The sequence below is a fragment of the Ascaphus truei genome, chromosome 6, assembly GCF_040206685.1.
Source record: "Ascaphus truei isolate aAscTru1 chromosome 6, aAscTru1.hap1, whole genome shotgun sequence".
Taxonomy (NCBI): Eukaryota; Metazoa; Chordata; class Amphibia; order Anura; family Ascaphidae; genus Ascaphus; species Ascaphus truei.
This window is the reverse complement of record NC_134488.1, coordinates 67088961-67161049: the sequence shown is the minus strand read 5'-3', so window position 1 is coordinate 67161049 and position 72089 is coordinate 67088961. Positions and strand designations below refer to the sequence as shown.

The following is a 72089-nucleotide window of genomic DNA, read 5'->3' as shown; positions in this document are numbered from 1 at the left end:
ATGACATCACCGACAGGGACATGCATACAATGGTGTACGACGTCTGTGCATGCGTGTCAACGGTCAGTGACGTCACGGTCTATTGTAGAGAGGGCGCCGTCAGAATCTCTGGTTCGTTTCTGTAAGGGTTTTCTTTGGCTCAATTCCAAATAGCCTGTATCCGCTAACTAGTTTATACTCTTTTTATACGGTGTGAGATTAGAGACCGTGCCTCACCACCACTAACCTCAATTACGAGCACACAGGCTCTTTAACCAACCCCACCCCTGTGATTTACCCAATACACTGACCTGTCCTTTTTAGACACGGCACACTTTATGTAGGCTTGTCTAGCACATAACTTACCAGTCACATATGCTGATCTAACTGGCTGTTTCTTAGGTTCGGACAATGAATGAGAGGACCCAGCTCTATGTATGTCCACCCTAGATCAGATTATCACTTATACAGACACTAACATACTCTATTAAGAACCCTATACAGATCTTAAACTCTGCATTTTATGTTTCTTTTAATAAACTTAAGAGGCACTTTATGTAATATAAATCTACTTTACTTGCACTTGCTACACCCAACCCTAGTTCTCAGGACTGAACTTTGAATTCGCTACTCGAGACATACATAGTATCTTATTACTGCTACACTTGCTGACCCACTAGTAGCAATAGCACTAGGTACGATTCCCTGTCACACACCAACAGTGAGGAAGGTTGCTGTTCATAGTGTTATTTTGCAACGTCTAGAAATCTAGACCTGTCTATTAACACTATGGACTTCCTACTAACTAGTTCACCGTATCCCATGCTATGGCAACCTTTGGACGAATACTCTAGAGCAGGCCTGCACAACCCCAGTCCTCGAGGGCCGCAAACAGGCCAGGTTTTCAGGATATCCCTACTTCAGCACAGATGGCTCAATATGACTGAGCCACTAATTGAGCCAGCTGTGCTTAGGTAGGGATATCCTGAAAACCTGGCCTGTTTGCGGCCCTCGAGGACTGGAGTTGTGCAGGCCTGCTCTAGAACAGATCAGTTTGGCAGACCACATTAACCCTCTGTGTGGCAGTGTTTATGCTACATCTAGGTTGTTTTCAGGATTCCATGAACTGTTCGGAATCCATGGTGAGATCCCCTTTGGGCATTATTCTCTATGTAACCTATGGGGATACACGCCTACTATACTGAGTCCATACTGACGGATGCTAACGTCTAGTATCCTCTGAAGCCTTCAATTGTGTTTTTTTATGTTCGTTTATGTCCATGTTTGATTAGCCCATCTACCAATCTGCACCTTATTTTATTATTACCACAGTAAACGTTACGTTTAACAATACATTCATTTACTCCTAACCTCCGTATTGAATGCAAGTAGGGATCTTGTTCTCCTTTGTCTATATATGATATCATATTGTGATAAGAATAAAACAGGGTTAAAAAAAAATTGGGCTAATCCATTTTTTCTATGCACGGATCTATTTGAATTTAAAAGTGCAATGCTGATTTAAATAGATTTCAAGTTAAATATCTGTATTCCATTTCTTATTCCCTTTATCAATGTTTAGTTACCAGAAAGGCAGAGGCTGCATGTAATATATATATATATAATACATCTATGAAGAACAGAAAGAAAAACAAAGGAAGACTGAAAATGTATTGATATCACATCAGCTCAATCAAAACTTGTATGGATATTACTTTAATTATACTCAGCTATTACAACGTCATTCTGAAATTAAACTAGGAATTTGTGCCCATTTTGTTTTAATTACAGGTTTGAAGCAGGGGGTCTACACAGAGGATCTGTGTTAATTTCAGCTCCGGGGACCCCTTGCTTCCAGAGATACTTGGCTCTGTAGGGGGATGTCAGTAAACCTATGAAGTTTAAATGTCCTGGTCACGCTGGCCAATAGGAAGCCGCAACGGATTACATCCTAGCTTCCTATTGTCTTGCGTGACATTTAAAGCTGCCATTATGTTAGGCACACAGTTTCTCTGACTGCAGGAATACTGGTATCTAGGGAAGCAGTGGGTCCCTGACGCTGAAATTAACACAGTTCTGCTCCGGAGACCCCCTGCTTCAACCCTGTAATAAAAATAAAATAATACATGACACACACTTTAACGTAATGCAGCACGTTTTGCTGCTTTAAATATATGTACTGCCATAAACAATTTTTCTAATGGAGTTGTGCACACATTATGCCATTACACTGGAGATATTTTGTGTGTATATTATTTTCCTGACGATTGTTGCAGATCCCCCAAGCACCAGAGTTAGTGTGAATTACTGGATTTGGACCAAAAATTTTTTTTTTTTAAAGAAAAGGCATTTTAATGGAATTCTAATACAACAGCACGATTTTGTTGAAATCTTTGCACAGTGGATGATAAAAATTAACGAGTGACACCAAAATCAGTAAGATTCAGAGAAAATAAGTGAGAGATGACTGGTCCGATGTAGTATCAAGAGGACAAAAAATATTTATGTATTGCTGCACAATTGATAACCATACAGCACGTCACCATTTCATATTCATAGCACCTTCAACAGTAACTGAAGTATTGCACGAGATTTCGTAGTGGGAGAAGGTTGTTGGGCGAGGAAAAAAAAAAGGAGGAGATTCTGGGTTTCACTTGGGTTTCCTTGTAGGAAACTCTTTCCTCCCTTTTGCACCGAAGCTTCGGACACTTTGGATTTTCTGCAGCTGCTCCTCGATGGTCCGAATGATGTCCACCTCTTCCGGTATGTGGACATATCGCACGTTCCGTCCCGTTACAAACAGGTCGTCCAGCTGGGTCTCCCTCCCTCGCCGGTCTGTGTAGGTGACCTTGGCCAGACGGATGTTCATGAATGCGTCTACGTTGGTGATAAAGCCCTTTGCCGAGCTTTCGTCTCGTAGGTCAACGGTGGTGACATGTCCGTGAAGTCCCTGTAGCAGGATGACCAAGCTGTTTTCTGCTATAGTCCTCTCCTTCACAGAGTGGCTGACCTCCATGACACCTACAAACCCAAGATAAGCAGGACAACTGTTACCATCTGATTTCAAGTCTCTGGTCCATTCCCTGCTGACCAGTGGTGGAAGTGTGATGGTACTAGGCTGGACAGAGAACCACTATAGACTGTTAGCCACATTGTTTCAGCCCAATATGTTCCAGGGCCATATAGTTATGAGCATCATTGTACATATGTAGTGGCGGATTTAAAAAAAAAAATCTTAGCCTATATATTTAGTGTCCAACAGATACACACTTCTCTAGCTATTTTGTGTCTAGGCTTGCATTTCTTTGTCTATTATGCTGCATGTACTCCCCTGTAGATAATTTTGTTTTAATGTTTTTGATAGTCTCCAAATAATTTTTGATATGCGTTTAATACATTTGAATCATGGGTGCAATATAGGAACATCTTGTCTTTCATCTTTGGCAGGTCATGGATTTTGGCAGTGCCCCAATAATATACAAGGTACATCATGTTTTGCTGCTTGTTTTTTTTTTTTTTTTAGGGGCTGATCACTCCGACAGAGCAACCAGCAAGATTGACCATTTCCGTTTTCGGTATACAGGGTCTGGCCGTGTCATGTGATCACATGGATGCAGAAGTGCTGGTGACGCCAGACCACCAGCATTATAAAGGTTAATTAACGAAGTCTAAATCGGCATTCTTGAAAAGATTATATTTCCCCGAAAGTAAAGATTTCACTTATTTGCTTTGTGTCAAAATAAGTTGGTTTCAAGTCTCTTCGAATACATTTAATTTTAATGTTATTGTGCTGTTCTCCCATACTCACTATGAACAAATTGTTCTGCCATCATCATTAAAAACTAGATGCTACTTACTCTGCACTTGTTCAGCTTTATTTACCGGCTGCAGGTTAAATAAACTACTTGTTCAGCCAGACCCTAACCTGCTAGTCTAACCCTTACCTTATAGGCAATCCGAGTGCTTTTTTTTCTCTCCATAGGATTGAAGCAGGGGGGCTCCAGAATGAAACCCATTTCAGCTACATGAACCCCCTGCTTCCGGAGATACCGCTGTACGGGGTGCTGGTAGCCGCTCGGCTACCAGGGTTCACATAATGGTGGCTTTTCAAAGCTCTAGCACCCTGGGAGCCAATAGGAAGCAGAGATGTCACTCGTTCAGCTTCCCATTGGCCCACGTGTGGGAGCTTTAAAAAGCAGAGAGATACCGGAACCCCCTTCGGAAGCAAGTATCTCTGGAAGCAGGGGGTCCCCGGAGCTGAAATAAATGGTTTTCAGCTCCGGAGACCCCGTGCTTCAAACCTGTGTACGAAAATAAAAGCGCTTGGATTGCTCCTTTGACTAATAATAAAAATACTGGTAATAAGCCAGCAGTCAGCCTAAATCTTACCCTAGCCCAGGGGTGCGCAACATTTTTAGTCTGCACCCCCTGCCTGCTCTTCCCCTGCACACGCCCCCACCTTACCTGAGAGCCGGCAGTTTTTGACATCACAACGTCATGTGACACCGCCTTGCCATAGCGACGCGTCGTCACACCAGAGACCAGGTAAGCGAGTTACAGAGGCCTTGGGCATGCTCTCGAGCATTTCATTTAAATGCTTTGGGGGAAGAGCACGGGGCCTCTGTAAGCGCCGCGCCTCCCCCCATGCAAAGTCTTGCACATCCCTGCCCTATCTCACAATATCTCAATCCTAATATTCTGGGGGGGGGAGGGGAATCATTATCAGCTAAATAAGGGAGATGGAAGAGGTTATAGATACAGCTGCCGGGTAAATAGATACTTCCTTATTAAACTTATTAAACTTATTAAAAACCCGTTTCATCATTTATTTTTTTAAGTGTCAACCAACGCGAGTTGACCCATAAAGCAAAATAAATTGGCGGCAACTACTTCCCTTAGGGCGACACTGTGCCTTAAAACTCTTAAGAAACACAACACTAATTGTAAGCTTTGGGGTCAGCGAGATGGAACCACTTGAAAGAAAACAAGTGGGTGCATATCCTGGGTTTCACCAGCCTGTTCTTCCAGTCCTAAAAAGAATATTTATAATAATGAGTCAAATAAAGACTTCATAGTCAATTGCATACATTCAAATAACTTCAGTTCTGCTTTTTACCTTATTATATAAAAAGCAGTGGTCCTTAACTTTACTGTTCCCATATGGGAAAATAACAGGGACAGGTTCATCAATGTGAAGTAGGTTGACTCCCTGCAGAACATTGCACCTCCTCCCTGAACAGCCCCCTCTTCAGAGCATGGCATCTCCTCCCTGCACAGCCTTTCCTTCAGAGCATTGCACCTCCTCCCTGCAGCCTCTCTCGTGAAGAGCATTGCACCTCCTCCCTGCACAGCCTCTTCTGCAGAGCATTGCACCTCCTCCCTGCACAGCCTCTTCTGCAGAGCATTGCACTTCCTCCCTGATGGCAGATCATTTCACCACTGCTCTGCACAGTCCCTCTCTTGCAGAGCATTGCAGCCTCTCCTGCAGAGCATTGCACCTCCTCCCTGAACAGCCTCTCTCCTGCAAAGCATTGCACCTCCTCCGAGCAGTCTCTCTACTGCAGAGCATTTCACGTCCTCACTGCACAATCTTTCTCCTGCAGAACATTGCACCTCCTGCCTGCGCAGTCTCTCCCCTACAGAGCGTTGCACCTCTACCATACACAGTCCAGCACTACAAAACATTGCACCCTTACCTACAGGCCCAGGAAAGGAATCCCCAGAATTCAGCGGGAAACTGCTTCAAGCCTCTCTGCCAATCAGTACGCGTTTCCATTGATAGACAGACAGATTGGCCCAGGATTGGCCAATCACATCACCTTCCAGAACTGGGGTGGGGCTTGAGTTCACCAATCTGGGAGAAAGGCGGGGAATACACTGTATCTAGGAGGAGGTGACATATGGATGTAGCTGAATATAGGAAATAGAAATATGGGATACAGTACTACAGTAGTTGGCCTGTGACTGCATGTGTGGCATTACATTTTTGATGTCTCCTATTGTATGCTTCCATTTACTTAAATGAACAGGGAAGTTATTGTTTGCACACAATAATTAAGTATAAATAGCTGTGTTAGTCCAGTTGGGATAGTGCTGAGTAAATGAGTACTTCAGTGTTAGGTGATACCTTTTTTATTTGAAATGGTAGGCGGAAAACCAGTCCTGTGTCGGTGCATCGAAAAAACCTTTGGCAGTAGCCTTTAGAACACTAAACAGCGCCTAGATGTGGAAGCAGAGCAGGAATCCATATAAAGTCTGAAGACAAGTAGTCAAAAGCTCATGAACGTTGTCATGGAACCTCTCTGCATGTCAGTTTCCCTGTTCTGAGGCAGTCATTGCTGCTCAGTGTAGTTGTAACAATGTTACTGTTAATGTGGCTTCTCTTGGCTTCCTAGCCAGTTGCCTTGGCAACGCCCTTCCTTTTCACCCTAGGCCTAGGCCAGAGTGGCGCGGAGCAGGCGGGCGCGCTCACGCTGGCCGCTATGAAACACATTGAGGCAATGTGTGTGGCCAGCGTGAGCAAGCGTCTGCTGCAGCACTCGGGGGGCCTCCGCGCTGTGCGGCGACTTTTTATTCCAGACCCGAAGATTGAGACGGAGCGCTAGGCATGCCCCCCAGCGGTGCAGCCAATGACCGCGAACCTGCCGGGTGACGCCATGGCAGCACCCCCGTCACTCCCCAGTCACGCACCCCCGTTTTTCCCCCTGCAGCTCTCTGCAGACCGGGGAATTAGGCTGCACACGCCGCCAACCTCGCATCGCAAGCGCGCGTGCAGCACAGGCACTGGGGCTGTAGCCTAAGCGCACGCGACAGCGGCAATGCATTTGTTTTGACGCGACGTCGACGTCACTATAAGCGCAGCCTTAGCGGCACCTACCACGAGCAAAATTCAGTGGCAGTGAATGGAGTTGGTGGGAATGGAAGTCAGTGGTGACGAAAGTGATGTCACTGATGGCAGAAGAGGCCATCAGCAACATTCACTGCAACTGAATTTTGCCAGCTTCCAGCAGCAGGAGGAAAACACACACACACACACCCGCATGAGCCGCCAAACACCCCCACCGAGTGAGCCACTGAGCACACCCTCTTCCCCCTCCCAGTGAACCACCGAGCACGCGCAACCCCCCGTGAGCCGCCGAACAACCCCCATGTGAGCCGCCGAGCACAACAGTGAGCCACCAATTAAACCCTCTCCCCCCCAATGAGCCGCCGAATACACCCTCTCCCCCCCCAATGAGCCGCTGAGTACACCCTCTCCCCCACAACATGAGCCGCCGAGTACAACCTCCCCCCCCCCCACCCAAGTGAGCCGCCGAGTACACTTCTCCCACCCCGCCCCCTCCCCATGAGCCGCATCCGTGTCCCTGTATCTCCGTCAGAGGGCTGGCACCAGCAGCAGGACACAGCTCCACTGGGGGAGAGAGTGAGGGAGGGGTGGGTGTCAGGAGATAGGGTGGCAGGATCCTGAGAATATCACACACACACACAAACACAAAGACACACAGACTGACACACACACACACACACACTGACTGAAACACACACAAGCACCCTGACTAACACACACACAAACACACTGACCAACCCCTGCGCTACATCCCCTGCTAGGGCCACCAAGCGCCACGAACACCTGTAAGTACAGCTGGCAGCTACAGGACACTGACCGGCACCATCTGAGTGTAAGGACCCGGGAGTCACGCCGCACTCGGCGCGCTCCCGCCTTACCTCGGACCGCAATCAGGGGTTCTGCTCCCTGCAACACATCGTCGGGACCCGCATCTACCGTCAGCAACCAAAGAAGTGTCTGTCTGGTGCTGATAGTGAGGAACACCCAAACTATAGCATGGAAGTGGAGCCGCAACCAATGAGTGACAATCCCTTGACCAGCCCTGCAAACTGCCAGGCAGGACTGTGATTTCCTCTGTAAACAATTGGAACAGGAGATGGAAGCTAACGCCAAGTTACAGAGAGGACTGCTCACACTCTCCTTTGACGGTGGGACTGGGATGAACACGGAGTGTCGCTTACATAGTGACTTAAAAGACCTGACAACTGAGCTGAAAACGTGAACACTATTATTACTGCCATGGATGAAAAACAGAGCTCAATCTGACAAAATCATTGCTATCCTGAAACAGAAGTATGAGGATGCATTGAAAGAGATTACAATCTCTCAGCAAGAGGTTCGCAATTGCCATAGAGAGTTGGAAGTCTCCCAGAGTGAGAATATATATATAAATGAAATTTGCTTGATTGTTAGTAGATGTGGGGCTTCTCATTGGTCCCTCGGTCCGCCCGTCCATGCCCCGCCTCCCCCACGGGTCTCATTGGCCAAGAGGTACGCTGATCATTACGGACACACCTACTCCACTGTGACACACCTCCCCACGGCTCTCATTGACCAAGAGGTACGCTGACATCACGGACACACCTACTCTCACCCCTGCAGACTCACCATAACACTCTGACACTCTCTCCCTACTGAATCATCCCTGCGGACTCACCATAACACTCTGATACTCTCTCCCTGCTGAATCACCCCTGCGGACTCACCATAACAATCTCAGACACTCTCTCCCTGCTGAATCACCCCTGCAGACTCACCATAACACTCTGACACTCTCTCCCTGCTGAATCACCCCTGCAGGCTCAGCCACCCACCTTGGTAAGTTTAACACACTCTCTGCTGTCCACCACCCCTGTTACCCATCCATGCTCTCACAAATTACCACATCAGGACTCCCCTTACTGTGTCTCCGCTATCCCGCACGCTCAGCTATGTCGCCGCTTACCCCATCAGCAGCCCGTTTACTGTGTAACCGCTACTGTCATGTCCACCCCCTTCTTACCCGGCCACGCCACCGATCACAACTGTGTCAACCGCTACTGTCATGTCCATACGCCCGCTCCGCAATGTCCGACTTCACGCCCAACGGCCACGCCACCACTCACAAATCACTCCCTTCGCCTTCTCGCACGATACTTACTCTCCTTCCAGCGCCATTACATATTTATTGCCAACCTTCATCAAAATGCCAAACACAAATAAATACACGACCGCTCCAAAAATTACACCCTTCACACATGATTAAGTATTAATTTCACACACTGCACCGATACTATGCTAAAATGGCAACCAAACAATATGAATTGTCCCCCTTACTTACCACCCATACTATCTTAAAATGGCCCCCTTCCCGCCAAAAACACAATCTTCTCCCACGTTTGCCACCATCATCATTACCCTGTCGACCACTACAGAAAATGGCCGCCTTCACAAAATATTAAATACATATAAAAATACTTACTCTCCTTCCAGCATCATTACATATTTATAGTCCACCTTCATCAAAATTACCAACACGAATCAATACCCGCCCGATAACAAAAATTACACCCTTCACGCATGATTAAATATTCATTTCACACACTGCACCGATACTATGCTAAAATGGCCGCCAAACACTATTAATTGTCCTCCTTACTTACTCCATCACTATTTCCGACAACGGTACTCTGAAAAAATTTCATGATCCGCGCTCAGCATCCACCTTCAAGACAATGCTACTATGTCACAGCGCCGCATCACCTCTCTCCTCCCTCCCCCCCCCCCCGGCACAACAAAAGCAGGCGCCGCAGGCACCGCAGGCACCGCTACCCTCGCGCCGCCGCCTCACCTCTCCCGGATGCTGCCGCCGGCCGCCGCACTCACGCCGCCGCCATCCGCCCACCCACTCGGCTCCTCACCTCACACTGCGGGCCCCATCTTACCGCCAGGAGCGCAGTGGGGGGGAGGGGGTTTCGAAGAAGAAACCAGCGGTGAGGCCAGGCCGAGGTCTGGCCAAGAACCGCGCGCGGGGAGGTGGGGGGGGGGGGGTGACGGGAGAAGAGTCAGGAGAAACACAGCCCCCCTCCCCGTCTCCCCCTTCCTCCGCACCTCTGCGAGGGGGGGGGGGGGGAAATAGTCAAGAGAAGAGAGGGGGGGGGCAACACCAGACTGACTTACACACACGAACCGACTGCCACACACACACTGACTGACGCGCACACGCAAACTGACTGACGCGCACGCGCAAACTGACTGACGCGCACGCGCAAACTGACTGACGCGCTCGCACACACTGGCTGACGCACACACACACCCAGCCGCGCGTGCACACACACTGACTGGCGCGCGCACACACTGACTGGCGCGCACACGCAAACTGACTGACGCGCACATGCACACACACACTGATTGGCTCATGCACAGACACACTGACGCACACACACACTGACTGACGCGCACACACACACTGACTGACGCACACACACACTGACGCACACACACACAAACTGACTGACGCACACAGACACACTGACTGACGCGCACACGCAAACTGACTGACGTGCAAACTGACTGACGCGCACACTGACTGACGCGCTCGCACACACTGACGCACACACACACTGACTGATGCACACACACAGACACAGCCGCGCGTGCACACACACTGACTGGCGTGCGTGCGCACACACACACACACACACACACTGACTGCCGTGCACACGCAAACTTACTGACGCGCACACGCACACACACACTGACTGGCTCATGCACAGACACACTGACTGACGCACACACACTGTGATGGTAACTTTGTGGCAGGCTATAATAATACACCAAAAATACCTGGGTTGAACTGAACGAGGCTTAGATATGATAAAATATAATTTATTCCTTGAAAAAGGTGAACACACGAGATATACAAATAACAGACAAAATATGATACTTACTTAAGATGGAATGATGAAACAGTCACATCTGGACTGGCAGTTCATACAGCAATCTTCAAAATCACCAAAAACACGAAAGACAATAGCCATAGGCTGAGCCTGGTACTTATACAATTATTTCCCATTGAACATAACCTAAACCCAGCCCCTCTCATAAATCAGTGGTGAGGTTGACTGTTTTCCCCAGAGTAAAACTCCTCCCACCCAAGGACGTTTAAAAACTGCTTTTCCTATCTAAATAACTTCATAACTTCAGTTCAGTAGTACTTACTGGCACGCGAGATATATTAATACATTCCGGCACGCATGACGCTCCCAATAAGACTAAATATTACCATGTAGTATTAAAATTAAGAGAGATATTAATATCTGTCTCTTAGTACCTGCTAGACATCATGTGTCTGTAATCCTTATGTGCGAATCAGTCCCACGAATACACATGTAGCTTTTAGCACGTTCAGCCGAGGACATCTCATAATATTCTTATATTTAATAAGGTCACTCATTCTGATATCTCCTTGGGTAACCGCACCCCTGGCCCCCATAACCCCTGGTCAATAAATCCTTTGAAGCAGGGACTCATGTGTAGAGAACATTTGTCACAGGTGCTAGATTTCACACCCAATGCTCCAGACATGGGCCTAGCTGTCTCTACCAGCAATATACCCTTGGTCTGCCAATTAGGTATTAACATACTGTACACTAAACCCCCTCTGTATTTTTCACACCCAACTTCAATCAAGCCTTTTGAAGCCCAGATATTTCTGAAAAGACACCACACATATTTGTATTTTCCTAAACTGTAGCTCATTAACCCCTTAAGCCCCACTGTGTGTGTGGTGCAGACACTGGCACAGAAACAATACATTTATACAGGGGAATAAACAGTTGGATGGCTGAAGCAAGGCAAAAACAAATTACTGGACCCCAGTCCAGTTAACCCCTTGCTTCCCAGGTGAGAGTAGAGGGTGGCCAAATGGGGTGTAACCCCTTTTATCCCAGGCCAAATCCTCTCTCTCATGACACACACACACTGACTGACGCACACACACACACACACACACACACACACTGACTGGCGCGCGCACACACTGACTGGCACGCGCACACATACACACACTGACTGGCGAGCGCACCCATACACACACTGACTGGCGTGCGCACACACACACTTACTGGCACGCGCACACACACACACACTAACTGGCGCGCGCACACACACACACTGACTGGCGCGCTCGCACACACACACACTGACTGATGTGCGCACGCACACGCACACACTGACTGGCGCATGCACGCACACACACACTGACTGGCGCGCGCACACACACAGACACACTGACTGGCGCGCACACACACACACAGTGACTGGCACACCCACACACTTAACGACGTGCCCACATACACACAGTGACTGATGCGCCCACACACACACATACACTGACTGACGCGCCCACACACACACACACTGACTGGCGCACACACACACACACACACACTGACTGGCGCACACACGCACACACACACACACTGCATGAAGCTGTAAAGGGGGGGGGAGAACGGAGCTGTAAGGGGGGTGGGGGACCGGACCTGTAAATGGAGGGGGGGAGAGACCGGAGCTGTAAATGGGGGGGGGGAGACAGGGGAAGAGAGGGGGGAGGGAAGAGAGAGAGGGGGGGACAGGAGAGAGAGAGAGAGAGAGAGAAGGGGATAGGGAGGGGGACAGGGAGAGGGGGGAGGGAGGAGAGAGAGAGGGGGGGGGAGGGGAAAGAGAACATTACATCCCGGGCAACGCCGGGTATATCAGCTAGTATTTACATATTGATTAAGTTTGGTATTATATCATTGCTCTGTTACATGGTATCTCTGCTCTTTACCACCATCTTGTGGTGTTTTGCCTAACTACTTTAAGTAATCTTTTAAATACTGTATATCTATTCTTATATAGTTCTAATAATAAAAATGTTTTATTATTTTTATGTATAAATTTAAATAAATGGTTGCTGTTTATTATGTTTTATACTTTAAGTGTTTTATACATTAATTGCATTTATTGAATGTTGGGGACATACAATTGTGACATCACTGATTCTAAGGTATATTAAGATTAATAGTCCCTATCATTCCACAATCCATGAGGAAGCGCTTTGCAGAGTGAAACATGCTGGATTATTGGCAAGTTTTTTGTCCCACAGCGTCTCGCCGATGTGTACAACTGCCCTCTGCCTCCCACACTGAGACTCAGTGATCTCAGGGTCCCAAGTCACGTCACAGAGTGACGTCACGCCAGTCAGAGACTGGATCGGATCGCCATGCAGCTCGACGCACAGAGACGCAGGATGAACTTGATATACTATAACACAGCTGAAAACGCTGGTACACAGCCAGAACTGTTGTGGACATTTACCAGCGACCGCACCAGGAGGGACCAAAGCGTGAGATTCTTCCTAGGCTTTTATACCTTAAGGCTATTTTAAAACATTTGTTTTTGAGTTTCCATTTTTATCTCCAATACAATCTGGGTTGTTTGACTCTTTTACACTATTATGTCATTTTTCTTTTCCTTCTTCCCAAGTGGAAGTCCTCTCAGGTTTTGCAGATCAAGAGTGTCCTGGAACAAGATTGTGTTTTTTCTCTGATTTCAGGCTGCCAGCACTTCTCAGCCTAGCTGTGATCCTTTGTGTTTTTTTTGGCTTCAGCCAGTTACCATGGCAACCCCCCTACCTTTTTTCCAGGATGGACTGCTCCCCCTCCCCTTGCCAGGTGGTATTGTCCCAGTAGATTTCCCATCAGCTCAGACCAGTATGCTGTCTTTAGTCCCAGCAGCCATCTTGAGCATTCATCTCTCCTATCCTGGCAAAGTTACTGATTTTTACCTATCCCTATATCTTGCATTTAGCCCACTTCCCTCTTAGCTCCCCTTCCCCTCCATTGCTCTTATGTCCCAGTGTTCCCTCAGTTCTTTTTCCCACTTCTTTTTATTTGTATGTTGTTGCCCCAAATAAACATTTCAGCAAGTAAGAAGTTTCTCTTGCTTGATATATGGGATTGAGTTAACCTGCCTGTCCCGACGCATCACCTGATGTAAGCCATTCATATTTTTTCACATATATACCCTTTCATTGGACAACCTCTTTTACACTATACAGCTGAACCCCGTTATAACGCGGTGCTCGGAGTCCACCCGAAGCGACCGCGTTATAACCGGGATTGCGGAAAAAATGGTAGCCATCGCGGAGGGGTGGGGGGGATGATGTAGCGCGGCATGGGACCGGGAAGCCCCCTTGGTTCATGGGGAGACAAGCCTGCAATGGGAACACGGCGCGCGCGACATCTGGGGGGGGGGGGCAAAGTGAAACCTCCTAACCTCCCACCCCTTGTCCAAGCCCTCCCTCCTGTCACCCGGCGCTGTGTGGGCAGCTCCGGTCTGTGGCGTGTCCCAGTTATTATACTGCTCTCCCTCTCCCGAACGCCCGGCAGCAGCATGTTGCTGAAATGGATCCACAAGGTAAGTGTGTGTGTGTGTGTGTGTGTGTGTGTGTGTCAACTTGAAGAAAAAAGGAATGAGCACTGCAAATGTAAAGATGAGGCTTGCAGCAGGTACAAAATTATTTATTAGACATGACAGCCACAATCTAAAAGCAGCAAAGAAATCCTGTGTATGTCAAGGCAACGAAAGAGTTAACAGAGGAAAGCTAGCTTCAGTCATTCCAAAAATCCATTGGCTTACATCATGAAGTCATTATTGGGGCCTTTTTTTAATGCGTCCCACGGATATTCCTTTACAGCAATATTTTTCTACAAAAAGAATATAGTATAACTAGCTGAGAGACCCGGCGTTGCCTGTGAGTTAAATTTCCCGCTATGAGGGGGGGGAGGGGGCAGGGGACAGGAGGGGGGGACAGCGGACAGGAGGGGGGGGGGGACAGTGGACAGGAGGACAGTGGACAGGAGGGGGGGCAGTGGACAGGAGGGGGGGCAGTGGACAGGAGGGGGGGCAGTGGACAGGAGGGGGGGGACAGTGGACAGGAGGGGGGGGGGGACAGTGGACAGGAGGGGGGGGGGACAGTGGACAGGAGGGGGGGGACAGTGGACAGGAGGGGGAGGTACAGTGTACAGGAGGGGGGGGGACAGTGGACAGGAGGGGGGGGTCTCCACCCTACAGTGTCTGACACACACAGACACACACACAGTGACACACACACACAGTGACCCACACACACAGTCACACACACAGATATGTCACCTCTCCTTCCGGGCGCCGCCATCTTAGGCACTCGGCGCCGGGGAGGGAGAGAGAGCTGAGCGCAGGGGAGGGAGAGAGAGCTGAGGGGAGGGAGAGAGAGCTGAGCGCCGGGGAGGGAGAGAGAGCTGAGCGCCGGGGAGGGAGAGAGAGCTGAGCGCCGGGGAGGGAGAGGTGTGTGTGTGTGTGTGTGCATGTCCGTGGGGGAAGAGAGTGGCAGTTGGGTGATGTCAGACCCACCAATCTGATTGGCCAGAGGCTGAGGACCAATCAGATTCACCGCAGATAGCACTAACCTTTCGATTTTATATATTAAGATATGCAAGTAAGGAAGGATTTTTTTTTTTAATTTTTAAATGAAGGTTCTTCACTGTGAAGCAGTTTTTCCCCCTGTCCTAGGATTTTTATTCTCATTCATTGCAAAGGAGAAACACTCTTGTCCAGCCCTGGGAAGACATCTTCACAGCATGCTAAATGGGGACCTCAATTGGAAATCAGGATTTATAGTTGCATTAACTTTGGCATTGTAATACTGTAATGTAACAAATTGTTACCAGATTAGCACTAGTCTCCTCTCTTTGCTGCAAATACACAGAATGTGTGTGTGTTATTAAAGTTTGCCCAATTTATTTTTTTTAAACGGGAGCCACGCTCACACCGCTTTATATGCGGATTTGAGTTGTAGCGGATTGCGCTGTAACGGGGTTGAGCTGTATTTGTTTGTGTTTGTGTTTGCGCCCCAATTTTTGTATTTTCTCCTATTTCCTAAGACAAACTAATCTTTGTCACTTGGGAGCTGCACCACAACAATTTTGTTTATATTTATTCACATTTGAACGTTTTATCATATATTTGCGCTTATTTTCACTTCACTTCTATCAACTCACAGGCTGGTCTGTCTGTAATCAAGAGCAGCATCTGAATTCAGGCGTTAAAACATATGTAGCACCCTTGCTAAATTAAAAGCCCAACAGTCAGTCCTGGTCCCTGAAGACAGTGTAGGGGTTAATCCTTACAGGCCCTATTTGTTACACATGTAACAGGGTATGTCATTCTGCCTATCTTTCCCCACCCTGTTATAGAAACAAATAGTGAACTGCGCTCTAATAATCGTGAATAAAGTGCTTAATGGTGAATATTAAGTGATATATAAAATATACATATATATAAAAAAAAACTGTTACTTTAATTGTGAGGTTGTGCTGCTGATTTCGTGGAATGGCTCCACAGACCAAGACTAAAGAAAAAACGACAAAAGAAACAGCGCAAAAAAACTCATAGTGTAGTATATAAAATTATATTGTGATAAAACAGGTGAGTATTGCACGTACATCAGATTAAAAATTACTACCAGGACATGTATATGGACATGTTACCAATCAGTAACAGATGGTGGGTTAGTAACGATCACCGGATGGAATCTCCTCTCGCGTCTCCCGTGAGTAGTCCTAGCACCGCTCCACTCGCCCAGATGGAAGTCAGCTGCCGCACGGCGTGGACACAGCAACCAGATGGAAGTCAGCTGCCCGCACGGCGTGGACACAGCAACTGCTGCAGGGATCCCTGACGAAGTACACCACATGTACGAAACGCGTTGGATAAAGAGGGCGCATTCCTAGCACTACCCGCTGTGGATTTACCCTATCTGCCATTCATTTTTATCTCTGTTGTCCCCGTTGCTCCTTTGGCTGGCCGAGACTGCATAACTACCGGCGCCACTTGATGACGTCACTGATGCACGCACCCAGTGGACGCCTTGCACGCTAACCGACGCCAGAGAGCCAGGAAGAGAGAGTCTGCTTCCCCGCAGCAGTTGCTGTGTCCACGCCGTGCGGGCAGCTGACTTCATCTGTTGCTGATTGGTAACATGTCCATATACATGTCCTGCTAGTAATTTTTAATCTGATGTACGTGCAATATTCACCTGTTTTATCACAATATAATTTTATATACTACACTATGAGGTTTCTTGCGCTGTTTCTTTTGTCGTTTTTTCCCCACCCTGTTATGCAAGTCCTGCTAGCTGCAGGGTTAATCTTATGTGTGACCTCACCCATGTTCCTCTATGATGGACAGGAGTAAGGTGGTGACTCATGGCCTGTGTAAGCCAGTGATAGGTATAGACCATGAGCCCGCCCCTTCTGCCCTAATTAGGGGAATGCCAAATTTAGAGACAGTCCTGTTCCTGTTCTGGAGGAGAGAGGAAGCAGTAGAGCTATCAGACTCTCCCATGGCGGTATGAGCGTGCTCACCTTCAACCTTTGGGTTGGAGGAACATTTTATTCAGCCACAGATGCCCTATACTACCAGGGGCAAAGCACAATCCAGAGGTATGGAGCCTCTGTGTTACGCCGGTGCTGCCCGCAGACCAGACCCATCCCCTGTGCTGAGGTGGGACGTAGGGATACACGCACCCGCAGCAAAGGGAGCGTGTCTGGAGTGTGGTGTTATTGTTGCCAGGCCAGGTATAGTAGTGAAGACAATACTTGCCGGTACCGGTAGTAGAGAAGGAGTAGTTATTGCCGTTGCCAAGGTCAGGGATGCCAGAAGTCACGAAGTCCAAGTAGAGCCAAAGTCGAGAGCCAGAGGGGGTAGTCGTCCAATCCGCGTCAATACTTGAGGAGTCACTGAGAGAATAGTCAAATGCTTCCATACAGAACGATGTCGAGCGACGAGTGATGGGAAGCACAGGCATAATAAAGCTGGGCAGGCCAATGGGAAAAGGAGGCAGGCATGGAGGACTGCAAGGAGTCCTCCCTGATAGGAGAGAGGTGTTTCAGCCCAGGTGAGTGTAATCATTGATTTGCCTTGGACTGTGTGATGCTTGGGGGCGACGCCTCACTGCAGAAGCAGTGGTTAAAAGTGCTCTGTTAGGCGTGTGCTCTGTAAACTGAGAATGCATGCACATAACGTCTGGGGCTGGCGTGCGTGTAGGCGTGCGTGTAGGAGGGCGTGGGCGCGCCCGGCGCTGAGCAGAGGAATCGCCGAGGGGAGTGATCCCGCGACGGCGGCAGGGGCGAGGAGCCGTGGAGACCAGTAAGGCAGGATTATTTTGTGTGTCCAGGGACTCCTTGCGGAGAGGGAGTGCTTTGTGTGGGAAGCGAGGAGAACGCCGATTCCTGACACTCTGAGACCTTGCATCGCTGTAAGAAGGTCTGCAGTGGATGTCCCCAATAAAGATCCTGTTCATAATATACCTCTGTCTGAGTATCAGTCCTTGGGCAGAGGGAAAAAGAGTGCAATAGTGGGGGCTGACCTCCGAACATCCTGGAGCCCACTACTGCTGGAGGCGCTAAGTACCATGAGAAGAACTCAGAAGAACCTAAGCCTGCCTGATCTCCCAACATCGCAGATCAAACTCAGCTCTCCTGACCCTAACAGGTATTTGCACAACACACTAGGTAGCATAGGCTGTGTATCTCCCAGAGGGTGGGGTAAACAGTGCTACACACAGTTGTGCATTTAATGTTGCATTTTAAAGGTCAGTGTCTGGTACCGCATTGCTTCAAGAAGGGTCACCTGACATGGTGTGATCCATTTGCAAATATAAGTTTGTTCTTTATCTGCCCAGTGACTGGGGTGGGGTTATAGCACAGACCCAGGGTATAAAAGGTTGGGATCAGCTATTTTGTTTCAGACCCCAACAACCATCAGGGAGATCCCTATAATATCAGGAGTTTCAAGGCTCTCCTAGCCTGTAAGGAGGACACGTTTGTTATTTTCAGTGCTAGGGTAAGTTTCGCAGTGTTCGGGGGGGGGGGGGGGGGGCTTATGGGCCAGTGATCCAATATACCTATTCTAATGTAGAGAGTAGTTCCCCATCTCAGCGTTTCAAGAGGAAATCCTGGAGGGGTCTGCTAGGAGTTTCAGATGGTAATTCCCGTATCTGTCCTGGGCAGGGAAAGAGGATCTAATGGAAAGTGAGCCATTACCAATCTCAAAGTAAGAAAAAACTGGAGTCCAGAGTCCCAGAGTACTGAAAACCGGTCCTGTTGTTCTTCAAGTTATATGTTAATAAAAGGTCAAAAGCCACCCTTTCCTGTTATTACACTCCTCACCAAGAGCCATCGCGGATCCTCAGCCCAAAGAAGAACAAGGTAACCACTGAGCAACCACATAGACCTTTTCCATGCACAAATCCTGTTTAAAGGGAAATACACTACTGGGACTTTCTAATTTTTACTCTACACCAGTGATTTCCAACCTTTTTTGTTTGGAGGAACCCTTGAAGTATTTAGAAAAATCTCGGGGAACCCCTATCTGGCTGACACATAATAGGTTTGACAGGGGTCAGTCACGAAATTTCACACCTCACGAGCCATCTCTATTTCCTACAATCTACCCATGTATTTCTCTCCCATCCGTCTCGCTAACTCTCCCCCCTCCCGCCTCGCATGTATTTATCCCTTGTGTCTCACTCTTACTCCCTCTTTTCCTCACTCACTCCCTCCCGCCCCCCTCCCTTCTCTCACTCGCCCTTACCTTCCGTCAATTACCCCACTCTCACTCAATCCACCGTACAAAATACATACCAAAAAAAAAACACCCCCAGGGGGGGTGGGGTGGGGTGGGGTCTGTGGTCCGTAGGAGGAACCCTTGAGACTACTTCAAGGAGCCCCAGGGTTCCACGGAACCCTGGTTGGGAATCACTGCTGTACACCCTATCTTTTATGCTGGGGGTGGGGGGCTTGGGGTGTTACACATATGCTATGTATATCTCTTTTATCTGCTCCTTATATAGTTAATTCACATTAATAACTTATTAATACCGGTATATAATATGTATTTATTTATACAATCCTTTTTTGACTTGTGTGATTACACACAAACGCACACTGCTGCCCCCACCTCTGTACACACAAACGCACACTGCTGCCGCCACTACTGTACACACAAACGCACACTGCTGCCCCCACCTCTGTACACACAAACGCAAACTGCAGCCCCCATTTCTGTACACACAAACGCACACTGCAGCCCCCACCTCTGTACACACAAGCACACACTGCAGCCCCCACCTCTGTACACAAGCGCACACTGCAGCCCCCACCTCTGTATACACAAACGCACACTGCAGCCCCCCCCTCTATACACACACTGCAGCCCCTACCTCTATACACACAAATGCACACTGCAGCCCCCACCTCTATACGCACACTGCAGGGCCCACCTCTATACACACAAACGCACACTGCTGCCCCCACCTCTGTAAACACAAACGCACACTGCAGCCCCCATTTCTGTACACACAAACGCACACTGCAGCCCCCACCTCTGTACACACAAACGCACACTGCAGCCCCCACCTCTGTACAAACAAACGCACACTGCAGCCCCCATCTCTATACACACACTGCAGCCCCCACCTCTATACACACAAACGCACACTGCAGCCCCCACCTCTATACGCACACTGCAGGGCCCACCTCTATACACACAAACGCACACTGCAGGGCCCACTTCTGTACACACAAACGCACACTGCAGTCCCCATTTCTGTACACACAAACGCACACTGCTGCCCCCACCTCTGTACACACAAACGCACACTGCTGCCGCCACTACTGTACACACAAACGCACACTGCTGCCCCCACCTCTGTACACACAAACGCACACTGCAGCCCCCATTTCTGTACACACAAACGCACACTGCAGCCCCCACCTCTTTACACACAAACGCACACTGCAGCCCCCACCTCTGTACACACAAACGCACACTGCAGCCCCCACCTCTATACACACACTGCAGCCCCTACCTCTATACACACAAACGCACACTGCAGCCCCCACCTCTATACGCACACTGCAGGGCCCACCTCTGTACACACAAACGCACACTGCTGCCCCTACCTCTGTACACACAAACGCACACTGCAGCCCCCATTTCTGTACACACAAACGCACACTGCAGCCCCCACCTCTGTACACACAAACGCACACTGCAGCCCCCACCTCTGTATACACAAGCGCACACTGCAGCCCCCATCTCTGTGCACACTGCAGCCCCCACCTCTGTACACACAAACGCACACTGCAGCCCCCACCTCTATACACACAAACGCACACTGCAGCCCCCACCTCTATACGCACACTGCAGGGCCCATCTCTATACACACAAACGCACACTGCAGCCCCCACCGCTATACGCACACTGCAGGGCCCACCTCTATACTCACACAAACGCACACTGCTGCCCCCACCTCTGTACACACAAACGCACACTGCAGCCCCTACCTCTATACGCACACTGCAGGGCCCACCTCTATACACACACAAACGCACACTGCTGCCCCCACCTCTGTAAACACAAACGCACACTGCAGCCCCCATTTCTGTACACGAAAACGCACACTGCAGCCCCCACCTCTGTACACACATGCACACTGCAGCCTCCACCTCTGTACACACAAGCGCACACTGCAGCCCCCACCTCTGTACACACAAACGCACACTGCCGCCCCCACCTCTATACACACAAACGCACACTGCAGCCCCCACCTCTGTACGCACACTGCAGGGCCCACCTCTATACACACAAACGCACACTGCAGGGCCCACCTCTGTACACAGAAACGCACACTGCAGGGCCCACCTCTGTATACAGAAACACACACTGCAGGGCCACCTCTATACACACAAACGCACACACTGGAGCCCCCACCTCTATACACACAAACACACACACACTGCAGGGCCAACCTCTGTATACAGAAACACACACTTCAGCCAGGGTTGCCACCTTCTATTGAAGGTTAACCCGGAGATACATTTTTTTTAGATCTTTTTATTATATATTTATCTTGCCTTTGGCTGTATCCTCCCCTCCAAAATCCATCAACATGGCTGCGCGATGTCACGTAATGCACATTGCCATAACAACGAGCCGCTCCGTGACGTCACGCGGCATTAAGTTGACATGACAACGAGATGCATTATGGTGATGAGGCATCACGTGATGCCACATTGTCATGGCAACATGTCACCGCCTGACGTTAGTGTCTCGTTGTTATGGCAAAGGGGGGCGTGACGTGATGTACATTGTTTTTATAAATAATTTTTTTTAAGTGTCCCGGTTTTTCAGTTTGAAAATCTGGTCACCCTAAGAATAGAAGGTAATGAACTATACAAAGCACATTAATCCGGTGCTCCAAAAAAAAACAAAAAAGGTGTATCACTGGAGGCGCTGTAGAACAGATAAATAGATCTAAATGAGGTCTTCACCTGTGTCTCAAGATAGGAGTGCAGGCCATTGGATATGAGTGTATACATATAAAACAATGTCTCTATAGAAATAGATATAATGTGGCTTAACTAACAACTGGCTGATCTCATTCAGCACAAGACTGTTGTAGTTTGCTACTCACGGACCACAGCTAAGTCTCTGACAGCTTCCAAGAATCCAAAACCTTGCGTCCGCACGAAAACTTCGCTCAGAGGATCCCAGGGGCCAAAAGCCACTGCAGTAGCAGGGAAGGGGATCACCGTGCGGTCATCCGTCACTCCAAGGAAATATGTAATCCCCAGTCGTGCGGGCTAGCTCATAGCAGGGCTCCTAACTGCAAAGTGGATGTAGATGCACTTCCTCTGTGAACGTCAGGTTGTTCACAAGCCGTGCAACCCCTCCATTGAGCATGGAGCCTCACTCCACAGATGCCGGAGGGAGTAGGTATATGCAGACCTTTGCAGCGTCTCCAGGAACCGGAGCACAGCCTCACCAATCCAACATGGGACACAGGAATTTCTTTCAAGGATTTATTGGGTTAAAGGTACATAGGGACAAAGTCCTGACAAAAACTCTGACATGTTTCACACTCAAGGCGCTTTATCAAAGAGTGGTTTGTCAGGAAACATAACACTCAGTTATAAAGAAAAAACTCCACAATTGTATATTTCACGATAATGGGCATTTACACACTTGCACTTATTTTAAGGAAGTGTGTGCCTGTACGTAATTATGTCCCGGGAGCAATTACCATACAAAATGGATTCAAACAATCCCGTACGGACAAGTCCTACGTTTATAAACTGAACAATTCTCAAAACCAAAGCTTTGTCCAACAAGCAGAGGATCTCAAGGTCAAGTTCATATAAAGAGGTTATGACCAGAAAGTAGTAGAAACTGCATTGGAAAGAACATGTAAGATAGATAGAAATATCTTGCTTAAGAAAAAAGTTAAAAAAGATGACAAAAGTAAGAGCTATCAGAACAATAATAACCCATTGGTTATAAAAAATATATATAATCCAATGCATTATAAAATACCAAAAGCGCTAACAAAACATTGGAACATCATTAAAAAAGATCCGATATTAGGAAGCACTGTTGAAAATAAACCGAAAATTTGTTTTAGGAAGTCTCTATCCCTTAAGAACATACTCAGTCCAAGTTTACTCAAAGAAGATCTCAAACAAAATAGCTGTATTAGTTGGTTAACCACTAAACCGCTGGGGAACTACAAATGCAATAACTGCGTTATATGCAAATACTGTATATGGATCCACAAAAGGAATTTCCCTTGCTATCAGGAAAGATGAATAAAATTGAGACATTTATAAATTGTAAGTCTAAATATATAGTCTACAAGATCTCATTTGCCTGTGGCCTTGATTGTGTAGGCAAAACCAAAAGAGAACTGCATGTGAGAATAAAAGAACATGTAAACAATATAAAGAACGCTAAGAAATATTTGCAACAAAATAAAAAACTACATTATCTTCTGAAACATTTGTTATTAAATCATGACAGTGACTTAACTCATTTAAATTCATTGGTCTTGAGCAAATACCCCCACATATTAGAGGGGGGACTGAAATAAAAAACTAATGCAGAATGAACAATGGATTTACAATTTGCACACGAGTACCTAATGGATTAAATTAAAATGTAGATATTGTCCCTTTCCTTTAAATGTCTATGATTGATTCTTTAATATTGTAACCTTAATTTTAATAAAAATGTTATTTAATATTATTGATGTATTAAGTTAGGATGTCATATTAAGTTCACTGTTTTAAATTCTTATATTAATGTTTAGATGTATGAAATTAGTATGTTTTCTCCAGTGCACTTTAAACTATGGCACTTTATTATGTAGTTAAATTGTCTAATTGTGGTCATTAGCAACAGTATATAAAAATTAGGAAGAGATACAGCCACCACCCCGACGAAGTTTTAGGAACAAGCGAAACGCGTAGGGTTCGCTAGGTGGCACCGTACATTCTTTTCAGAGGACTGTAGCCAGGACTGTAAGTTTTTTCCTGGCATACGGCCAGTGGTGACGCAATCGACGTCAGACGCTAAACGTCAGTGTTTGGCGCGAGAATCCGGAAGACAACCAGAGGATCACAGCGCGGGGAGCCCTGCTGTTGCGGGCGACTGCAGCGTTCCCGAGACGCGGATCCCAACTGGCTGCTCCTGACGAGCTATCACTGGGAAGGACATCCGAACACCACAAAGTGATTTACGGTATTCACTTGTTGTGTTCTACGGACACATACAGGGCAGGGACAGTGTCTTCCGTTGTGGTGACTACATCTATTACTTACCCTTGTAATTCTCTGTGCTGCACTACAATTTCTTTACTTGTAAGTAAGGATAGGGGCTTGTGGCCTAATATACCTTTGAATATACCTTAAGATATCTGTGTTTGTCTTCTTTTCGTTTTTGTGCACATATTTTGAGGTTCTCTGGTAGAACTTTGAAGGGCTGAGTAACCCAGCTCTTTGAAGATTACAAAACATTTTATCCTCATCATTACAAATTTTCCAGACTATTGGCTTGAGCATTGGTAATCTGCTTATCACTGTTTATTGTTACTAGTGTGATAATTATATGTAACGGTGTTTCCCTCACCCGGTGGGAGATTTGGCCATTACTGGTCGTGTGGTGCATGATACCTGCTGGTAGCAGGAGGGCTGAGTTGTCCACCGATGGTAGTGGGGAAACAGGACTAGGCTTCTGGGGTTCATACCCCACATATCTCTTTAGCAGTGCAGCGCCTCCATCTGCCGTAGACTCCAGGAGCTGAAGGTGATCTCGCACGGTAGAACTTATTACCTATCCCCCCAGTAAGGTCACACACCAGGCAGGAGGTATAACAACAGGAACGGGTTTATTACTCTTCTGTACTGTTAGAGGAACAAGGCAAGTTCTGCTCGATGCAGTACTCTCAGCTTTTCACTCAAGGATGATCCCTGGACCGTCACTACAAGCCAAGGGCACCCGCAGCCGTCCTAGCTCTTCCCCACCTCTCTAGCAGAGGCAGAGGTATGGTCCACACTCACTCTCCCCCAAGGGGAAGAGGACTGGAGAAGGCCCAATCACAGCCTTTCTACTGTGCAACCTGCCTTCCTCAGTGAGGAAGGACAAAATCCAACAAATTTAGGGCGGTCCTGCCTTTAAGTACTGCCAGAAGGAGGGCACCAGGTCTGGCTCATGATTGGTCATGCCAAGGCCTGAAGTCATCGCCTTCCGCTGTCACTCAAATACAGCTCCTCAGTGGGGGAAACCCCATATCAACTACTGGCAACCTGATTGTACCAGGGTTTACTGCCAACCCAAGGGCAGGATAGTAGCCATCAGGTGACCTGACTACATATATAATTATACCATCAGTATTATCACATCATTATTATCAGTATTGCAGACTGTCACATACGGCACACGTAGGAGCACGTGACCTGCATACGGGACAAGGGTAAATACTTAGCTTGCAAGCACTCCCACTTTTCACCTCTGCAGAGGTCCCTCTAATGAACAATATCTCCTCTACAGAACCCTGACGAACTATCACTGGGAAGGACATCCGAACACCACAAAGTGATTTACGGTATTCACTTGTTGTGTTCTACGGACACATACAGGGCTGGGACAGTGTCTTCCGTTGTGGTGACATCTATTACTTACCCTTGTAATTCTCTGTGCTGCACTACAATTTCTTTAGTTGTAAGTAGGGATAGGGGCTTGTGGCCTAATATACCTTAAGAGATCTGTGTTTGTCTTCTTTTCGTTTTTGTGCACAATAATCAGTGATACCATTGATAATAGTAATAATCACTCAGTAGAATTATAATAATGACGCTGATTGGTCCTTAGTTATTCATTGCCCCGCCCAGCTGGAGCCACGTGTTCCTTTTACGACACGTCACGTGTCCCTGCTGCTCTCTAGGTAGGACACCTTGTGTGCCTTTCCGCTTCCCGCTCTTTAGGCCCCGCCCCTCTCCCTGGTTAACGTCCAATCCTTGGTTTCCTGGCTAAATACGGCATGTGACTGATGTGTTTTTTACCCAATGGGCACGTTGCAAACTGAGATCCTGTCACTAGCCCCGGCCAATCATGGTAGAATAGGCTGTGCCTGCTGCTGGCGTGTGCTGCTCTCGCGGAGCCTGTCGGGAGTTGAGGGATCATGGCACCGAGAGAGGTGGCAGAACGGGCGCGGGAGTCCGTGCGGGACGGGATCCGGGCCATCCTGCTGGGGCCGCCCGGGGCTGGGAAGGGGACACAGGTAATTTGGGGGCCTAGTCTCACTCGCTCCGGTCACAGGGAGCTGCGTGGGGAGGCAGTGACACGGGTAGAGCTAGGGCCCTGTATGCCGCTGCTCCATACAGTGTGTGTCAGTCTCCTGTCTCCCCCGTGGGGCCCTGCAGTGCCATTTACTGAGGGGTCATGGATTCCACCCAATGGCAGTGTGTTCTAGGAGCGTGGCGCTCCCCCGGAAAGACATATTTGTGTGACTCCTTGTGATGGTGTGTGTGTGTGTTTGTGTGACACATTGGCGTGCTGTGTGTGTCATACGTTGTGGCATTTCGAATTTGTGTGACTCCTTGCGATGGTACATGCCCTGTGGCGTGTGTGGGACACCATATGATGTGACATATCGTGTGTGTGTGTGTGTGTGTGTGTGTGTGTGTGTGTGTGTGTGTGTGTGTGTGTGTGTGTTTCACATATCTGCTCTGTGGTGTCAACTAAACAAGAAAAAGATAACCCAGTTGCGGGCACTCTACCACCCTACTAGATGATAAACGATAGTAGATTAATAAACTTTATTTAGAAAAATAATTTAAAATATTAATATCGAACAACGCGGGAGAGATTAATAATTCAGTACTCGGGTAGGTACTGGGATCTGGTGTGTGTATCTATGGCGCTATGCGCTACAGTACAGTCCTGGGCTCCTAGTAGGAATGTACCAAATAAAATAACCGTGTAACCCCACAAATGTGCTGAGGGGAATGGGAGAAACTGAATAGCAGTGTCCTGCTATTCCTGTGTGAACTGTATGTTCGCACCTAGTAGTGAATAACACAATATTGTTGCTTAGATCCCTTCAAATCTAGGAGCATATAAACATGCTGTCAATACAGCTGCTCTGTGGGGTGTTTGGTACACTTGATGTTACACTATCAAGCTCAGACAATAGGGATCAGTACCCTCTAAGGCAGTGGTGCGCAAGCTGGGGGACAATACTTTTGGGGGGGGGCATGGCTCACATACCCGGCTTCCGTGTCCACTCGTCTCCAAGACAACGCAGCGTCAAATGACGCCACTAGGACATGTGACATGACCCACTGCGTCATTTGACGACCGTTGGCATGGAGACGCGTGTCTTCAATTGTAAGGCCGGGTCCATGGAGAGGGATAGATCGAGATCTGCACGATGTATCAGTGGGGTAATGTGATTGTGCATGGTACTACCTACTGTCTCACCTTGAGAGTGAGACATTTGTAGCTTTTACAGCAACAGTTGCCATTAACTATTTTGGAGATGTATTTGTATCAAGCAGAGCAGCTGAATTTCAAGCCCCATCAGCTGCTCTAACAATTGAAGGTTCATATCTAGGCAGTCATTGCTTATTTGAGGCAGAGGCACTGCTCCCATTTTGTGAATATGGCTGCTATATGCACTGTATTCACTTTTCATCCTATGCTGCAGAGATTTTACGTTTGTATTATAGCAGATTATCAACCTTTTTGCTAGAGGGCACCATGTGCCTAAAATAAAGAGTACTGATCCCTATCTGTTCCTATTCGTTCTAATCTGATGGTAGGAAGCAACATCAACCAACAGACCCAAGTCTTCATACATACTGCTTGCACCCTAGCCATTGGCTTTATTATTGTATAGGGCTATATATAACCACCACAGAGGCTACCGATCTCTATTGTCTGCTGTATTAATAGCACTATCATTTGCTTATACTAGTAAAGGGATCTCAAAGGCAGTATGTATATATAGTGTGGTGATCGAGGTATTAACTGCATGTGTGGACATAGCTGTTAACTCAAAGCAATCCTGTACGTAGAGTCTCTAGTCTTTAACTCTTATAACTTCATGCTGGATAGTATTGGTAGCACGAGACAATATATACAACGATATATAATTTAAGTATATAGCTGCATGTAGGATCAGTCAGTGTTGTGCTTCCCACGAATGAAGGCTCCGAAACGCTCTGACTGGACATCGCACCCGACCTCTCCGATAAGTGACGCTGGACGTACCCTACGTACAGGATTGCTTTGATACTAGTTGCTACTAGCTCACTAAACAGACCTACAGGTTCCAAGGCTGCGCTTATAGTGCCGGCGACGCAACGTCGCAGCAAAACAAATGTATTGCCGCCGTCGCGTGCACTTATAGTAAGCGCAACGTGAATTTCTGAAGCCGGTCAAATTTGATTTTTCAGAGGCTGTCGCCACATGACAGCCTCTGAACCAATCAAAGACCTGGTCGCCTGCGTCGTCGGCAGAAAGCGAATTGCAACTTTCGCTAGCAGCAACGGGTGACGTCATTCATCGCGCGCACTATAAGCGCGGCCTAACTTTGCACCTGTTCCTCTGGTGATATCTATGTGAGCAGGGGTTTGGGCACATTGTATCTTGGGCTGCGCTCATAGTGCCGGCGACACGATGTCGCCTGAAAACAAAAGCATTGCCGCCGTCGTGTGTGCTTATAATGGGCGCGGAGCGACGCGAATTCCTGAAGCCAATTTAAAATTGATTTTTCAGAGGCTGTCACCACATGTGACAGCATCTGAACCAATCAATGGCCAGGTCGCCAGCGACGTCGCTGAAAGTTAAATTATAACACTTGCGGGCGTCGCCATCGCGCGCACTATAAGCTCGGCCTTAGAGCTATATTTCAGCAAGGAATCATACAGGTCTAGTGCCTACAGCAAACAAAACAACCTGCATATAATATAAGTATACACAACAGATCTACAGGTTCTTGCCTATTGAACCTGTATTTCTGGTGATAAGAATGTGAGAAGGTACTCTGACTCACCACTTTTCTTAAGGTATATGATCCAGCTGGACAACAATAAGTAACCAGAGAATCTAATGTCGGTATAAGGTATTCTCACACACCACCACATATCAACCCTTACAGAATAGTAGGGCCCCCTTTTTTCTGCATCTAGGATCATTTCAGACGCATTGGGGCATCTAGAAAACCAGCCGTAATCACAATTCAATAGTATAATTGGGACCAATCAATTGAGTTAACAGCTGTGTTTTTCCACCCAAGAATATTGGCGTTCTGATTTAGCAGCCCGACTTCTCTCCTCGTTTTAATTTGTTTTTACATTACTTTACTTTGGTTTGTTTCGTGTTTACTCCACTACATATATATTTTAATTTAATGTGTTAATAAAATGTGACTTTAAGCCCGAATAGGGGTGTTCGTCTAGTGCGACACAATAGGCAGCTTTTATCTACTTCTTCCCACTATATTTCCTACTCCCAGTCAGCACCCCCCTTTCACCACCATTTGTAGTGGATTCCTTATCACATTTCATTAGGATTACTAACAAACCCTCCTTGGTGTTTGTACGGGGTACACACCCACCCCTTAGGGGGTCCTCTTTCTGTTATATCCTTAATCTAACCCAGATGAGCACCACCGCCACTGACCTATTACGATTAGCTGAAGCAGGGGTCTATTTCCTAGTATACCTGCTCTGTGGTGTGACAGCTTTCAGAGAACATAAGACGTGACCTTTTAGGAATTCCTGTTAGAGGTGCCGCTCCTTAAAGGAGAGAGTAGCTTAGAGCGCTGTCAGATCAGGTTGTGATTGCTGTTTGAGGGAAATGTGACGAGGGCAAGGGTTGTGTATATACGTCTGATTACAGCTTAAACAACTATCGATTATTACGCACTACATAATCTAAAGCAAAAAAAAAAAATCTTACTACACAATATCGCCCTCTGGTGACCATGTCACTCACACGCAGCACCTGTCACTGTTCCTGCCTTTTTGATCTGGTGTCCCTGCAACTCTTCTTCCCTTGCAGGCTCCGAAGCTGGCAGAGAAGTTCTGTGTGTGCCACCTTGCGACCGGTGACATGCTTAGGGCCATGGTGGCATCGGGGACAGCGTTGGGGACACGTCTGAAGGCCACCATGGATGCTGGGAAGCTGGTGAGTTTGTAAAAGAAAAGGGTCCATGTGTTTTGTGAGGGGTAGGGCTTCGTATCCCTGTGTGAGAGAAGGGACTGTGTGAAGGTGTCCGTATGTCCCTAGGTCAGTGATGAAATGGTGGTGGAGCTGATTGAGAAGAACCTGGACACCCCCCCCTGTCAGAAGGGCTTCCTCCTGGATGGATTCCCACGCACCGTGAAACAGGCAGAAATGGTAACAAGAGCTCTCTATAAACCTGCAGGGGAGAGCGAGCACTTCTCGGCTAACTCCTCCACTGCCAGAATTGCATGTATCGCCTGCATGTATCTGTCATCAAAGGGGTTCTCTTTATAACTCTCCTTTTTCTCTTCTCTCCCTCCCACCCTTAGCTAGATGATCTCCTGGAGAAGCGTCAGGAGAAGCTGGATTCTGTCATTGAGTTCAGTGTAGACGACTCTCTGCTTGTGCGCCGGATCTGTGGAAGGTAGCCCCATCCAATGCCTCTTTCCATCCTTTCCTCCCCATACACACGCTGCCTCTCCTTTCTGAACTTGTCGTCTCCTTCATTATAACAGGCTGATTCACCCTACCAGCGGCCGTTCGTACCATGAGGAGTTCAACCCTCCAAAGGAACCTATGAAGGACGATGTGAGTGTCCCGTGTGCCAGCACGGACATCCAGGGGTGCACTTGCTATGCAGGGATATAAGCAGCAGATATAGGGAAGAGAGAACCTTCTCCAGAGAGTTTACTATCTAATAAGCGCAGTGAGAGACAGTAAGATACCATGGGGCAGGGGGGGGGGGGAAGCAGTGGATTTAATATGTGCATCACTGTGATAAATGCAAGAACTTGTAAAGAGTGATCTCTTGACCGTTTCCCCTCCTTCAGGTGACCGGGGAGCAGCTGATCCGACGCTCTGATGATAATGAGGCCACCCTGAAGTCACGGCTGGACGCGTACCACACAATGACATCGCCGTTGGTGGCGTATTACCAGCGCCACGGGATCCATATGGCGGTGGATGCTGCGCAGTCCCCTGACCTCGTGTTCGCGAGTATCCTGGCGGCTTTCTCCAAAACTCGTTGTAAAGACCTTGTTATGTTTCTGTGATATACTGGCGGTTTGGGAGAGCACAGGGGAGCAGAGCAAGTTAAGGCATGTTAACGCTTTCAGGGGCCCAAATGAAACCGAACACCTAAGGGGCCTCCTTGTGCCTATTGGTTTAGTCACAGTTTGAGGTGGTGGGGTGAGGGGTACTTACTCATAGTAAATAATAATTCCCCTTTTGCTCTGCTGCATTTCGTGTTGTTACTGAAGGTTAAATGTTTGCTCATTGATACCATGAGACAACATTCCCCTAATAAAAAGCACACTGACAAATGCTGTGGCGGTTCATAAACATTACTAATTAGAGTCCCAAACGCTGGTTGCCCTTCTGTAACGGGCATTAGGGATATGAAATACCTGATGGGTGACACTGCAGGCGGAGAGTATTACTAGGCAAAGTGATAGGTATCTCTTAATGGATTCATTTTTTAATCATAATCAACAAATTGATATATCTCAAAGTGGTTGCATAAAGGGGTGGGGAATATGAAATTGAAGGGTTATGTAAGCTTCAGGACTTGAAAAGTGTTTCTAAACTGTGTGCGCTAAATAATCCCTTTCTACCCTCTTCATGTCGCTCTCTGGCTTGCACACTCTTTCTGCTGCTACCGTATGTGCAGTTTTTATCAGTTTTACATTTTTATTTTTCACATCCCTTTTTTTTTTTTTCTTTATTTCAGCACACTGATTTCCCCCCCTGAGCCCATCCCAAGCAGCACTGCCTGCAGCCCCCAAGACCTGTACAAAGAAGCGCGTGTGTTTGTAGGGCTTCTTCAGTGTACTCAGGGCTGCTTGTGTTGGGGCCCCTCTGTGTGCTGCTCCTCCCTTATAACACCAGTATGCCACGTTCATCACTGAGACAGTCTTAAGAGCTGCTAATTTTTTTGCCTCGGGACAGGTTAAATATCTGTGTGACTTATGTCACACACGGGCAGCGTCTGTGCAGAGATCTGTTGCAGTGAAGCAGAACCTGCTCTGTGAGCATGGTAAAACACTCCCCCAGGACTGGTCCCCAGAAACGTGTTTGCAAGGCTTCTGCTAAAATTTTACCTAGAACCACTGATGCTCTCATTGAATGTTTTATAGCTCCATGTACCTTCTGCAACTCTGCTTTGTAGTTGCTGGATATGTTTGGAAATGGAGCAGCTGTGGCACCTTCGGATGTCTGAAAAGTCAACTGCGACATGGGAAGCTGTATGTGTTTATCCCATGTGTATCTCAGCGTTTGGCTTCTCAGAAAATGCAGGCACTGTCTCGATTGGACGTTATGGTGCAGTGTCTTATTTGCTTCCCCCCCCCTTGCTACTTGGGGGAAGTTTCCAGTAATATCCTCCTCACACAGATACGTACACGGTGCCTTATGTATTAATCAAAGCAATAAAGTGTGTGCAGGTTTTATGTTTTGTGTCCATTTCCTTTCTCCGGATGATTAACCTCTTCTTGGCCTGAATCTATATCTATATATATATTTATTTCTCAAACCGTCGTATGTGTGTTTGTCTGTCTGTCCTGTCCCTAGGGGCAATCACATTGGACCTTTGGCCCGTCACTCCGCCTCAGGCCAATGAGATGGCTCTCTTGGCCCGCCCGCCCCCGCACACCTCTCATTGGCCGGTGTGGTCTAACAGTGACACCCACACACACCTCCTCCTCCCGCCCAGGTAAGTAACTAAACCGCCACCTCCCCTCCCAGCACACACCCCTCCCGCTGCCTCAAACCCCTGTGCCTCCCACTGCCTCAAACCCCTGTGTCTCCCCTCCCAGCGCACACCTCTGCCGCCGGGGCCTCCAACCCCTACGCCTCCCAGCGCAAAACCCCTGTGCCTCCGACCGCCCTTCCCGCATTGCCTCCAAGCTCACACCCCGGCCGCTAGAGTCAGCGGGGGAGCGGACAGCGGCCACAACACGCTGCCTCCCGCCTCAGATCCACGTGGGAGCGGGCGGACGGGTGAGGGAGCGGCCGACGCATGCATGCGCCCCCGTCTGCAGACGTCCACAACAGACGGAAGGTTTCGGGGGGGGGACGGGACAGGCAGTGGGGGAAGAGGGAGCAAGCAGCCACATGATACATTAATTGTCACCTCACCTCCCGCACCCCCCCCCCCCACTTCCTCCCTTCACCTCATTTGCCGCCTCCCCCCCCCCCGTCCTTCACCTCCCCCGTCCTTCACCACCTCCCCTCACCCCCCCCCACCTCTCCCCTCTTCCTCCACCTCCCCCCTTCCTCCACCTTCCCCCCCCCCCCATCACCTTCCCTCCGCCCCCGCTTCACCTCCCCTCACCACCTTTCGCCCGCCCTCCTGCCTTTCGCCCACCCGCCCTTCTGCCTTTCACCCGCCCACCGCTAACACCCCTGCGCCACACAGCTGCCGCACGCACTGAACAGACACCCGCCGCCTCTCACCCACCCCACACACTCGACACACACCTGCCGCCTCATGCCCCTATGCAACAACATCACTGACCAGCTGTCGCCCGCACTCGCCACGCACCCGCCGCCTCACACCCTAGAAAGACCCCGACCCACAGCCAGCACTCACTACCCACGCGCCACCCGTACTGAACACCCAGCCGCCGCCTCACACACACGCTCACACCCTAGCAGGACACACACCTCACATTTTTACATCATTTATGTCACCAAAATATACATTGTACTGTGGTGTGTTTACAATAAACCATTTTTTATACAACATTGTATTACATTTTCTTCCATCTTTCTTTTCAACATTATTATCCAACCTTTCCAACAAATACTCAACCTATTGTTCCACCATTTATAAATAATACTACCTATTACGAATTTACATCCCGGGCAACGCCGGGTATACCAGCTAGTAATATATATTACATTATCAATTTGATATACCACTGACCATTCAAAGAGTGCTTAATATGTCAATATGTGTACTTGTGTAGGTACAAAAAGTTGGGCAAAGGTTATGAGTGAGTGTATTAGTGGAGGCGGGTGAGGAGTATGTGGACCGTACCACCTGCCTATTGTGCAAAAGTTACATAGCTAATCTGTTCAAACTGCTATCTGTGTGTAGGACTTTGTGGTAATTGCGTGACAGAAGTCCTGTATTGGATGACATGCCTATAACCAGAGAAATATTATTTTAAATCAGGCCTGCACAACTCCAGTCCTCGAGGGCTGCAAACAGGCCAGGTTTTCAGGATATCCCTACTTCAGCACAGCTGGCTCAATTGGTGGCTCAGTATGACTGAGCCACTAATTGAGCCAGCTGTGCTGATGTAAGGTTATCCTGAAAACCTGGCCTGTTTGCGGCCCTCAAGGACTGGAGTTGTGCAGGCCTGGTTTAAACCCTTCAGGTCTCGAGGACTGTCCTTTCTTGGAGTGAAGGAGTGTAAACAGCAAAGTGAGAGCTTCAAGGCATTTTGAATTGTAAATAACCATGTTTATCATATTATGTGCGTGCACTGTATAGTTTAATGCATTTTGCTCCCAGTGTCTGCTTGGGATTGTTGACATGCCAGAACATACAGCAGAGACTAACAGACTGACCTCTTGGTACAAAACAAGAGAATACATATCAGTCACTATGGAATATTCTGCAACACTCTGCATAGGTATGTACAGATAGAGTAATGCAATACCGCAGCCACCAGCAATGAACCGGTTAATCATAGACCAGGGGTTTTCAGCACTTGAGTGCCCCATGATGTGGGTTGTTAAATGTTCATCTATAGATGGTAGAATAAAATTGCACCACAGAGGACTTGGTTTAAAAAAGTGAAAAATACTTATTCTAGATGATCGAAATTTCAATCCAAAACTTGGACCTTTATCAAGATTATCTTGATAAAGGACCAATTTATGGATTGAAATGTCGATCATCTATAATAAATATTTTTTCACTTCATTAATCCAAGTCCACTGTAGTGCTGTTTAGTTTTGCGATCTATGGATGAACATTTCACAGCATTGGAAGCATCTGTTGAGGTGCGGGACATGCACCCGAGGAGTTATATTTAATAGAAATTATCACAAGGATCATAGTGCAACAGAGCACTAAGAAAAGAATAAAATAAATAACAGGTAAAAACAAAGTAACAAGATATTGCCCTTAGTATGTGCCATTAGATCAAAAGCAAAGTAGCAGTGTCTTAGATCTTCCCCGGTGGCAACTACCAGCTGTGTCTGATGGAATCCTGGAACAACGTCTGTCTTCTGTGGTTCGAGGCGTGTATCTAGCCAAACTGCGTAATGCGTAAAAGTAGTATATAAAGAAACGTACATAGATGAGTTCATCAGTTTCACATGCTTTGCAATGAAACGCATTGAGACGGACTCACGCATTACGCAGTTTGGCTAGATACACCCCCCCAAGACACAGAAGGCAAAGACGTTGCTCCAGGATTCCATCAGAGAGACAACTGCTGGGGAGGATCTAAAAGACATTGCTACTTTGCTTCTGATCTAGTGGCACATAGTAAGGGCAATATCTTGTTACTTTTGTCACTGGATTTGTTACTTTGTTTTTACCTGCTACTTTTTTCCTTATCTTAGTGCTCTTTTGCACTATGATTCTTGTGATCTTTTCTATATATATATATATCTCTGAAATGTTTGTCTGTGGGTTTGTGGCTTTTGTGATTGGTTGGCCCCTCTTGCTGGCAAGCTCTCCCATTGGCTGAGGGGCGGGGTGACATCACACACGGGCTCACAGGCAATCTTCAATACTCCTCACTCGGCCGCTTCTCCTCACTGCAGATAAGCTCCCCCGGCGCATCTCACCCCGCGCCTAGCCACACTGTAACCTCCCCCGGCGCTTCTCACCCCGCGGCTAGCCCCACTCAGCGGGAGGGGGGGGGGGGGAGGAAGGGGGAGGAACGATTGGCGGCAACGGGGGGGGGGACAACACGTCACCTCCACTGGCGTTTCTCACCACCCCCGCGGGCACCGTGCTGTCCGGTGCAGGGGGGGGGGGAGTATTTGAGGTGCAGGGGGGAGACAGAAGTGAGCTGCAGGGGGGGAGAGTGATGTGTGGGGGGGGGGCACACTGATGTGAGGTGCGGGGGGGGCAGTGATGTCAGGTACAGGGGGGGAGAGTGATGTGATGGGGGGGGACAAGTGCCGGGGACAGGGGGATGCAGGGGGGGGAGTGTGCTGTCCGGTGCAGGTGGGGGGCAGTGATGTGGGGTGGAGGGGGGAGAGTGCTGTGGGGTGCAGGGGCGGGTAGAGTGCTGTCTGGTGCAGGGGGGGGACAATGATAATGGGGGGAGAGTGCTGTCCGGTGCAGGGGGGGGACAGTGATGTCCGATGCAGGGGGGGACAGTGATGTGAGGTTCAGGTGGGGGAGTGATGTGAGTTACAGGGTGTGGAGAGTGATGTGAGGTGCAGGGGGGCGGAGAGTGATGTGTGGCGCTGTGAATGGGGTGGGGGGGAGGGGAAGGGAGCTGTGAACGGGGGAGTGGAGTGGAGACAGAGGGGGAGCAGGAAAATTAGATCCCGGGCAACGCCGGGTATATCAGCTAGTTAAATATAAAATTTGATTGCACTATGAGGGCATGCGCTTTTTGTTTTTAGATTTCTTACCCAGATGTGGGTTTCATTCTATGATGTTACCGCTACCCCAGAGATCAAGTTTGGTGATCCAGTTTCTCTACCTATATATCTGATCCACTATTATTTAAGTAAATCTATCACTTTTTGCAATTATATTGTGCTTCTCTGATACTCTAAGTCTGGACAGTTGGGCTTCAATTTCTGTAGGTATTGACTTAAACACATTTTTATTTTTTGGTGTTAAATTGGAAAATTGAAGGAACTCTTTTTTCTTGTGTTGTATCATATTTTTGAAACATTGGTATTTATATTATCTGATTAGTGTTACATTTGTCGTAACACGTGTATTATTTAATACATTGTAAGTTTGCTCACATGCACCGCTTTCTATTTCACATTTAATTGAGTTATACAGGTAGCGCACATTTTTTAATTTGTATGTCATGGCTTTAAAGCTGGTATTTCTAGGGGCGATCTGGCTGACAGGAGAGCAGAAGATGAGGAAATTCTCTTCCCTTCGTGTCCTCTGTGACACCGCGGTCACGAGACTGTTAAGTTCCGGTGGTGCTGCGGCATTCTGACACGCAAAGGGTTAAAACCTTTGGAACCCTACTCTAATCTACAGTGACCTTATAGCAAATTACAATGTATTTTTAACATTTAATAACTTATTTAATAAAATGAAAAGATTGTGTCTTTAAGGATAAAATATCCACCATTATCAAATGTGTCAGAGAAGTCCCGGCACCCTCCCGAAGAAGCCACAGGGGGAAAACCATAGATAGAGGGATTGCTGATACTTTCCTGGCAAATGGATGTTTTGTATGTCTGTATATTTTTATTTATATCGTGCTACCAATGTACGTAACGCTTTACAAAAGAATAGTACATTACACAGAATAATACACACAAAATTATACAATAGGAAAGGTAATCCCTGCCCAGGATCGTTTCGAAGGCATTGTTATTTTAAAATCAGTGTTACTTATTTCTTGATATAAAGCTATCGTGTAGGTGAGACATTTCAAAATAGGTGAACAGATAACACGCAGCAGAATGAATAAGGATATATTCTATTGCACATTTTAATCTGGTTTGTAACTGTTACATATGCCTATAACATATATTATCTTTAATTTTGCATGCAATGTCTTGTATATAATGTATAACCCTGTTCCCTTAATGTAACTATGTATTGTAACCATGTATTTTTCATAGCTGTGTGCCCAGGACCTAGTGGAAAAGAGGTAATTAAATGTATTACTTCCTGGTAAAACATTTGATAAATAAATATAATACATAGCGAGGAGCATCAAGAAGGGAATGAGGGAGTTCTTGAATTTAATAGCCAAAAGTCTAACTGGCAGATACTGTAAAAATATACAATACTAGCTGAGAGCCCCGGCGTTGCCCGGGATGTTTGTGGTGTGGGGGTGGCATTTGGGTGGGGAGTGGTCCACGCGGCCCATGGCGGTGTGCGGTGGTAGTGCTGCTGTGGCTGTACTGATGGTGATTGTATCGGTGTGCTGATTTGGGAGGGTTTGTTGCTGATGTGGGGGTGCTGATGTGGGGGTGCCGATGGGGGAGGTGCGAAGGTGCCAATGTGTGGGTGCTGATGGTGTTGATGGAGGCTGGGAATGGTGGGGAGCCGAGAATGGCAGTGTGCTGGGGGGGCATGGGATACCGGTGTGCTGATGTGGTGGTGCTGGGGATAGTGTGTGTGTGTGTGTGTATACGTGTGTATACACACGTGTGTCTGTGTATACATGTGTGTATACATGTTTGTGTGTATACATTGTATGTGTGTGTGTGTGTATACATGTGTGTGTGTGTGTATGTGTACGTGTGTGTGTATGTGTACGTGTGTGTGTATGTGTACGTGTGTGTGTGTGTACATTTGTGTGTGTATACATGTGTGTGTGTGTTTACACGTCTGTGTGTGTGTATCCATTTGTGTGTGTATACATGTGTGTGTGTGTATACATGTGTGTGTGTGTATACATGTGTGTGTGTGTATACATGTGTGTGTGTGTATACATGTATGTGTGTATACATGTGTGTGTGTGTATACATGATGTGTATGTATACGTGTGTGTGTATGACTCCATGTGTGTGTGTGTACGTGTCTGCGTGTCTGCTTGTCTACGTGTGTCTACATGTGTCTGCGTGTCTACATGTGTCTGCGTGTCTACGTCTGTCTGCGTGTCTACGTCTGTCTGCGTGTCTACGTCTGTCTGCGTGTCTACGTCTGTCTGCGTGTCTACGTCTGTCTGCGTGTCTACGTCTGTCTGCGTGTCTACGTCTGTCTGCGTGTCTACGTCTGTCTGCGTGTCTACGTCTGTCTGCGTGTCTACGTCTGTCTGCGTGTCTACGTCTGTCTGCGTGTCTACGTCTGTCTGCGTGTCTACGTCTGTCTGCGTGTCTACGTCTGTCTGCGTGTCTACGTCTGTCTGCGTGTCTACGTCTGTCTGCGTGTCTACGTCTGTCTGCGTGTCTACGTCTGTCTGCGTGTCTACGTCTGTCTGCGTGTCTACGTCTGTCTGCGTGTCTACGTCTGTCTGCGTGTCTACGTCTGTCTGCGTGTCTACGTCTGTCTGCGTGTCTACGTCTGTCTGCGTGTCTACGTCTGTCTGCGTGTCTACGTCTGTCTGCGTGTCTACGTCTGTCTGCGTGTCTACGTCTGTCTGCGTGTCTACGTCTGTCTGCGTGTCTACGTCTGTCTGCGTGTCTACGTCTGTCTGCGTGTCTACGTCTGTCTGCGTGTCTACGTCTGTCTGCGTGTCTACGTCTGTCTGCGTGTCTACGTCTGTCTGCGTGTCTACGTCTGTCTGCGTGTCTACGTCTGTCTGCGTGTCTACGTCTGTCTGCGTGTCTACGTCTGTCTGCGTGTGTCTGCGTGTCTACGTGTGCCTGTGTGTATACGTGTGTCTACGTGTGTGTGTGTATACGTGTGTGTGTGTGTGTGTATACGTGTGTGTGTCTACGTGTGTGTGTGTATACGTGTGTGTATACGTGTGTGTGTGTATACGTGTGCCTACGTGTGTGTGTATACGTGTGCCTATGTGTGTGTGTGTATACGTGTGTATACGTGTGTGTGTATATACGTGTGTGTGTATACATGTGTATACGTGTGTCTGTGTGTGTATACGTGTGTGTGTGTATACGTGTGTGTGTGTGTATACGTGTGTGTGTGTGTGTGTGTGTATACGTGTGTGTGTGTGTGTGTATAAGTGTGTGTGTGTGTGTATACGTGTGTCTGTGTGTGTATACGTGTGTCTACGTGTGTCTGTGTGTATACGTGTCTGTGTGTATACGTGTGTCTGTGTGTCTACGTGTGTCTGTGTGTCTACGTGTGTCTGTATAGGTGTGTGTGTGTGTCTACGTGTACGTGTGTGTCTACGTGTACGTGTGTGTGTGTGTGCCTACATGTGTGTGTCTTATATATAGAGATATATATAGTGTGTGTGTGTGTGTGTGTGTGTGTGTGTGTGTGTGTGTGTACGGAGGGATCAGGCTGGAGATGAAGGAATGTGTGGGGGGGGGGGGGGGGAGCTGCTTACCTTACAGTCGGCAGCATCTTCCTCGTGCAGGCCAGGAGACGGACCCTGCAGTCATCTGGTACAGAGGGGCGGGGATCGGACGGGAGCCGGACAGAGGGCATGTGGAGGGGGGGAAGCTGCAGGGAGAGCAGCACGGGGCATGTGGAGGGGGGAGGGGGGAGAGCAGCACGGGGCATGTGGAGGGGGGGAGAGCAGCACGGGGCATGTGGAGGGGAGGAGAGCAGCACGGGGCATGTGGAGGGGAGGAGAGCAGCACGGGGCATGTGGAGGGGGGGAGAGCAGCACGGGGCATGTGGAGGGGGGGTGAGCAGCACGGGGCATGTGGAGGGGGGGTGAGCAGCACGGGGCATGTGGAGGGGGGGTGAGCAGCACGGGGCATGTGGAGGGGGGGTGAGCAGCACGGGGCATGTGGAGGGGGGGTGAGCAGCACGGGGCATGTGGAGGGGGGGTGAGCAGCACGGGGCATGTGGAGGGGGGGTGAGCAGCACGGGGCATGTGGAGGGGGGGTGAGCAGCACGGGGCATGTGGAGGGGGGGTGAGCAGCACGGGGCATGTGGAGGGGGGGTGAGCAGCACGGGGCATGTGGAGGGGGGGTGAGCAGCACGGGGCATGTGGAGGGGGGGTGAGCAGCACGGGGCATGTGGAGGGGGGTGAGCAGCACGGGGCATGTGGAGGGGGGGTGAGCAGCACGGGGCATGTGGAGGGGGGGTGAGCAGCACGGGGCATGTGGAGGGGGGGAGAGCAGCACGGGGCATGTGGAGGGGGGGGTGAGCAGCACGGGGCATGTGGAGGGGGGGTGAGCAGCACGGGGCATGTGGAGGGGGGGAGAGCAGCACGGGGCATGTGGAGGGGGGGAGAGCAGCACGGGGCATGTGGAGGGGGGGAGAGCAGCACGGGGCATGTGGAGGGGGGGAAAGCAGCACGGGGCATGTGGAGGGGGGGAGAGCAGCACGGGGCATGTGGAGGGGGGGAGAGCAGCACGGGGCATGTGGAGGGGGGGAAAGCAGCACGGGGCATGTGGAGGGGGGGAGAGCAGCACGGGGCATGTGGAGGGGGGGAGAGCAGCACGGGGCATGTGGAGGGGGGGAGAGCAGCACGGGGCATGTGGAGGGGGGAGAGCAGCACGGGGCATGTGGAGGGGGGGAGAGCAGCACGGGGCATGTGGAGGGGGGGTGAGCAGCACGGGGCATGTGGAGGGGGGGTGAGCAGCACGGGGCATGTGGAGGGGGGGAGAGCAGCACGGGGCATGTGGAGGGGGGGTGAGCAGCACGGGGCATGTGGAGGGGGGGTGAGCAGCACGGGGCATGTGGAGGGGGGGTGAGCAGCACGGGGCATGTGGAGGGGGGTGAGCAGCACGGGGCATGTGGAGGGGGGGTGAGCAGCACGGGCATGTGGAGGGGGGGTGAGCAGCACGGGCATGTGGAGGGGGGGTGAGCAGCACGGGCATGTGGAGGGGGGGTGAGCAGCACGGGGCATGTGTGGGGTCCCTCCTGCAAGGCTGGCGGGAGCCCCCCCCGCCTCGAGGAGCGTTGCAGGCGGCGCCGGGTAGGCTGGGCTTTGCTGTGAGGGGGGGTGGGAGAGGTGAGGCGGTGCCGAGGAGCGTGCGGCGAGGCCCGTGGGTATGCTGCCTCACCCATCCGGCCGCTGCCAAGTGGATGTGAGGCGGGAGGCAGCGTGTTGTGGCCGCTCCCCAGCTGTGTCCCGGGCGCTCGCTCCGCTCCCCCGCTGACTGTAGCGGCGCCGGGGTGTGAGCTTGGGGGGGGGGGTTTGAGCTCTGGGGGGGGGGGATGAGCTTGGGGGGGGGGGGGGGGGTGAGGTGTGTGTGTGACACTGTGTGTGTGTGACACTGTGTGTGTGTGTGTGTGACACTGTGTGTGTGTGTGTGTGTGTGTGTGTCACTGTGTGTCCTTTGGCCCGTCACTCCGCCTCAGGCCAATGAGAGGTGTGCGGGGGCTGCCCAAGGGACCAATGAGATTTCCCCTAGGGACACCAGACATCCAGACAGGCAGGCATACAGTGCTTTCAATTATATAGTATAAGATATTGTTACATTAGGTTATAGAAGCAGGATGAGTTTCCCTACTGATTCAGTCCTGGTGCAGGGAGTAAGGCCAGGTCCATGGTGCATTTGTCCGTGCGGAGGTGTGCGCGGCCGTGACGTTTTGGCCATGGTATGTATGCCGACTGTGGGCGTGTCAGTGACGTCATGGAGCTGGAGAACCACTCACGTGACCTGTCTGTTGCGCTGAGAAATCAGTTTAACCGATTTCCTCCTGCTACCGCACGCCATATGGACGCGAACGCTGCCTTAAAGCAATCTGTTTGCTCGCATGGTCTGCAGTACCATGGCCCCAGCCTAAAGGTCACGCCTGGTGGTGTGTGGAAAGTAACAGCTCTGACAGTGTCTCCTGTCCAGCAGCACATGACACGTTGAAAGCTCCCGTCATCCAGCGCGCTCGCACAGCCGCCAGTCCCTAAAAACCCTCTGCCAGCCTTCTACGCATGCTCACTGCCCTTTTGTGGGCGTGGTCTCAGTTACGTAAAACAACCCTCTATTCGCGCACGCGCAGCTCATTCGAAGCCCTGGCTCACTTCCTAGTTCGGGACTGACAGACCGGAAGCGGACGGTCCCGATGTCTCCACCATGACCGAGGGCTCCTCGGAGCCGCCGCCCTGCCCGGGGGCCCGGCGCCGCCGTCGCCTCCTGCTGTCCCTCCCCAGCGTGTTTCCCGGGCGGTCCCGCACTAAAGTCCCACAGGAAGTCCCGGTGCCACCTCCCTCTCCTCCCCCGTCCCCGGCGCCATCCCCCCCGGCTTCCCCCGGGCCCGCCGCCACTCCCTCCAGCCCTGAGCTCATAGAGTGCCCACTGTGCCTGGTGCGCCAGCCCCCCGAGGAGCTACCGGAACTGCTGAGCTGCGGGCACCGCTCCTGCTTGCGCTGCCTCCGCCAGTACCTACGCATCGAGATCAGCGAGAGCCGCGTTAACCTGCGCTGCCCGGAGTGCGCCGAGCGCCTCAGCCCCCAGCATGTGCGGCACATCCTGCGGGACCCGCACCTCACCCGCAAGTATGAGGAGTTCCTGCTGCGCCGCTGTCTGGCCTCAGACCCGGACTGTAGGTGGTGCCCGGCGCCCGACTGCGGGTGAGTGAGGGAGGGCAGGTGCAGGGGGCCATTTACATTTGTGTGTGTGTGCGCGATATATACAAAAGCTTTGAGATGTGTGTGTGTATAGATCTATAATCACACTCATTTTTTTATATATCATGCGCCTTTCTCCCAATGGGACTCAGTGCTTCCCAATTACAGTATAGCGAACTGTACACAGCACATCATTTTTATAGTCACAATCCCTACCCAGATGAGTTTACAATATTTTTTTGGTGTCTAAGGCACAGGGAGATAGTAACTTGCCGAAGGTTACAAGGAACTAATACATGTAGTCCTCGCTATCCAACATTTCACTTTACAACGAATGGGATATCCAAAGCTTTACAATGCAACCCTTTGGGCTGTTTTTCGACGCCGGAATGATTAACCGCCACTGATTAACATGGGACTCACTTTACAACGGTTTCACTATCCAACGCTACTTCCAGAACGGATTCCGTTGGATAACCGAGGACTGTCTGTACCAGGAATTGAATAAGGTTCCTCTCATTCAAACTCTGTTTAATTGTTTGCAGTTAGTGTCTTTAATCACTGAGCTGTGTGCGTGTGTGATATATATATATATATATATATATATATATATATATATATATATATATATACAGTGTTCGACAAACCTATACATTTGCTCGCCCCGGGCGAGTGGATTTAACCCCCGGGCGAGTAAATATTGGCCCAAGCAGCACACGTTTGGTACTAGGTGGCGAGTAGATTTTTTTGTGTGGCGAGTAGATTTTTTGGTGATTTGTCAACCACTGTATATATATATATATACATATATATCACAAAGTGGAAGCTGTATATGGAAGATGTTATGGATTGTGACCTAACCCTGTCTGTGTCTCTCAGTTATGCAGTGATTGCCTATGGTTGTGCCAGCTGCCCCAGACTGACCTGCGAGAGAGACGGCTGCCAGGCAGAGTTCTGCTATCACTGCAAACATGTGTGGCATCCAAACCAGACCTGCGACATGGCGCGACAGCAGCGGGCGCAGGCCCTGGGGGTGCGCACGAAGCACCCCTCCGGGATTAGCTACGGGCAGGAGTCAGGGTCAGGTAAGTGTGGTATGGGAGGAGACATTGTGAGCTGCAGGGATAACTGGGCATCACAGAACCATCTGCTGCTGCCTCTCTTGGATTTATAGGAGGGTAGTAGCTTCAATCCCATTTAGCAACCTTTGTTAATTGAAGAGGGGGAGCGCTAATACGAGGACCCTCTAGCAGTGGAGGGGTTAAAGACAAGTCCAGAGATGAGTTAACTGTTACATTATCACAGCACTCACAGAAGCCAAGTAAAGGAAATAATCACTCCTTTAACATCCTTTGGGAATTTATGAAAACTATAAATCGGGTTATTGTTGGGGAAGAATAACTCTAAATGGGGGTGCTTCTGATGTAAGTGAGTTGTCCCTGCTTGTGTACGCTCAGTGTGACACTTCTCTCTGATTTGTGTACACCCCCTCCCTGCAGCCGATGACATGAAGCCATGCCCCCGCTGCAGCGCGTATATCATCAAGATGAATGATGGTAGCTGTAATCACATGACCTGCGCCGTGTGCGGTTGTGAGTTTTGCTGGCTATGCATGAAGGAGATCTCGGACCTGCATTACCTCAGGTGAGTGAGCAGCTCACGGGACACGTGCGGATAATCCCCCACCCCTGATTTTTCCGGGCACAGAGTACCGGTCGCATCCTAACTCTAGTCTTTCACCTCCAGCCCCTCGGGGTGCACATTCTGGGGTAAGAAGCCATGGAGCAAGAAGAAGAAGATTATCTGGCAACTGGGCACCTTGATTGGTGCTCCAGTCGGGATCTCGCTGATTGCTGGCATCGCCATTCCTGCCATGGTCATCGGAATACCAGTGTATGTGGGCAGGAAGGTGCGTGTGCAGTGTCCTATAACCTGGGGATTTGTTTTGGGGTTCCTCTGGTATAATCCATTTATTATCCCCCTCTGTGCTGTTTCCCTCAACGAATGTATGTGTATTTTTATTTATGTAGCACCCACAGTGCACTTAACAAGAGATTGAAAAAAAGAAACAGTACAGAGAATTATAATACAATAAGTGCAACATAGTAAGACAATAGGAAAGGGGGTCCCTGCCCCAGTGAGCTAACAATCTAAGTGGTATGTTGGGAGACAGCAGGTGAGGGAATAAGTGCAGTAGATGGCAGTGCTTGCCCACCATGGTTTGTAGGAGAGACTGCATGGAGGACCGTAGCCAGGAGTCCAGGCTATTGAAATGCTTCATTTTAGAAGTGAGTTTTAAGTTTTGTCTTAAAGCCGCAGTTCAAGGTTTTTTTGTTTTTTTTTTCATTCAATATGTGCATCAATACAATCTACTCACTCACAAGTGATTAGCTAAGTTGCTGATCGATCCGTTCTCCAGCCAAATCTTTGAGGAAGATAATGTGACCAGGCAGGCACTCTATTCAATTGGAGCAGGGCAAGGGCTCAAAAAGGTGATGCTGCTTCAGAAGGGGAAGGGGATGTGACTTTGTATATGGTTGCTATAGGAACAAAAATGCTTGTTACATTAAAATACATTAAAAATGTCTACTTTTTTTTTTAATGCTACAAGTGTTCTCATAGTACCAAACTAATTTATTATAAAAAAAAACAACATGTTGGATATTGCTTGAACTGCAGCTTTATAGGTGGGGAGAGGTTGCTTGGTGTAAAAAAAACATAGATTGTAAGCTCTACGGGGCAGGGATTGTCTGCAAAATGTCTCTGTAAAGCGAAATGTAAAACTAGCAGCGCTATACTAGAACATACTATTATTATTATGAGTATGAGGGAGTTCCATAAGTAAGGGGCATTGAGTGAAAAGGGTTTCAGGTCAGGGAGCAGTAGAGGTGAAGAGGAGACAGTTATGGGTAGAGCGCAGGAGACGTGCAGGGGCGTAACAAGAGATCAAAGCTGATATGTAGGAAGGAGCAGATGAGGAGAGACTTAAAGGTAAGGAGGAGAACTTTCTACTGTAGTTGATCCGAAATTTCATGGGAAAACGAGAGAGATTTTAGGAGGAGATGTAGTCCTGCTGTTATAGAAAAACAGGACTTCCGTCCAAAAAGGTGCAACAGATATAAGAACGGGTATATTGTATAACAGGTCCCATATGTCATGGATACATATTCTTTGCTTGAATTATTAGTGAGGATAAACTGCTTCTTAAGGATATATATCCCAGTCAACCTTATAGACTGTTCATAAGTATGTGACTGCCTATATGGCTTCCAATAGTGGGATTTATAGGGTATTAGGGGAACATAGCGCCATAGGCTGAAAGTTCCCTGTTCTCCTACCACACTAAGGTAAGTCACAGAACAGAAATGGTGACAATATCAGAGAGCAGTAGGTATATCAAAGTCCACTCACTTTTTTGATTGAAGAGTAGTATATTTCAGCAGGGGATCCCTGCAGGCGTGCCTCCAACTTGATTGCAGAGCAGGAAGGAAAAAAGCCTCTAGAGGCTTTTTTCCTTCGTAGTCCTGCTGTTCATTGAAGCGCTTGCAGTCTCGGGTACAGTTGACATTAGGTTTTTGGGCTTGGTACTTCTATGTCAAAGACAAGCTCACCTCGCAGGTATAAAATGACAATTCTTTCCCCCCCAAACACCTCTCTCCAGATCCATGGCCGCTATGAGAACAAGAAGACATCCAAACACAAGAAGAACCTCGCGATCACCGGGGGCGTTATCCTGTCTGTCATCGCGTCCCCTGTGGTGGCTGCAGTCAGCGTGGGTAAGTGTTGCATGGCAGGGGTCAGACGTCATGTCGCGTGTGCCCTCCCCATCTCATGTCCTGAGCCTTCCCATGTGTGTGTTCCCAGGGATTGGCGTTCCCATCATGCTGGCTTATGTGTACGGCGTGGTGCCAGTCTCCCTGTGCCGTGGAGGCGGATGCGGAGTCAGCTCCGCCAACGGCAAAGGAGTGAAGATAGACTTCGAAGACGATGGACCAATCACAGGTAATGGGTTTAACCCTTCACAGGAAGACACGGATGTGAGAACTGCAGCGATCGCACGCATGGTTATTTATTACAGCACGGTCGTTCTGATCCCGGGCTACCTCACGAGCTCTCTTTACCTCAAATGGGCGTATCCGTGTGATATGGCCTTGTTCGGCACGATCGCATTTTATTGAATAACCCCCATGGAGAGAAGGCGATAAAAAAATATTTTCCTTCTGTCAGTCTGAGCACATTGGAAATATTATCCTCTTAACTGCACAAGATGGGAAATGCATTGAGAAAAATCTCAAGGTTGTTTTTTTTTTAAATATATCCATCAGCTACAATGTATCCATGTAAAACCCCACTGTCTCCCTCCCCATATGAGCTGTCACAGACCACATTCTCAGTAATGTGCTGTCCAGGTTCCTAACCCCAGAGGTAGCTGCATGCTCGCAAGTAGCATATGTTCAGATGCAGCTGGCAGCACGGTGTGTATACGGGTGTATTAGTTGGTATGTAAGCCTGGCATCTTTCTTTCCTGTCTGTGCCAGTGGCGGATGCGTGGCGTGCACTGAAGAACCCGAGCATCGGAGAGAGCAGCATCGAGGGTCTCACCAGCGTTCTCAGTACCAGCGGGAGCCCCACAGACGGGCTCAGCGTCCTGCAGGGCAACTACAGCGAGACGGCCAGCTTTGCTGCGTTCTCGGGAAGCACTCTCACTGGGGGCATGCTGACTGGGAGCAGAGCCAAGTACTGCAGGTAGCACAGCTATCTCTCACTCCTTATGTGCTGCTTCTGCGTCCTCTCATGTGAGCCTCAGACTCGCAGGGATCCCATCTAGAGCAGCTGCATTGTATTTGTGAGGTGGGACAAGTACATATAGGGCGAAGGGGGTACACAGGCAGGAGTGGGGGTTCCTGGTTTTTAGCATAGCGTCTTAGGAGTGGTTTCAGTCCATGTGTGGGGAGGAGGGTTTGCAGGCAGTCTGGGAGTAAGGAGTGCAGATGGAGTAGTAGGCAGGGAAGAGGTTGCTGGGCAAATATATAGACAGGCCTTCAAGGGAGAGATTTACAGGAAGCTGTAATGATTCTGTGGGGTTTAAACTCTGCTTGGAGGGAGCTAAGCAGGGGACTAAAAAGGTGAATGGGGAATCCTGCCTTTATATGAGTGATGTTGGGAACTCGTCATTGGGCTCTGACTGTGCTGGTCTCTAGTGCACAGTGTCTGGTAGGCAGGGGGTGCTGACCCTATATCTCTGACCCCACAGGCTGGAGGTTCAGGCTGATTTGCAGAAGGAGACTTGTCAGAAGGACTCAGTGAGTCTGGGAGCTCTGAGTGACGATGCCAGCACCAGGGCTATGGCCGGCTCAATCATCAGCTCTTACAACCCGCAAGAGAGGTGGGTCGGCGGTGCCTTCCTTTGCCTTCTACAGTGTTGAGAACTTTTCTGACCTTATTTAGAATAGGTTCTTGATTTAGCAATGCTGCAGTGCCCTCAATTTAAAGGCTCCATTATTTTTTCTGGGCGAATGCAAAATCTATGACTTTCCTAATTCCCGTACACTTGCCCAGAAATGGTCTATCATAATAACCTTTTATGCTGGATAGGAATTTGATGTGTCTGCACTGCAGAGCCTTCCGGCAGCTAAAGGGTTAAATGAGCAATTTGGGACCGAGCTATTCAGTCTCTGCTCTCCTAGAACCAGCATGTACTTTACATTTGTATTTATTGTCTTTGCAAGTCTTCCCTCTGCGCTGTGAAAGTACTCAATATGGTGCCATGTGCGCTGCCTGCAGTTATAGATAAAGGAGGCACAGAGTCCAGTACCAGTGCTTCAGACTAGCTGCTGCATTATATCGGCCAAAGGAGCAATTCATGCTGTTTGCCATTTTTTATTTTTTACACAGGTTTGAATGAGGATGTCTCATTGAACCCCATTAAATTCAGCTCCAGGACCCCCTGCTTCCGGAGATACTTGCCTCCGAAGGGGGTGCCGGTAACAGCTCTGGCTGAGCTAGCTGTGTTTTAAAGTTTAAAGCTCCTGTATCACAGGGGCCAATAGGAAGTCGAACCTGATGACTTCACGGCTTCCTATTGGCCCGCAGGGTGTGGGAGCTTTGAAACTCCGCCATAATGTGAACCGTGGTAGCTGATTGACTACCGGCACCCCCTACGGCGGTAAGTATCTCCGGATGCATGGGGTCCCCGAAGCTGAAATGAACGGCGTTCAGCTCCAGAGTCCCCCCGCTTCAATCCAATGTGAAAAGAAAAGAAAAAAACTTGAATTGCTGCTTTAAAGGGGCTGAGTTCCTAATGTATAAAGGAATCCTTCTGTGGTGGCTAAGGGTTTATTTAGAAATCATTCAGATGCGTGAGTATTCGGAGACCTAAAAGGCTCTAGTAGGAATAATGTTTGCTCACAGTTAGGCATGTACTGGGGTCTGCTGGGCTAGAGACTGGGATGCAGCGGTCTCAAGACTCATAGGACCAGCTTTCCGAAGGACAAAACCTTTCGAGCAACAGCAGTAAACCTTGATAAACCATTCTTCCACAATTTAAATATAGCCGAATAGCGCCCAAATTAAGGGTGTATCGCAGTACTCGCAGCATTCCTGCCGGAGGAGGTTCCATTAGCGTGCGTCCTGCCGCATGGAAAGGTAAAGCGAAAATAGGGGGAAATGGCAGTACACAGCAAGATGAACGAAGGGCTGGAGTGCAAATGAATAAATATTTTTTTTGTAACACCACATTTAGTAATGAAGAGGCTCTACCTCCACTACCATATTGTTGTTAAATGTTTTTATCAGCATTTTTCTTGCACTCTAATTGCCCCCTATTTTTGCTTTACCTGCAGCATATGATAACATACAGCAGTTTACCTGTTTGCGTTTTGTTCCATAGGGAGGTTAATAACCTGGAGATTCAGGTTCACATTGAGGCCAAACCGTCCCGGTACCAGCTCATGAGCGAGAGCAGCACAGAGGAATCCATGCACGCTTCAGCCCCCTTGGTGGAGGGGGAGGACGACGAGGCCGGCAGAAACCCGGTCTCCTCCTGCGACATTACGCTGGCGCAGCCCGAGAGCATCCGCAGCGACCTGGAAAGTTCTGACGCGCAATCCGACGATGTTCCCGACTTGGCATCGGAAGAGTCGGACTCTCCCCGCCTCCTACGCCATGACAGCCCCCGGGCACGCCTGTGTTCACAAGAGGGGCTCTGCACTCACGAGGAGGGCCTCGCCACACTCGAGTACATAGAGATGAGGGTGTAAAGAAAGCACTCACCCCAACGATACCGCTTGAACTCGGTGTCGAATAATTTTTATTCTCCCTTAATACATTTGTTTTTTTTCCTGTGGAAATTCCTTGCTCTGCTGTACGTGGACAGGATGCCTCCGCGCTCAGTCTTGTCCTCTTTCTCTTGCAGGATGCTTTCTGTTTCTGACAGACGTTTAAATATTTCTGTCCTCTGAACCAGTCCTATGCGCCCCTCACTGTGACAGGCAACTGTGCCTCGCGTGTAGCTACTGTAATCTGTAAATTTTTAATTTATTGGCTGGCATGGGGATTTGGCTGGATGTGTATAGAAAAATCTTGTTACATGAAACATCGGGGATTTGGTTAATTTTTCTCTTTCGTTTTTTTTTTTTCCTTTGTGAGGAATCGTTGAGAAAATAAAATTGAATGGGAAGCTTTGTCCTGTCGATTCAGAAATGGGGTGGGGGGGGGGTGCTACAAATTAAACTTGCCACAGCAAACAATTCATCACGTGAGATGAAGGGTTAAGCATAAGTGAATAAAATAATTTATCTGATTTGGAGCAATCATGGACCCTGAATAATTAACTTCTTTTTTTTTTTTTTTTTTTACGAACATAGTTGAGTAGTGAAATCTTAATGCTTAACAGTCTGTTTGTAACTCCTGGGCAAGTAATGCTTAAGAGTAACATGAGATCACAATTGATCTGACATATCCCCATCAAGGAGCGATCTCTCCATACGTAGGTGGAGTTATCCTGCTGTCACCACGCTATCCTCAATGCTTTGACGCTTCCATGCACTGGGGTACAATGTTGATGTTCATCTGAGTTCTCAATCTGTGGGATTTCAAATGACAGCAGTCTTTCAGTCAAGAGAAGAACAGTTACCAGTGTAATTGTGGATCTGTGTATTTCTCAGCACTGTCATTGTGTGGCTTTAGGTTCTGTCGGCAGGACCCAGTGTGGGCATGAATGAAGGTTTTAGAAGCCACATGGAGAAACATTGATACATTCCATAAAGGTATTTGTAGATTTCAAAGAGAAAAATTTTTAACAGTGGGTAAAGACTTTGCTCAAATAAGCTGTGCATCAGGTCACTAAATTAACAAAATTAGATCTGTTCAACAAGAAAATTAATACATTTTAAATCGTTTAAACAGCAAAATGCTAATCTGATTGGAGGCTCAAGAGACCAAGATGGTGTGATTACTTCTCGTGGCTAAAATGTACATTAATACATTGCAAATGTTAAATATTCTTTCAAACGGAACGTGTAGCCCTGCATGGAGATAAAAAAAAGCCAATGCCAACTGGCATTGACCCAGTGTGATTGGGGCGTTTGGCCTTTGAGGCTCACCACCTAATACGGCAACAGCCCCTGCGGAGAAGACCGCTCAGCTGGACTTGAATAAAGAAGGAACAACTGGCAGCCTACCACCGAAAGTGCAATTTTGGTATTTCTTATTATTTCTGGGTATTCGTGCGGTGGTGGAGGAATAAGTGAAAGGGATCTACACCTGTGGATATCCATGCTCATTGCTCTAAACAGAGAGAGAAGTGTCTCTGTAATGCCTGATTTTTGAAAGGAAAATTGTGAGTGGATTACCTTCTTCACTAGAAATAAAAGAACTGAGACTGTATCACACTATGTTGCTTTTATCTTTCTTTTTCATATAATCACGTGAACATTGGCGCTCCCCTGTATCTTTGAGGAATTCTACACACATACTGTGCCTGTGTAACTTGCAACAATGTTGCATTTCTTGCCTCCTAGCATGGAATTAGTGAGCTGCTACTGCAGTTTCTGAGATCCTCACCAGAATGGGCTAGTCTGCCCCCCCCTCCTGTTTGTTCAGACATAGTCTGCCCCTAGACTATTCCTTTACCCACACTGCCTCTCACTTCCTTTTCCACCCTGGAGACAGTGAGTACAGAACCTCTTCTCTGTTCATCCCCCATGGTGAGGCCATCTCTTTTTACCGGTTTCTAACTAATAATCACCACTACATACCATCCACAAGTATCTGTGTTCTGCTGCTTTTCCCAATAAAGTGGAGGAAATATTACAGGGCTTGGAGTGATTTAAAAGGGAACTGTGTTAATGCTATCGGGAGCCATTCACACATCAAACGTGACCCTGGCTTCAGAAAAGTGCACTATTTTGAAATAAATGTGTCCCCAGCTATCTCCAGTGTAACTCTCTGCGAAGGTGGTTCTGAGAGGCCAAATAATTAGTCTTTACTAACATTAAAAAAAAGAAGGGCAAAAAGAAATTCATTATCTCACTAAAACAAACTAACAGCACGAGGGGCAACATAAATCTGACCCTACGTCCCCTGAGGTACAGCAGTAGGTATCCCAAGTTGGAGAGAAATTGAATCTCGCTGAGAGATCCCTGAAATAGACGGCAGCTATTCTTTGAAAAGCGTAATAAAGGTGATAGATTACTTGTAAATAGATTAAGGAACATTCAAACTAAAAATCACATTCCTTCAATCAAATTTTACTTTGGGAGATGGAGCCCTCTCACAACCCGAAGGAAATAACTACAACCTTAGCTATAGCGTCCGCCCCCCTCCCCCTCCCCCTCCCTGTCGGCGGCACATTGAGGGGCCCAGGGTGCACAGAGTGAAATGTCTTCCTCTGCAGGTGGGCGGGGGCTGGGTCAGGGGGCAGAGCCCTGAGATGCAGTAGGAAGGACAGAGGAGACATTCCTTCCTCTGAAAAGCCCCCATAGGTGGGCCTAGGTCAGAGGGCGGGGCCTCAGGTAGTGCACCGTGGGGCTGGAGCTGCAGCCTGAGAGACAGGCTGGGAATGGTGAGAAGGAGGGGAAGGGTTAAATCACAGGGGTAACAACAGGCATGAAAGGGAAGAAGACAGGAAGGAAGAGACACAAAGAGAAAATGAAGTACAAGAGAAAAAAACAAGAGGGAAAAGAAAGACACGAGAGAGAGCAGAGAGAGAGATACATGAGGGGGCCCTGAATTTTTTTTCCCCCCCGGGGGCTGCACATGTTTAGCTATGCCACTGAATAAAAGGCACTTATGTTTACCCAAATATGCTTCAGGTAACTATTGTGTTGATCCTCAAGGAGGGAAAGGATCCAAATCGGTGTGGAAGCTACTGTCATGTTCAAGGTAATGGAGAAAATTGGATTTGGCCCTCTATATTTTAAAGGTATTATATCTCTATATGATTCTCCTTCTGTCGTCATTAAAGCAGTTAATATTGTCTCTAGCCCTATACATATTTTTAATGGTACTCGTCAAGGTTGCCCTTTATCCCCAGTCATATTTGCTTTATCGAACCAATAGCAGCTATGATGAGAAAATTCCCTGAGATCACAGGCATCACCATCAATGATTCAGAATACAAATTGTCTCGGTATGAGGACGACATCTTACTATATATAGTATGCCCCCGCTAATCTTAGTACCTAATCTAATGCCCAAATTGGACCAGTTTAGTGAATTCTACAATTACAAAATTATTTCTTCCAATACTGATGTCCTGAGTTTCAATAATTATACCACCTCACATAATCAAACTCCTCAAGATGACTGTCTCTTTTTACTGTATGGAAAATAGCTGAAGCGCTCAAATGCAGGTATATCTCAAAATGATAATAAGCCAGACCACTGTACCAGGGTACTAACAATTGATATAGTACCTATTGTGTCATATAATGGGTACTATCCTCCTGAAGACAGGTGGTGTGTGGTGCAACCCACTCACCATATGTCTCATTGGCAGGTTCCCCTGAAAAATATGCAAATACTCACATCCTGGTAGGGCAGGCAGGCAAGCTGTGCAGCTACTCAATGCAATACAGGGAAAAGGGAGACCAAAAAGCGCACCAGCACAAACGGAGCAGGAAAAAACCAGAACAAAAAAATGATTAAAAGGGCACTTTAATGTGGCAAAAGACCCATCCAATGCATTTCGAACGTCGCAGCGTTCTTTTTCAAGGATAAAACACAATGTGATAACATCCATTATATACCCTCTTACCTGTGGGCCATTTCGCGCCAAAAATCAGAACCTGATGACGTCATAACAGAGCGACTCAGTGCCGATCTAAGGGCAAAAGGAAGTACCAAAGGCAGTGTGGCCATTTTGGATGTGGGCAAACATAGGAACACAATAACAAAGCTTTATTGACCATTCCAGCAGAACAAAATACATTGCTGCTAACTGGACAAGCATATTTAAACGAAATAAAGCTATATTAAACTAAACTAATGCTTAATAAAGGGTACTATTATATCAAGGAAAAACATGAACAAGGTGGATTAAAAAACTAGCTGTGTTGCAACTAAGTTATATACAAAAAAAAAGTTAAAAATAAAAACCTCTAGACATGTTTAAAAAAATGTGCAAGAAAAGTAAATTTAAAGACATATTACACATACATACTGCATAACACAGATTGTGTACCTAAATCATAGGAACCAGGGAAATACAACCATTATAAAATATGAAGTATTATCCACAAGATACATCAAAGAACAATTTAAGCTTACATATTAGCATAATATTTGCATGATAAGGCATAGGTTCAAAGGTTATAATGACAAGAATATAATGTCCAATATAATGACAATTAGCTTATTTAATCTGTATTACCAACTAATTACACCATAATACGTCTATCACAAAAATGTTTACAAAAAATGTGTTAGTTGCCAGTCAATGTTCAAGCCCATAGGGAAGCGCGTTTGGAGAGTGAAGATCCAATACGCCTCCCTACGGTCCAGAAGGTTGATATGATCACCTCCTCTAGATTTAGAAATAACTGATTCAATCCCCAAAAAGGAAAAATTATTAATTCCTCCCTGACCACATTCAGTGAAATGTTTTGAGACTGGATGATTAGTGTCTCTCAATTTTATGAGCCTTAAATGCTCTAACATCCTGACCTTAAGGGCTCTAGTCGTCCTCCCCACATACCTCTTGCCACAACCACATGTTATTAGATAAATCACAAATTGACTTTTACAATTTATAAAACTGTTAATCTTAAATTCCTTATTTGGTAATATATTCACACCATGTGGCGGTGGCAAGGCAAACTGGAAAAAACTTTTGGCAGGCTTCATGTGTTTACATGCACTACAAGAGCCACATTTGAAGGAACCCCTAGTGATAAAAGTTTTTTTGAGACCAGAAGATTTGAGTTCACTTGGTGAAACATGAGATCCAATTGTTCTCGCTCTACGATATACAAAAGTAGGACCAGAATCCACATATTTTTTAAGGACAGGGTCCATGGATAAGACATTCCAATGTTTTGAAATTATAGAGTTTACTTTTCCACTTTGTTTACTAAATTGTGAAATAAAAAGAGGACATTTGTTTTTTGATTCTGTCAGTCCATGTGAGTCCTGTTTAATACCAATTGTCTTAACATTGTTAACAAGGCGAGAATCTTCAATTGGATGTGTGGGCAACAATGATGCTCTCTCTGTATGTAATGCATTTTCAAATGCAATTGCTAAATGTGATTTGGGGTATCCCCTTTCCAAAAATCTCCTTGTAAGCTCCTCAGACTGAGAAAGGAAACCACTCATAGTGGAACAATTCCTTCTCAGTCTGAGGAACTGTCCCCTTGGTATGGCCTTTATGACATGGGATGGGTGGCAGCTGTCCGCCCTAAGAAAGGTGTTCCTGGCATTTTGCTTCCTATAAACATCCGTTTGGATTTTTTTGTCTATGTCTACAAATAATTGTAGATCCAGAAATTCAATGTGATGGAAATGAAAATTTAATGTAAATCTTAGATTATAAAGATTATTATTAAGATAAGATACAAAAGTGTGAAGTGTAGTGACATCCCCCCTCCAAATAATAATTAGGTCGTCCACAAATCTTTTATAAAAAACAATATTGTGACGAAATAAATTAGTGCTCGAATAAATAAAAAGTGCTTCCCACCATCCCATAAATAAGTTCGCAAAAGAAGGAGCAAAACTTGTACCCATAGCAGTGCCAATAAGTTGCAAATAAAACTTACCATTAAATGTGAAAAAGTTGTGCGTGAGTAAAAAGTGTATAGCGTCCAAAATAAAAGCCGATTGAAAGATTGATATTTCTGGTATCTCAATAAATTGGCGGACCGCTGCCAAACCATGGTCATGTTGTATAACAGAATACAGAGAGGTAACATCAAGTGTTACCCACAGGTAATCATTACCCCATTTAACATTTTTGATCTGATCAAGAAGATCACCAGAGTCCCGTATAAATGAGGGCAATTTCCTAACAAATGGCTGAAGAAAACCATTAACATATCTTGACAGACCATCTCCCAAAGATCCAATACTAGAGACAATGGGACGACCTGGAGGGTCGACCAATGTCTTGTGGATCTTTGGGAGATGGTGGAAGATAGGAATAATGGGATGAGATGGAATAATGAATTTAACCTCGTCCTTCGACAGAACTTCCATTATAACACCTGAGTCAACCAGTTCTACAAGGAACTCCAAGAATTGCGGTGTGGGGTCGGCGGATAGTACACGATAGGACCGGCCATCATCCAGTTGGCGTAATGCCTCCCTGATGTAACCGTCTCTGCCCTGCACCACCACCGCACCCCCCTTGTCCGCACTCTTAATGACCAATGCAGAATTATTTTTCAAAGATTTTAAAGCTAAACGCTCACTTTGATTCAAATTGTCATAATCTATATAGGATAGGGAAAATCCCTGAGCTAGAAGACGAAGGTCTCTTATAACCAGATTTTCAAACATAGTCAGAAATTGACCCTTGACATGAGTGGGGTAGAACACAGAACTCCTTTTTAGGCCTGAATTCCATTCAGAAAATGTAGGAATATTAACATCATCAACCGTCTGTTCAGATAAAAGATCATTCATATCTTGCAGGGTACAAAAATCATTAAATGTATGTAAAGCAATAGATACCGGAGGAACAGAGTCGGATGAGGGGACATCACTCTCGATAGCGTGTGATGGCCCCCCATCTAAATCCTCATCTCCGGTCGACCTAGTAACATTTGGAATAAAATTGTCAAAAAACTTTTTCAAGGATAATTTCCGAACAAACTTATACACATCAATAGTGGTTTCGAACAAATTAAAGTTCATTGAAGGTGAAAATTTTAGGCCTTTATCCAGTAGTGACAACTCTGTAGGAGAGAGAGCAGTTCCTGAAATATTTATAACATTAGATATATCATTCAAAACTTCTTCCTTTTGGAGGCGGACCTGTAGCCCCCTCCTCCTCCCCCCCCTCCTCCCTCTTCTGATTCTTTTGTGTCCTTTTGAAATAAAGGGAAAGATTTTGGTTGTTGCTGTTGCTGTCTCTGTTGATTAACATTTTGATAAGAAAAAGCATCCTGGGACCTAGGTGGTTGACCCCAAAAGGTGCGTCCACCCCTCCCTCGCCCCCTGGATGGAGCTCCACGACCACGATGATCATCATTCTCAAATGTATTGACAAAAGATACAGAATGAGAGGTAGAGGCAGTTTCTGCATCTGAAACATCAGATTCGCCACTCTGATAATCCACATTCTTAGATTTTAAAATGGACTTATTGGGAGTAGATTTAAACTGAATGAATGATTTATCTTTGTTATTTGATCTTTCCTGAATAGAATTTATCCTCTGCCAATGGTAAACCTGGTTCTTTTCATAGTCATATCTGTCCCGATCATATTTAATTTGTTTTTTAGACATAATACCACATTCCACATTTTTTACCGTTTTGGAGAGAATAACATCAAATTCCTTAAAGCCCTTTAAACCTTTGAAACTGTATAGGTTTTTTTGCAGTTCTGTGATTTGAATATCAAGCTGATCTTTCTCCTTCATTTTCTGAAACACTATTAACTCCATCAAACGAAAAGAGCAGTCATTGAGGGCTGTCACCCATCTATTTTCAAAATCCACATCCGGAAAACCAAAGGAGGGGGCTTTTTTAACCCTTAGTCCTCTTGGGATCCTTTTACATTTAGCATAGTTCTCCAGGCTTATAATGTCCCACCATAAGCGGTTCTTATGAATCAATAAACTCTTTTTACTGGCAAGAGTCCTCAATTAAGTATCTAGGGATTAGATTGACTAAAGCCTATAATACTCATTAAACCAACTACCCGCAGCTCCTCAGAACGTTGAAAAGAAACTTGGAGAAATGGTGCCACTATTCCATCACATGGATAGGTAGGATCATAAACATTAAAATGCCCTTCTGAGACTTCTATACCTCTTTCAAGCCTTCCAATTCCAAATAAGGTAATGGAAGATTTCCAGAGTTTTATTTGGTCCGGGAGGAAACTTTGAATCCTTACTAATTAAGCCTACCCTAGAAGGCGAACTTGCATCTCGTTTTCTTAGATTTTACTGGGCTGCCCAACGGAGCCATTTACCAGCCTTGCTCTCGTCCCCGGGCAATAAAGAATGGGCTGATTTAGAAAATGATCTCTCCCGAGAGGTTAATTTAAGCTCTTTAATGTGGTTATCAGACAGAAACCGCCTTGGCTGGACCAGGATACACCTGATAATTTTGCACTTATTTAAAACTATGGGATAAATGAAGATCTGCATTTGTCCTTTCATCGGATCCTTCTCCTTTAGCTCCTCTCTGTTCTAATCCAGAGATCCCTCCAGGAATAATGAGTTACTCATTTAAACTTTGGAATTCTCAGGGCTTAAAACAGGGGAGAATTTTTTTTTCTCACCAGATGCGCTTCATCGCTTCCAGCATTTCCAGGATAGATTTGGCTTCAGGGAGGATATTTTTTATGAATACTTACAAATCGGGCATTTTCTCTCCCCATATACCACCAGTCCGCAGGAAGAAAACTGACCGTATTTGAAATACCTATTTTGCAGGGACCCATTTCTAAAGGGCTGATTTTGTCCATATACCCAAGGTTGTTAATAGATGACTAGCAAGAAAACATATAGTATGTTATGTCTGCCTGGGAGGGGGACATGGAGAGGTCTGGAATGCTGAAGACTGGTCCAGATATATGTGAATGTATAGTAAAGTGAAACAAAGTGGCGCAAAAGGCGCTCCTAAATTAAATCGTGATATAAATTATAATAAGTGATTATTTACAGGTGAATAAGAATTATTTAAAAGTGCTTAAGAATAGTTACAGTTTTATAAACAATGGTGAAACAAGTAATATCAATTCAGAACATGCAGCTCTAAACCCTTTTTCAGAATTTGTTCCCAAATCCGTCCATATGTTGATATCTTCAAAAAACTTGGGGAGCGCAGGTACAGAGAAAGGAAAGATAAGTGCACAATGGAGCAATGCTGAATCTTCAGTGAGAATGTGGTGAGTGATCTCATATGGGAATTGCACTCACATTTTCTAGCATTTAAACATGCGCAAAGAACAGGTTAAATTTTTTTCTTCCATTGATTCAGGTATATCATTATTATTTCATTATAAACAAATATATATGGTTTACAACAAGAAATTGAAGCATGTAATATGGGAAATATGTGTGCAGCAAAAATATATAACGTTTTGGCTTTATATATGTCTAACATTAATTCAGATCTGAATGTTAGTGATAAAAATTAAATTAATCTGAAACAGAAAAGGTATCTTGATATACAGATGTAAGAATTCATGAACAATTAATGGAATTTGATAAAATACGTATTTGCAGATTTAAAATCTCTGAAATTGGTAAGGGTAGAGGTTTATTTTATGGCACTGAAAGAGTTAACAGTCCATGTTATGTTACAGTCATGTTACACACACAGTGACAAGATTTATTACAACAGCTGGAGTGTTAAAGTTTTACAAAATGGTTACAAATGTTTAAATTATATATTTAAAAAAAGATGGACACATAGAAAAGAATTGTGAAGTTTTTTAACCAACAGGCAAGTTTGGGGGAAAGCAATGAATTTGTCCAGTTTTCAGATCCCATTCCATATGCATCACTTGGTACACAGATTAGGAATATTGTGATTCATTTTACATTAAAGCTGCAGTTGAAGGTGCCGTTTTTAAACAAATATATATATTTTTCCCATTCAATATGTGCATCAATGCAATCTGCACACTGACAAGTGATTAGCTAAGCTGCAGATCGATCCGTTCTCCTGTAATCGATCGCTTGCTCCGGGTTATTACATTCAGTTCTTGCACAGCATTTTGGGCAATGTAGTCCTGGAATATGATTGACTGGGCAGTTACTAGATACAATTGGTGCACTGTTAGAGAGAGGGTGGGGCTTAAGAGCCAGAGCCTATCAGAAGGGGAAGGGGCTGTCACTTTAGAAATGTTTCCTACATTAGAAACATTAAAAAGTGTCTTTAAAACATTTTTTTATTTTCTCACAGTACAGAACTGACTTATTTTTTTTTTTTTTAAACCAAACATGTAGGATATTGCTTGAACTGCTGCTTTAAAAGACTTTACAGATAAGCAATGCAGAGTCTCACAATGTGATACATGGGCAGGATTTAGTTTGTGATATACAGTAGCTTATGAGGCCTCATTACTAGGAAATCTGAAACTGGTATTGCTAGATCCTATTGAATATGGTCATGAAGGAAGCGTTTGTACGGCTGAAATTAATGCTAATGGTTATCCATGGCCTAATAACAGTGATAATTCATGTTTTAAACAGATTGTACAACAATTTTCAACATTGAGGGAACAAAGTAAAAATGGATTCTTTGGTGTAGGATTGGTACAAAGTTTTCAATATAAGATTGCTTTTCAGAATCAGCAGTATGTATTCAATGCTTTTCCTCAGGGATTTCACCGTTCCGCTACTTACTTTCAGCAGGCTTTAGCTAAAGTCTTGTCAACATTTTCAGACCAGCGTTTCTGTCTCAAATGGAAGACAGGTATTTTTCTCTCTTTCAAAGAGAATCCCTGAGAGGTTTACCAACAGCTGACAGGCCAAGAATAGGGTGCAGTTGGAAATTTGCTGCCAGCTGGTGATGGGCAGCCAAACTCCTGTTTGACTAATACAGTAATAAAATGTCAAAAGGGGGGAGTTACCTAGTGACATCTAGTGCTGGTTCAGTTGAATGGCATGAACCAAGTTAGAGGACAAGAACGTTTTTTTTTATTTAAAACAAAGTGATCCAATTGTTTCTTTGGCTAAAAAAATGGCATCTCTAGGATTACAATGAAGTTTGCTAGAAGAATTTGTATTTGTTCTAAATCATACAGATTTATTTGTAAAAAAGTGGTGGGGATGTAAAAATGATGTACGTACAAGTAATTCTTTAATACCCATATTAGGAAAAGAAAGCGTTTTATTTCCTGTGACAGTACTAGGAATACCTATTAGCAATAATCTGTTTATTATATTATAGTCTCCAATAGTGTGAGTTTGTTTTTGACAACATTACAGCAAAACTTGAACAGGTAGATATTTAAGCTTGTTTACATTTTAATTCTAAAATAATTTGTTTACAACACCAGGCCAAGATTATGTATCATTCATGCTTTTTAATCACATTTTATGTTTAGTTTGTATTGAGACAGTGAAAACATTTCATGATTGTGTTACTGCTGTAGAGAAAGGTAGGGTATGGATATAGGTATGTCGGATAATGAAACCGTTAAAGATTTATTTCATATGTGTACACATTCCAAGGTTTTATTGAAAGGATTGTCTTGTATTGGAGGAAATACAATAGGAATATATTTACATGGGATCTAGGTCAATATGTCACACATTCTCTAAATGTAGTTCCATTACAATGTAATATATCTAAAATAAATGAGTTTCCTTGGGAGAAATGGACTGAAGAAATTAAGGATGAAGGCTTACTTTAGTTTTTACAGGGTTAATTAAAAGAGAGAGAACATGAATGGTCACTAATGTTAAGTTCCAAAAATAGAGACCTTGAGAAAGCGCCTACAGGTGTGAAACACCTGGGGGGGTGTCCTTTTCCCCTGTTTTGTCTGTGTTTTGTGTTTTTTTTAATATGATCCAATAAAGTAAATGTTTCCTTCTTTCAAATCTGGTATGTTCCTTTCCCCTTATAGTTTGGGCTTAGCGTAAACCACCGATCCTTTTTCTATTTTTTTTGCTATTATAATGTGATTGGGGAAGCAGGGAATGATACGCGCCGGCAGAAGCTCCCCACCGGTTACGGCAACTACTGTGTGGACCAGCGACCCTGGCTTGCATGGGGGCGTAAGTCACTGCCTTCACATGATCACTGGATAGGTCTGTAACTTCAGTATTTTGAATTCATTAAAACCCTCCATAGCTGCAGATACACAGGTTGTCCATACCGTATCCTGATTACAGATATCCCGAAATCTAAGGCCGGGGCTATGGTAAAAAATACAGCGCTGAGCCAGGAAACTTACCTCCTGCATCTGGCATGTATGGGGCTTTGGTAGACGCTTCTGCACGCTTCCGCAGGCATGTGGAGGTGTGTGGAATTGCAGCCGACAGATCATTTAATTTTTCGTGCTTAGGGAAGCGGAGGCCCGGTCACCTGACCGGCAAAAGCCAATGGCACTCTGTGATGTGGCGCGCTAGCCTCGCCTCCCGCCCCGCCTCCCACCCGCCTCACAAGCGCGCTCGCTGACGCTCATGCCAGGACACAAAAAAGTTCCTGCTTGAGCAGGAGAGCATGAGCGTCAGCGTGGCTCAGCGCTGTATTTTTTACCATGGCCCCGGCCTAAGACTATTATATTGGGAATTTGTTCTCCTTAGTGCACATCCTGGAGCTGACAGCACAGCTTTTTTTCTTCTTACTTGTTTAATGTTAGGTTAAAAGCCTGCTGGGCAAAGTATAGAAAATCTGTTACCATGTATCAGCATTGGGCAATTTATTCCTTCATCCTTTCATCATTGTACTTTATGTGGTTTTATTATGGATTGTGTTATCAACTATGTTTAATATGTATTATGAAAAAAATGTATAAAAATGACCCATGGTGTGGGAATATTGGAAAAAGTGTTGAATAGGAGTTTACACAAGATATCAAATTTCTCCAATTGGAGTTTTTTGCTTCAAAATAATACGGTATCTTGGCATTCTGTTTTTATCATTTTTGAATATGATACGTATGGTGTACAGTATGAGTGATTATATGGATTTTATTACAATCTACGTACAGTGAGAGTCCATCTCCCAAATATCTAATACTTGCAATGATGGGGCGTCCCTGAGGGCAAGTAAGAGATGTATGAATCTTTTGGAGATGGTGAAAAGTGGGTATAATTGGATGATCAAGCAATAGAAAATCATACTCGCTACCTTTTAACACATGTAGCCCTTTTTCTGAACCCTCCCAAAGGAACTACTGGTCACTGTATAACACCTGCGGCTCCAGGAGATATGAGCCTCCGCTAGCTGGGAGCCTGGGGTAACACTCATACACTTACTTAGCGCAGCGCCTCCACTTACCCAGGATCCCCGTGATGTGAGATTCCCCATGGCAAGAAATACATACACACACATGTAATGCAACCAACTTTACTGTATTAATGATAATGCAGAGTAACCTTATCACTCTATAATGCAACAGGTAACCTTAGTGGCCCAGCCACTCTCATCAGGAGTAATGTGTCCGTCCCCTCACCGCGTGCCCCACACACCCTGTCCATGTATGATACTTTATGGTATAGGCTCAGTCTTGTAACCACTCGCTCAGTGTTCCTACAAAGAGTTTAGCCTAAGGCGGGATCAGCGCCTGATGACCGGTGTTGGTGCACTTGATGATATAGTACCTGCCGGTCACGGTGGTGACCGGTACCTCTTCGCAAAGGGTCAGATGAATCAGCGGTCTGCCCCCTGGGTGTCAATGTCCAGCCGTCTGGTCCCCGACGACTCGCCAGCAGCCGCTCCGCACGCTTGTCCCTTTGTCCCTAGCTGTCCTCACAGTAAGGGGTGATGCTCGCTCTCACTATAGGCCGTCCCTGCAGCACAGCAACCTTTGGTGTCTTCAGGGAACACTCCTAGGGGCCTACGGGGTAGCCTGTCCTATGCAGGTGGGTCACTGACCCCCTGCACCCACACTACCTCTCTCTTCACCACCCGGGTCCCCTCTGACTACTTCTCCCTAACCTCTGCAGCAACCCACTGCACTCACACAGTACCTGCAGCAACCGCACTGCACTCAACCAGTACCTGCAGCAACCGCACTGCACTCAACCAGTACCTGCAGCAACCCACTGCACTCAACCGGTACCTGCAGCAACCCACTGCACTCAACCGGTACCTGCAGCAACCGCACTGCACTCACACCGTACCTGCAGCAACCGCACTGCACTCACACCGTACCTGCAGCAACCCACTGCACTCACACCGTACCTGCAGCAACCCACTGCACTCACACGGATACCTGCAGCTACACTGCACACACACGCTGTGCCTACTTGTCAGCGCTCACAGCACTACCAGCCGTGACACTGACAAGACTGCACACTCACACCTAAGGGCAGGGTCCCTAACCTAGGGCCTGTCCCTCAGTACCTACCCACTATCCTGGTGGGGATTGGGGCCTGCCTGGGATCTGTGGAATTACCTTACCTGGTGTAGGAGCCACTTGCTCCCTACACCCTTCCTCCCCCTTCCTGCTCCCAGCTTCAACTGCCAAACGTGGTCCCCGCAACATTGTAGCCTTCCTCCACAGGAGAAGCTGCAAAACCTTATTTGCTGGCTGGCTGCACGTGATGTGGGTGAAAGGGCAATCCCCAGAGGCTGCTGGGAATTGTAGTCCACTCAGGACCTCTTTAGCATTGGTACCGCGTGCGCTACCCTTACTGCACCTGCACGACCAACGTGCACGCTCGCGCAACCTGTCATGGTGGCCCCCGCTAGCCTGGTGTGCCGCAGAGCCTCTGAGCGCTACATGGGGGGTCTCTGGGGCTGAAAAGAGACCGGGGTTACACACATATAGTAATATGTGTGACATATGTGTGACAAAGAACTAGATTGGTCATCACTCGAGACTAGGCGCAAAGTTCACCTTTCCTGTCTTGTCTTCAAATACTTTCTGGGCAAGCTACCCATCTATCTGAACAAGCTCCTCACCCCTACCACATGCAGCACTTATCACCTGAGATCAGACTCCAAAAGACTGTTCATGGTCCCAAGGCTCAACAAAGTATCCGGCCGCTCCTCCTTCTCTTACCGTGCACCCCAAAACTGGAACAACCTACCAGAGACTCACATCCACCACCAGTTTAAGTTCTTTCAAAACTAAAGCTGTCTCACATTTTAATCTGGTCTGTAACTGTTACATAAGCCTATAATATATATTATCTCTAACTGTGCATGCAATGTATTGTATATAATGTATACCCTGTTCATTTATGTAACTGTATTTGTAACCATGTATTATTTGTCATATTAATTATGTCCAGGACATACTTGAAAACGAGAGGTAACTCTCAATGTATTACTTCCTGGTAAAACATTTTATAAATAAATAAAATTCCTATACACCATCATTAGCCATCAACATGGATTGACTGCTGCTTGGCATTTTCTAAATAAATCTAATGTTTCAAGTGCATGATTTTTTTGTATTTAGTCTTCTATTAGTTGTATATATTATTCATTTATATTTATTTTTCATATTGACCCTTAAAATAATAATAATAATATGTTCTTGTATAGCGCTGCTAGTTTTACAGAGACATTTTACAGACACAGTCCCTGCCCCGTGGAGCTTACAATCTATGTTTTGGTGCCTGAGGCACAGGAAGATAAAGTGACTTGCCCAAGGTGACACAAGGCCAATACTAGGAATTATTTATTTATTATTTATTTATAAAATATTTTACCAGGAAGTAATACATTGAGAGTTACCTCTCGTTTTCAAGTATGTCCTGGGCACAGATTAAAACAAATAATACATGGTTACAAATACAGTTACATAAATGAACAGGGTATACATTATATACAAGACATTGCGTGCATAGTTAAAGAAAATATATATTATGGGCGTATGAAACAGTTACAGACCAGATTAAAATGTGAGACAGCCTTAGATTTGAAAGAACTTAAACTGGTGGTGGATGTGAGAGTCTCTGGGAATTGAACCAGGTTTCGCTGCTTCAAACGCAGTCTTTACTCACTGAGCCGCTCCTTCTCTCTTTATACTGTATACTGTATCTTCTTATAGTGTGTTTATGTATTATAGATTTTTTTAGTAAATGAGAGCTCTATTTTGACCAATAATTTCTGTATATTACGACTCATTTAGTGTTCTGAATGTGCGTCACTATTTTTATCTATTTCTTTGATGGACTTTACATTTTAGTTTCTTTGATTTTTTAGGCATATTTATATATATATATATATATATATATATATATATATATATATATATATATATAAAAAAATATATATATATAAATATGCCTAAAAAATCAAAGAAACTAAAATGTAAAGTCCATATATATATATTCCCTATATCCGTATATATATATATTCCCTAATTGGAATACTGCAATCTTTATCTATTTCTATTTCTTTGATGGACTTTACATTTTAGTTTCTTTGATTTTTTAGGCATATTTATATATATATATATATATATATATATATATATATATATATATATATATATATATATAAAAAAATATATATATATAAATATGCCTAAAAAATCAAAGAAACTAAAATGTAAAGTCCATCAAAGAAATAGAAATAGATAAAGATTGCAGTATTCCAATTAGGGAATATATATATATATATATATATATATATATATATATATATATATATATATATATATATATATTCCCTAATTGGAATACTGCAATCTGTTCTAGGTTAAGAATTAGTGTATGGACTATCCTATACTTGGCCATATATAGACTACTGTTCGTGATTTCAACATCCCTACAATATCTCCCTGCATCATTGGGGTTTGAGGTGTTTTACACACATTTTTGACCTTTTTTTTGTTCTGATGTTCTAATGGATCTTTTTTCCGTGATCCAGTTATCTTAGTATGGCTACTATTTTTTTAGTCATATTTTGTTATTGCTGGCATTAGTATTATTATATATAATGCATTGGCGATGTCTTTAAATCACTATGATCAAGGTATACACATTGTATCATACATATATCACATTTTGTATCTATATTGTGTTTCATGTGGTTACATGCTGTACTTTTCTCAGCTATAGATGTCTCCCCTCATGCATTACTCCCGAGCTATTCAGGTGTGCAGAGCTTTCAGGGAGGGCACGCTATGTAACAGCTGATTTTATCAGTATGACGTTCTTTGACAAAGCGCCACTGGCAGGCGCGAAATGCGTCAGAGATTTGTCTCCCCCGCTGTCTTATCTTATGTGTTAAATAAATACATTTTACTTTTTGGATATACTTCCAGCTTTTATTCAGCAGTGCTCTGCTTCTTTTCTGATTTTTCTTTTACTATAAAATATCAGATTGAAAATGTGTATATAATTAAAATATTAAAAATGCTAAACTTTTTTTTTGTTTGTTTGTTTTTTTTAAAGCATAAAACTCTTTATAACAGTATGTAAAAACAGAGTCTGTGACCCATACTAAAAATAAATATTAAATAATTATATATCGCAGATGATAACAATTACCTATGGCAAAGAAAGACATAAAATGAACAAAATAATAAATACACATATATTAGAAAGACACACATTAGGTTCATAATGTGTTTGTTTTTCCATGTTTGGAAATTGGATACATTCTATTTTTTAATTCTATGAATTTCTGTGACAAGCAGGTCAGCCACTGGGTGTTGTTCCTGGTAGGAAATCTATCTGGCACGTTACATCAGGGGTGAGCAAACTTTTTATGCCGAGCCCCCCTTTTCAGCCATGAAATTTCTCGAGCCCCCCCTGCCTGATGTAATCAAAATCACATGACGTCAGCGCACGTGAGCTGGTTCAGCCAATGAGGGCGAACCAGCTTTGCGACGCGTCCGCCACGCGTCTACAATCTCCTGCAGCCAAGTTCACAAATCGCTTGGGCTGCAGGCGTGTGCGCGCAGGCAGTATACTAGTATTGGATCACTGTTTCATTTATTGTTTGCTGGCATCTGGTAATATGTTTTTTTCTGGTGCACAAAGGCAATCCATTTGAGGGGGCATTCATCCACCTCTTTTCTACATCCCTTCCCTCTCCCGCCACCCTTTTTTCTCCCTCCCTTTTTTCCTTCTCCCATTTGCTTTCCCCAGTGTCATCCACCCCTACCTACTAGTTTTACGTATTATTTATTTATTCCCGTTTTAAATGTTGCCCAGGGATCAGGGACCCCCATAACCAAACTCAAGGGGGGTACTGATGAATCTCCCCAGCTGATCAATACTCCAAAGTGACCCCCCCCTGACCCAAACAAGAACCATCAGCCCCCCAAAACTCATCCTTCCAAGCCCCTCAATTCTGCCATGTCTGCCTGACCTTCATCCCTCCGTTTAGCTATTGTCTCTCCCTCCCCCCAGTGTCTCTCTCTCACCTCACCCCAGTCTCTCTCTCTCTCTCACCTTCCCCCCAGTGTCCCTCTCTCTCCACCTTCCCCCCAGTCTCTCTCTCTCTCTCTCACCTTCCCCCCAGTCTCTCTCTCTCTGACACCTTCCCCCCAGTGTCTCTCACCGTCCCCCCAGTCTATCTCTCACCTTCCCCCCAGTGTGTCTCTCTCACACCTCCTACCCAGTGTCTCTCTCTCTCACCTTCCCCCCAGTGTCTCTCTCACCTACCCCAGTGTGTCTCTCTCTCTCTCTCTCTCTCTCTCACCTTCCCCCAGTGTCTCTCTCTCACCTTCCCCCAATATGTCTCCCACCTCTCCATGTCTCTCCCTCCTCCTCCCCTCCCCTCTCTCTCCCCCTCCCCTCAATATGTCTCCCACCTCTCCATGTCTCTCCTTCTCTCCCCCTCCCCCAAATATGTCTCCCACCTCTTCTCTCTCTCTCTCTCTCTCTCACTCTCTCCACTTACTTTCACTATTATGCCTGCTCTAGTCCTCCATGTGCGGCTGAAAACTGGGACAGGAGAAGGAGTGGCTGTCTGTGTGCAGGGAAGGCCCCACCCCCGCTGCAGGCAGACATCGCACAGAGCTTGTGAGCTGCTTGGCCGCTGTGCACAGCTCTGCCCACCCCCAGGCTTCCCCGCACACAGCCTGTGCCCCCCATAAATAATCTTGCACCCACCCAGTTTGTGCATCAAATCATACTGGTGACATCATAATGCATAAAAAAGTGGAGCCACACACCCTCCTACGCGTTTCGTGTTACAAAAATGTATCCTTGATAAGAACACGAAACGCGTAGGAGGGTGTGTGCCTCCACTTTTTTAGATGGATTAATAAAGCATTATTTTTAACTTCAATCTGTTTGGGACCCACTCTTGGCTGTGCGCCAGTATCTTTTTTTGTTTTTCCAGACCAGCATCTCCACACTGGGCTGCACGCCTGTCAGGACTTCAGGATCAAGGGGTTTCTTTGAGTACTTTTCTTATCATTTGGGAATACCCATTGTGAGTCCAGGAACCATCCCAATGAGGGTTTGGTGGGGGTTTTCTAACCTTACACCATACCCATCAGGAGATCATTGGTCCATCTGGGGAATTTACTACATTCATCAGTCTATCTACCCCCTTATCCAGTCCTGTTTTTCTGTCTGCAATGTGTATGTACTGAAGGGATTCAGTGCTGAAGCGCCTTTGTCACTGGAAGTTTGGATCATAATGCACATAGCCTGGTGGCAGATAAGGAGTCAGATAGCTATAAAGTTTACACAGAAAGCAGACAAAGAAAGAAAGAGGAAGTCAGTTGGCTTGTGAGGAGAAAGTAAGAATGCTGGAGAAGGAGAGAGAGGCGGAAACTATTGGGGACAGCATAAGATATGAAATGAAGGTGATGGGAGGGAGCGAGATGAGGGGAAGGAGAGAGATGAGGGGGTAGGACGTGAGAGGGGGAAGGATGAGCTTGTTGTCTTTAAATTCCCGAGCAATGCCGGGTACTTTCAGCTAGTGTTTAATATTTTGATGATTTAAAATGTAACATGCGAGCAGATGGCGCTTATTTTTTTTACATGTTCTGATAACAGTACAAGAGGGCAGACTGACTTCCTCTGTTTATAGCAAACTTGTAACAGTTATACAAGATGAAGAGGCCTGGGAGCCCTGTGTATAGGCAGAGGCATTTCTGCAGTAATGATTAAAGCAGCAGTTCAAGCAATATCCTACGTGTGTGTGTGTGTGTGTTTTTTTTAATAAATCCGTTCTGTACTATAAGAAAACACTTGTAGCATTTAAAAAAAAAAAATGTTTTAAAGACATTTTTAATGTTTCTAATGTAGGGAGCATTTACAAAGTCACAGCCCCTTCCCTTTCTGATAGGCTTTGGCTCTTCAACACCGCTCTCTCTCTAGCAGTGAACCAATTGTATCTAGTAACTGCCCAGTCAATCATAATCTAAGACTACATTGCCCACAATGCTGTGCAAGAACTGTATTAAATAACCCTGAGCAAGCGATCGATTACAGGAGAACAGATCGATCTGCAGCTTAGCTAATCACTTGTCAGTGTGCAGATTATATTGATGCACATATTAAATGGGGAAAAACTATATATTTTTTTTATACGGCAATTTGAAGCTTTTGAAAGTCATGCAAAATCTAGCAGAAAGATTTCGACAAAAACTATTACCAACAACTTTGAGTTACAGTACATTCTTTATTTAAGTAGGGATACTTTATTGAAACATAGTAAACAAAGTTCAAAATCAGTACAAACAATTAACTTTATTACAATGTTTACTGCAGATGCTCCTATATTATTTAAAGAATTGAGGAAATATTGACAGGTTATGCAAAGAGAAAATAAGTTAACCCCTTAAGGTCGAATGATGCAAATTCGCCTCATACTGTTCAATTACTTTTTCATCTGATAATGTAAAAAAATAAAAAATAAAAAAGCATTAAGGGGCTAACTACATAGAATGGTTAATAAATGTCTCAAGAATTTGACAGATTCTCATACATATTACACTTCTAACAGTAGATCGTACTACTTGGTTGGGTAAAACTCCACATTTGTAAGTGGTAATTACAAATGTGGACACTCTCACAATACTAAATATTTCCAATATCCTTACATGAGTAAAAAAATATCTAAATTAAACAATTCAT

The 72089-nt window shown here is 46.3% G+C and overlaps 3 protein-coding genes across 5 annotated transcripts; 2 read left to right on the top strand and 1 right to left on the bottom strand.

Annotated features, from left to right (window-relative positions):
• Positions 1-2304: 2304 nt before the first annotated feature.
• On the bottom strand, positions 2305-5753 carry LSM10 (LSM10, U7 small nuclear RNA associated). 2 transcript variants are annotated; one of them, XM_075604723.1, is made up of 2 exons: positions 5676-5753; positions 2305-3000 (listed from the first exon to the last, which is right to left on the bottom strand). In XM_075604723.1, exon 2 carries the CDS (start codon positions 2993-2995, stop codon positions 2630-2632), a length of 366 nt encoding a protein of 121 aa, XP_075460838.1. In that variant the 5' UTR covers positions 2996-3000; positions 5676-5753; the 3' UTR covers positions 2305-2629. The 2 variants fall into 2 exon arrangements, with proteins under 2 accessions (XP_075460838.1, XP_075460836.1); XM_075604721.1 differs by lacking the exon at positions 5676-5753 and adding an exon at positions 5096-5665.
• Positions 5754-26351: 20598 nt separating this feature from the next.
• Positions 26352-32907, top strand: AK2 (adenylate kinase 2). Of its 2 annotated transcripts, XM_075604720.1 has the most exons (7): positions 26352-26507; positions 30296-30421; positions 30524-30634; positions 30790-30884; positions 30976-31048; positions 31291-31486; positions 32190-32907. In XM_075604720.1, the coding sequence occupies exons 1-7, from the start codon at positions 26409-26411 to the stop codon at positions 32195-32197; spliced, it is 708 nt and encodes a 235-aa protein (XP_075460835.1). In that variant the 5' UTR covers positions 26352-26408; the 3' UTR covers positions 32198-32907. The 2 variants fall into 2 exon arrangements, with proteins under 2 accessions (XP_075460835.1, XP_075460834.1); XM_075604719.1 differs by lacking the exon at positions 32190-32907 and having other exon boundaries at positions 31291-31782.
• Positions 32908-43166: 10259 nt separating this feature from the next.
• RNF19B (ring finger protein 19B) lies at positions 43167-51544 on the top strand. The gene is made up of 9 exons (XM_075604718.1): positions 43167-43740; positions 44617-44822; positions 45237-45381; positions 45484-45646; positions 47399-47513; positions 47602-47739; positions 48276-48483; positions 48992-49123; positions 50627-51544. The coding sequence occupies exons 1-9, from the start codon at positions 43244-43246 to the stop codon at positions 50994-50996; spliced, it is 1974 nt and encodes a 657-aa protein (XP_075460833.1). The 5' UTR covers positions 43167-43243; the 3' UTR covers positions 50997-51544.
• Positions 51545-72089: the final 20545 nt, after the last annotated feature.

Coding starts and splice junctions, on each gene's coding strand:
- RNF19B (XM_075604718.1), top strand. CDS start 43,244: ATGACCGAGGGCTCCTCGGAGCCGCCGCCCTGCCCGGGGGCCCGGCGC. Junction 45,647..47,398: donor CAGTGTATGTGGGCAGGAAG/GTGCGTGTGCAG, acceptor ACCTCTCTCCAG/ATCCATGGCCGCTATGAGAA. Junction 47,740..48,275: donor AGACGATGGACCAATCACAG/GTAATGGGTTTA, acceptor TGTCTGTGCCAG/TGGCGGATGCGTGGCGTGCA.
- LSM10 (XM_075604723.1), bottom strand. CDS start 2,995: ATGGAGGTCAGCCACTCTGTGAAGGAGAGGACTATAGCAGAAAACAGC.
- AK2 (XM_075604719.1), top strand. CDS start 26,409: ATGGCACCGAGAGAGGTGGCAGAACGGGCGCGGGAGTCCGTGCGGGAC. Junction 26,508..30,295: donor GGGCTGGGAAGGGGACACAG/GTAATTTGGGGG, acceptor CTTCCCTTGCAG/GCTCCGAAGCTGGCAGAGAA. Junction 30,885..30,975: donor GTGCGCCGGATCTGTGGAAG/GTAGCCCCATCC, acceptor TCATTATAACAG/GCTGATTCACCCTACCAGCG.